Genomic DNA, 72,089 nt, shown 5'->3' with positions numbered 1-72,089 from the left:
ACGGCCTAAAGGGAGCACCCCTAAAGACAAACCATCCTTGGGCATTCCCAAGGGACAAGACTAAACAAAAAGAGAAAAGAATGCCCAAGGGACAAGACTAAACAAAAAGAGAAAAGCTAAGCCAAGGTCACAAGGTCAGAGACCAGGCAAAAACCAAAAAAGAAAAGAACCTGTCACGTTAAAATTTGATTTTAATAGTTTTGCAAATTTATGGAATCACTTTGAATCATTAGATGTGGATGTGGTCAAATATACAATCACTCAAAATCCTTGTGATGGTTTAAAATTGGCAGTCGCCCAGTCCCAGATACCTGGATGAATAACTTTTCTTCTACGTAACAAAAATATTCTGTCTTAGCCCCCCATCCGATCCCCCATCGGTGCCCCACTTAGTGCCCTCAACAAGAGATTGATTCAACAGATTAATAATAACTTTCAACATAGAAAATTATTGTGAACAGCTGTTAGAAATAGTTTAGTCCAACAAAGTCTTATCATAATGATATTATTATAGAGGCAGGGTTATGTTATGCTATGCATGAGCTATTTATAGGCAATCTTGCGGCTGTGTGGGTTATACTTGAGCGTTTGACTGAGTATGGAGGGTTTTGAGACAAAACTTCTACAAATTTATTCTTTACGTGTATTTCTTAATTTTCCCAAGTTTTTACACTTGGTGGGTTCTAAACTTCTGATATTGCTGTAAAAAAAAGACTCTTATACAATTTGATTCTTTACTTGCATTTCTTATTTGATTTTAAAATAAAGAGCATTATTGGAGATGCTCTTATTCTTGGCCACCCATCTCTCTTTGCTCTCTTTCCATCAATCTCGGCCATCCCTCTCAGCGTCTCTTTGCTCTTTCCATCCATCTCTCTTTGCTCTTTCTATCCATCTCAGCCATCCCTCTCGGCATCTCTTTGTTCTTTCCATCCATCTCGGCCCTACTGCATGCTTACTTGGAAAAGCACATTTGGTCTTGGTCGACTGGGATTCTGGGAAACCAGGTAACTGTGACCTAATTCTATAAATATTGTGTTGAAGCGGCTGATATTGGGGGTTTAGAAAATCTTCTCTTTTCAACCAAATCTTTGCTTTATTCCCTGAAGAAACATTTTATATATTACATACACCCACAATCAGAGACTTTTTAAATCCCCACTATCAAATGTTTCTTCAGGGTGTACAGTAAAGATTTTGGATGAAAAGAGAAGATAGTTATGTATAGTACCCAGAAAGGAACATTAATCTCAAATTTGCCCTAAACTCTTTAGATTATGCATTCCGGTGCTTGCCTATAAATAGCTCATTGAATTTCGGCATACAATTATTATTTATTCTTCTTAATTAGGGTTTTGCTCAATTTAGTTAACCAGCGTAAGATTTTATACTAGTTTGCTAAGAAATAAATGTTTTCAACTTCACATATATAATATCCTCAAATGAAATCCTACAAGACTTTTAAGATCAAAACAAAAACAAAAACACGGAATTTAAAAATTAAATACATGCATGCATCAATATTTTTGAGTGGTGACTGACTTTTAAGAACTCTAATCGTTCCAAAATATCAGAGAAAAATGCACAGGTCAAAAGATCAGTATAGGGTTCTTAATGACTTATAGGAACTTTAATTTCATCTACATGATAAACTTGATGATAAAAGAAATTAAGAATTAAATTCTTATAGTTATAGTAATTTATTACAATTGAATGAAGAAAACCAACTTAAATAGAAGCCTAAAAACGTAAATTAGTTCTAACAGAAAATTAAATCTGAAAGTTTTAAATTTACCAAGTGATTTAAAACTTAAACGGAAATGGTTGCCTTGTTGATTTTAAGAGTCCATTAAACATAACCATAAAGCAAAAAACATAAACCAAAGTAAAACACATAAGAGTTTCACATAGTTCGGCAAAATGCCTACATCCATGGGACCATGTCCAGAATGAACCCAATCCACTAGGTTTACTTTACAGTCCAATTACAAAGTCAGAGATTAAGCCTCAGTTGCCAAAACACCCCTGTTTTGCAATGCTTCAATCTCTACCCTTTGGTTAAACAACGTACAACTATAGTGAGCTTACAAGAACACACAGCCAACACAGTTAGCCTTGAGCTACTCTCAAGGATCAGAAATGAAGATGCACTTTAGTGGAAGAAGCTTAACATGTTTCAACATTTCGAGGTAAGCAGGGACGTGTTTTGGGTACTTTGAAGGAGGTATTTTAAAGCTTTAACTAAGCATAAAAACCTGACAAAAACAAAGTATATAATCAAAGAATATTCAGTATATTTTTCAAAGAGATATCAGGCTTAAGAGAAAATGCAATGGAGAGGAGTTTATATATGAAAACAGTCGGCCAATGCATGGATAGATGGCAAACATCCCTTTATTGAATTTACCTTTATAAAAGTTAAATCCAATATCAAGATGCCACCTATCAAAGAGAATAACAACCTTTCAGCACATTGAATATAATTTTGACAGGTGTTATGGACCATACAAATATCTCAAAAAAGAATATTACAGCTCATGCATTCGAGAAGCGCATAGTATGTATAACTCAAATAAAACTGCCAGATACAAGGTGATTACTCTGATTCATAGGTGCTCACCTAATACTGCAGATAACCAACATAGGAGAAGGTGGTCACCTTAAACACGAGGTGGTCATACTAGAAGTTTAAATAAAAAATGATTGTGCTAAGGCAAAGGTAAGGTGATCATGCCATGATTGAGAGTTACCACTATAGGTTCATAAGTTGACAATATAACTTACAGAATCCACACACACACACACACACACACACATATATATGCCTAAAAACCAAGGCTAACATAGGCTGATGTTAACGAACACCAATCAGAATTTAAGGAGGCTTTGCATTGTCCAGAGTTTCTCACGTCACCCAAGACAAAAAGAATATAGTTGTCAACAAGCCAGCCAACTCAAGTTTTGTCTGAAACTGATTCGCACACCTGTCCAAGCCCCATTTTATTTAAAGATATTTCTTAAGTTCTCAACCAATGAGAAGATAGGAGAGATTTGCACAGCACCAACCCACTTGCAAAAATATAATCATTACCTTGAGCTCAGCGAGTATAAATAGGCAGCTTCCTCTCACAAAATCCAGATCAGACCCTTTGAATTCAACAAAGAAAATAACAAAGACATATTGCGGGAAAGCGACTAGCTTGATATTCTCTAAGAACACTTACAACACCAAGTACCTATAACCCAGGTCGTTGTTCGCGACCTCTTGTAATCTTGGTTAGTAATCAGAAACACACTAATATAAAAGAAAACGATGGATATAGGATTCGCTTTAAACATCCAAACCACTATAAAAACTTGTGCTGTCTCATTTACTTTTAAGTCTTTACATGCTACTGTGAGAATAGTACTCCATTCAACTCTTATAATCATTCATATGTAATTTATAAAACTTTCTTAACACATTGCATGTGTAAAGTCGTTGGTGTCAAAATTTAGCGTATATATATATATATATATATATATATATAAAGAGAGAGAGAGAGAGAGAGAGGAGTGTTTCCCACTTGTGAATCAGAATATTTTCCATATCTATTAAATGTTTCCAACTTGTGTTATTAGCCAATAGCCATCTAAGTTTGATCAATGCCAGTGAAAAAGGGCGTTAATGATTCATAGGATAACTTGAACTTGGTGATTAAGTTAGAAACGTTGAATAATTAGAGGATGATAAACATGTCAAAAGTAACCTCACACTATAATTTCAACATGTGTCCCAACAAATATCTCTTCGGGACACGTGTTAATAATTAGAGGATGTATGAGCTGTTTTATCTCGACAGCATATAATGGGTTACATGAAAAGCTCTTGATTGGTCAAATAATGTTTATTTAAGTTTCTAATTCTATAATCTCTCTCCATTGAGAATCCATCTTTAAGATTTGAGGCCTTAATTCTATGTCACTCTAAACTTGTATTAACAAAAAATTCATAATTTAAAACACCATTAATACATCTAATCATCATCTTTTCTTAGTTAAATCATATTTATTTAATATTATTTTTTCAATAAAGAAGTCCTTCGTGAACACTTGAAATAAATATGTGTGTGTCTAAATAAATTGTCAAAATAAGTTGGGGTTGTGGATTTCCACATTTGAACACAATGGTAATAGAAAATACGAGAGAATAGAGAAATATGCAGTGAGAATAATAAGAGAAATTATTAATTAAATTCTCAGTTATAGTGTTCATTACAATTAAATGAGAAGAAAACCAACTTAAACAGAAGCTTGAAAAACACAATTAGTTCTGACAGAAAATTGAATCCACAACTTAAATTCGATTGAATAATGTTAAATTAATTAATTTCGGCCACATGAAAGCATATCCTTTTTTATGCGGGACATCAGTAGACATAAATAAAATAAAACCTCTCTATAGTGATATTTTATATAGGAATAAATTCTATATTGTAATAAGTTATAATTTTTCTAATTCCCGCCTTAAGAAAAGTTGTCTCTACATAGTAATAATTATCTGTATGTTACAAAAAAATATATGTTATGTAAAATTAAAGGTTTGAAATGAAATAAAATATTTATTTAAAATTGTTTGGGATAATGATTTATGTTTTAGAGTTATTATCACATCTTTTACCTTATGAGTACATAATAACTCGTTAGCATGAATACCTTCTTATTGAAGCCAAAATATTTTTAGTTTCTCAAGCATGTTTACAGCTTCACGACACAAGACTTTTTATATTTCCGTACTAATATCCTTAGAATTATTTTCTTTCTCTTCTTGTCTAATTGCAACAATGATTTCTCCTTTGGTTAAAGCATACACGATTTGTTGCTTATTTGTATAATCGAAGAAGACATTAATATTCATTCGATTAATGTAGTGAAGTTGTTGAATCTAATCACTTAATTCTATAGTAACTCTTTTATTCTCCTCATCCACTTCATTTGTAACCTACAATTCATTGACATTAGTGGTCCTAATTTTACAGCACTTAAAAACCATTGACAATTGTCTGTGGCTTCACATCAATTGACCATGCATTAACTGCATTTACAGTTCTATCAATGACACTTATTTTTGTTAGTTCTAAAAAATGATCTTTTATTCGTTTCAAAAGTAGACAATTGAAGCGCTGAATTGAAATCCTAATATTACTAAAATATGAATTGAAATCCTAATACTATACTATTAAAACATGAAATATAAAATAAGAAACTAAAACTATAATTTTTGTAACTACACCTTTATTAAATTATAACATTCTTATAGTAATAAAATTAGTTAGTCCCACCATTATGATTATAAGGAGGTTTTACTGTATATCCCCAAAACAAAATAGAGAAGGACGGGCAGGGCTTCTTAAAGGGCCTCCCCCTTTCCCGGTCAAGATGGATAGGAAGGAGCCCTATCAAGTAAGGACTGTGACCAGCCTCTTTTCTTTGTTTATGTACATACACACCTTTGTTTCAGTTTCACGCTGAGGTCGCCCTTCCTCCTGCTAATCCGGCTAGTTCGGAACTTATCTTTCCCACCCCGTTCAAAAGAGAACTTTTCAAGTCTTGCCGCTTGCGATTCCCAGCCAAGACATTTCTGTTATGGATCAATGCATTCAATTGGGTAAATTAAATCAGAACGACAAAACCTATATGTATGAACATGGATCATAGCATTGGCCCATCTACTTCTATCTGGCAGCCCATTGATATTGTATTTCTTGGGAAGCGCCCTACCAGGCTACCAAGAATCAATGGAATCCAACTTGTAAAGCTGGCAAAAACAGAAAGTAGAAAAGTTGTAAAGCTGATTCTCTTGGATAAAATGTTTCTAACTCGTGTTATTGGCCATCTAAGTTTGATCACTGCCAGTGATAAAGGGCGTTAATGATTCATAGGATAAGCTGAACTTGGGGTTTAAGTATGAAACGTTGACACTTTTGTGGAACTATTTACGTGCCTTTTTCTTTATAAATTTATTTATTATATTACCATGGGGCATCACTTTACAACATCAAATTTAGAATTGTGTGGAGTGTGTTAAATCCTTTCTAGCTTGAAATGGCCACCAAGTGTTTGATCAAATGTTTGTCCAGAGAAGAGTAAAGTGGTTGACGAGTCTACTCTCCTGTAACTTATTCCTGGCCATCCATCTCTCTTTGCTCTTTTCTTTGCTCTTTCCATCCATCTCGGCCCTACTGCATGCTTACTTGGAAAATCACATTTGGTCTTGGTAGACTGGGAAACCAGGTAACTGCGACTTAATTCTATAAATATTGTGTTGAGTCGGCTGATTATATAGAAATCACATTAAGGTTTGTAAAAAGAAACTACAGAAGATGCCAGACTCCCACTTAATCCTCCATGGTCTTGTTGAAACTCAAAACCCAGCTTCCATCCAAAGGTTTTAGTCTCTCTCTTTTGACTTTTCTTTTTCATTAGATTGATATTCATTTTTAAATTCATATATATATTGTGAGAATTTGCATGATTTTTCATTTGCAGGAGGGAAAACTTCATTTCCTTGGCGCAATTCAATGAGGCTTTTAGATTCTACATTCCAGTGCTTGTGGCTTTTTTACAATTGAATCCCCCTCCTCAATCGGAAATCCATCCTGCAAATTTGTATTCTTTTATAGTGGCCACACTCATTTACTCTCTCTCTTTTACTGCTTACACCAAGCTTAATATTTCTCACCCAACAAACTCTCAACCCTTTGGCCTAATTGCTTTCATATCGGGATCTCTTGCTTCAACCTTATTGGTATGTAATCTTGTCTCGCGTTTGACGGAGTTTATATTTCTTATTTTATGGGTTTTGCTGTCCACTTTGGAAGTACATCAACATGTCCCATTAAACAAGAAGGAAACGTACGAAATGCTTGGACAAAAGATAAAAAACATGTTTAATGAAGCTTACGAAATGCTTGGAGTAAAGATGAAGAACTTTAAGATCTCTGAAAAGTTAAGCAGCTTATGGAGCAAAAACGAGCCAGGGCTTCCAAGAGATGGATGATTTGTATATGTTGTATAAAGCGTTTAAGGTAAATTATAGAATTTCATAGGCTTTACATTAAGGAAATATAAATAGTGTATTTTTTCAGATGAATGTCGCCATTTCTATGAATTGAGTCTTTTTTTTTTTTTATTATTATTATTATTTAGTAATGTTAGTCTTACAAACATAAATAAAGTAAATAATTAATTTTTTAATTATAATTTTCTATTTCTTCTCCTCCATTTCTTTATTTATTTTATTATTTTATTATTTCAGATTTCAATTTCTTTATTTCTTCTTCTTCACCTCTCTTCTCCCCGCCAAACCCCAACTCTAACCACCAAAACCGTAGAGAGCCCGGTCCTATCGTATCAAAGTTTCTAAAATCTATAGAGAAACCAAAGGAGAGAAGTGAACAAAGTGACCACCGTAGATTCTCTGAAATTCCGCCATTACCTCCGCCGTGTCTCTTCACCAGAAAAGTGTGAATCTCTCAATACAGATCTCAAGTCTTCTTGCAATTGAATTTATGTTAACTTTGATTCTAATTGTTGGGTATACTACAAGAGAACCTGTTTTGACCCATTCAGCTACATATGTTTGTAAGGAATATATTTTGTCAACACTTTTGGTGACCGGTCACCAAAAAAAAAAGGGATATAAGAATAATGTTTGTTCTCTGTCCTTCAAAGTTATTTGACTGACAATCAATAAGTGTTGTTTGTGTGAAGACAGTTTGAAGTTCTCTTTCTCTTTTTTTTTTTATTTTTATTTTTAATGTTTATACATGTCATCGATAATCATCAAACTCGTATCTTATCTACGCTGTCTACCATCACCACCTTGTTCCTTTTAGGTCCACTCAGTACACATAAGAAAAGGCATGAAAAGGACGGCTTTATTTAAAATTTGACCAAAAAGAATTTCGTCTTTTACCCAAAAAGGAAAACGGAAGCTACAGACAATTTCCAATTTGAGATTTTCCTCATTTAGTGTCAAGGACCAGACAATTTGGAAATTTCACAGAATGTTAGTCCAACAAAAGAAATGTTGACTTTATTCATTTAAAGTTACTTCTACTTGGGTATTAATATTGGGATGGATCCTATTTGGATAGATTATTTCAATGATTGATAATGCTAATTAAAAATTGCTCCAAATTAATACATTGACAGTATGTAACATTAATGCTTCAAAGCTACTGTTTCCCAGGTTTCAAATGTCATACATAAACCTCAAAGTGTTGGTCGGATGTCAAGGAGATTTGCTCATTTTCTTGAGATCTGAGTTCAAATCTGAGTCATTTATCACAATAATGTTGCGGCTTACCTATTCCTTTGGGTTTGTAGAATGTTTAATGAACCTCAGAAATTAGTTAAAGCGTTTAGGTTCAAACTTTGGGATCATCTACCACAATAAAATTGGGCTTACCTGATCTTTGGGTTTATAGGATATTCAATAAACTTTGAGGATTAGTGTGATGACGCATAAGCTAGCCGAACACCCTAATTACCAAAAAAAAAAAAAAATTTTGTCACACATTGCCACTGTTTGAGATATTAGAAATACCCTAGTAGATGTAACTTAAATGAAATAGAATATGATTATTACACCACCAGCTTTAGGCGTATAATACCCTTTATTTCTTAACTCTTAAGCCTTATACAACTCATATTCAACGTAACACCATTACTATTCTAATTACTTTCATCCCCAAAACCAAGAATCTACGGTTTACTCAATAATGTTTATAAAAAATATTGTTTATACTTTATCTCAGTAAGAGACAAGAAATCAGTTACCGACTTACCTCAACACTGAAGGGTCGATATTGGCTGTGTTTGATTTTGAAGTGTCAGCATCATGATTGTTTTATAAAGACAAAAATAAGTGACTGAAATTGACTATGTTTGTGATAATATTAATATATTATTATGCTGGTTTCGCTTCACTATCAACGCAGAAAATCAAGTGGGTAGTTTTCATTTTTTTTTTTTTTTTTTTTCTTTAAATTGATACAAAATCAAACAATTCAAACGGAAGGCTATATTATTAATTCAAAGCTTTAACAAATCCCAAATGGGTCTTAACTTGGTTGTGTGAGATCCTATTAATTTAATAAAAAAGAAAAAAAATATAAAGAATCAGTCGAAGTCTCTTGTGATAGTTTCTCTCATTTGCTTTTAAGGAATCTATTTTTTTTTACTATATATTTTTTTATAAAAATATTACTTTTATTCACTTTTCTTTTGTTGATATTTATTGTTTGTTATCACATTGTTGACGCTTGATTTTGGACGCCAATAACTCGCAGTGTAAAGTGCTAAGAGAGCCTTAGAAATTACACGTGATGGATCTATGAAATTTGAATATGGTGCTAAAGTTATATACGTTGCAGAAACATAATAAAAGATTGGCAAGTGGGGTTTTTATAGTGGTCAGATTTTTAAAGTGAATTTTACGTCCATGTTATTATATTATTCTCTAGCTATTCTATGTATTGCCCATAAGGCATCCAAAGATGGAGAAAAGCTTTGATTAAGAGAGAAAAATGAAATGAAGCTCAATCTATGCCTAACACTCATCTGTCCATCTCCCATTTTTTGTGAGAGAAGTACCAATTTATACATCTTAAGGTCAATGTAATGAATGTTTTGCAAGTTTCCTTAACCCATGGAAGACACTCATTCGTTCATCTCTTGAAAGGAGATAGGGTTGGTATGAAATCTTGAGGAGGTATGAGCTTGGTAACTAGTACGAAAAGATATTTATTAAGCTGACATAATCATGACTTTTTAGACATAACACACATAAAAAATGGATATTCAGTTTTATATATTATTAGTATAAATCTTATATTAAAGATTGTTTCATCTTAGAGCACCACTCTACATTCTCCTTCTGATGTTGCTTATGACCCTTTTTGTGTACATGATCCTGAGTTGGAAATTTTCTTCGAAACTTAAGTAGCAAGAGTATCTAAATTTTGCTGTTTTCATAAAGCTTGGATGCTTTGTGACAGTATGGCTCACACTGAGTTCATACTGTTAAAGTTTTGCAGCATAGCATTAATTAAACCAATTTTTAAACCCATTATCTACTTTGAAGGGCCCTTGGAAGATCTGGATTCTTGCTTTTCCGTGCATCAATCAATGAAGGAGAAATTTCTCTGAATCAATGAAAGCGATTGGAACTTCTCTCAAAAACAACAAAAAATATATTATAAGTTTTCTATCTTAGCTATTGAATACCTATACTGTCTAAATAAACTTCAGTTTCTTGATGTTCTCTCTCTTTATTGCCTTCCAAACGTCCTTCCGAAGTGTTAAATAAAGGAAAAGCTATGGCTGATGCTTATAGTGTGCAAATGAAGAGAGAAGAAGCGGAATTTTTGGACCTAGAAATTAAAGAGTTGGTAAATACTGTAAATTTAAGTTCATATTTTGGTGACAATTTGAGTCTCTTATAATTTTTGTGAGGGATTGATAGTGGAAGGGTTAAGTTTTGCATTATATTCATATGGTAGAATCTGAAACTCAACTGGAAAAACTTTGACCATCAACTAAATTTAATAGGCTAACATTGTCTCTTTATAAACCATTGCTGAAATAAACCCCCCCTGAGTGGAAAATGCTAAGCAAACAAAAAATTTCCATCATTTTATCTCTTTAGCTGGTGAGATTGCGGTTCAAACTGGTATGCTAGCTGCACGTAACCTCCCCATACTCATTGAACATTCCTACATAAAAAAGATAAATAAATAATATCACTTCTTTACTTCCACACACCACCTCCAAAAAGTTTAATAACGCTCTTGCTCATCAATAAAAACGAAACTTCTGTTGCATGAAGAACTAATTCATTCACATACCACAAACATGCTACATTGCGATATAGCAATCTCGACCGCTTCTTTGATGTGACAAGACTAATGAGACCCCCATGCACACAAGATAAGAACAATGTCAAATGGTAACATATCATGCAATTCATTAGATGCAATGAAAAAAAACAAAATTAAGAGCACCGATTAAGAATAATGAACACAATGAATGAATCTTAATAATGACTGAAATAAAGCTGAAGTAAATAATGCACTAAGTAAAAAATATGACACCGATAGTAAGATAATTGAGAACAAATCAGGTCACGCTTTTCCAGAGAATAAAGGATTAAAGAGAGCGCCCCAGAAAGAAACTAGTCTAGATTCTCTAATTCCAGCAAGATAGAACACAAATCCATCAGAAAGTGGATCCACAATTATCCCTATCAATGACTTTATGGCAAAGTAATGACGGTAAACGAGTAAAAAAAATCAAGCACCTTCAACAAAAGCCACAAAACAAAAGCCACAAAGTAGTCTATTGCAAGACAGGGCCAAATAATAAATGATTGCGACTAAAGAAGGCAAATTTGCATACCTGAAGAAAACGACTGTTAATTTGGACAAGAAAGCTTCAACGTTTCCAACGAGTAACAGTTGCTGAATAACATAAAATATAGTGCATAAAAGCATATAAAGTTAAGCTAAACCAAGAAAAAGGGAAAACATACTCAAATTGAGAAACCACAAAGTGATACAAGCAACACATTCACAATCCTGAACCATGAATAATTAGATAAAAGTCAACATAAATTCAATTGAAAGAGGACATTGGATCGTATTGAGAGACTCACCCTTTCCTAGAGAAGAGCCGCGATAGAGTATGGCAGAATTCGGAGAACCCACGGTGGTCACTCGGTTCACTTCTCCTTTTGGTTCCCCGTTAGATTTTAGAAGCTTTGAAATGATAGGCCGGACACCTGGTTTCGGTGATTTGGATTAGAGTTTGGTTTGTCGACGATGGAGAAGAGAGCATGGAGAAGAAGAACCAGAGAATTTGAAATCTGAAATAATAAAGTAAATAGAAATGGAGAAGAAAACATAGAAAATTAGAAAAAATAAATAATTACATTGATTATGGCATTGCTCAATTCTAGAAATAAGCAATTAAGGATGATGTAAAACTTTTGATGAAGTTTCGGAAATATCATAAATTATTATAAGAAAAAATTATTCAAGATTATGGTCTGGAATGAAGAGATAGAATTATCTATCTTATACACATTTCAAATCCGTTCTCCATGCAACAAAAAAGACAACCCAAACCATCTTCCATCCCTACAAAATCATTTTCTTATACAGATTCCAATCAATTTGAGTGGTCAAAAAACTTGGCTCTTCTCACTTTCTGTCTGTAAAACAGCGTCAATGACATCACTGTCCGGTCTCTATGCCGATAAATCTGAGGGCAGCTTCAGCCCCAGCCCCACCCAGCCCCAGGTACAGGGTGCAGGTCCAGCACCGGCTGGTCTTGAAGGGACTGGCCAAGATGCATGACTTCTTGATTAAGTGCAGGCAAGAAATCTTTCATTCCCTCGGTAGAGCCTCCTGAAATTGATCCTTTAGCCCTAATAATTTGCCTCAACTTTCTCTTTGACAGGGCTCCAAGCTCTTTAGTTGCTTCTCTGTCTGGTAGACAACCGAATCTGCCTGATAATTCCACCTTTTTGAAATTTCATTTCTATAAAACTGGATAAAAAATCATCAAATAGGTCAAAAGTTGATTGCATTCAAAAGCTCTTTTGATCTAACCTTAAAAGTGCTTGAAGTATAGCTAGCTCTCAGTTCTATATGCAACCTAAATCTGGTAACAAACACGACAAATATTTTAAAAAAAAAAAAAAAAGACATGAATCCACATTAACAGTAATACCATTTATCATAAAGGTTCTTAACTGAATTATTATAAACCTAAATCCTGCAGTACTTCCGAACAATAGTCTGAAGCAGCCTATGGTCATAACTTGAGGCAATTTTGGAATTCAATTAGCTCGTTAGAATCAAACTCACCTCATCACTGGGAAAGATGCTAGCGCCAGTAATCATGATGTCTTGCTTCTTCCCTGTACCGCTGTCAACAGCGGTGACAGAGAGAATACCATTGGCATCAATGTCAAATTTGACTTCAATTTGAGAAACCATCTAGACTGAAGCTGCCGAGAGATTAAATGTCCCCAACAAACTCTCACATTAATCTCCACACTGGTTTGCCGATGGGCAGCAGTTGAGAACACTTCTAATTCGAAGTGGGATGAGTAATGTTTCATGGGAAGATGTCCCATAAAATATAGTCATTTAAATTTTTTTTTTTAATTTTTATATGTACTGAAGACGTCTTTCTTCAAAGATATTGTACTTATTGAACGAAACAGAGACAACAACAGAAACAAAATATAATAGTAAAACAAATCAAACAGTAAACAAAAAAAAATAATACGATCAATTTACCCTGGTTCATTCAATGTGGACTACGTCCAGCTGAGTCAATATTATTGCAATATGCCTCACCTCTCTCGTTTACAATGAATGAATTGCTCTCACGCTCATAACAAGAGAAAAATATGATTATATATTAGGTTTAATAGATTAAACCTAGTTTTATAAGGATTCATATTCCTAAGCCCAACCCAATAAGGAATTAGTAATTTAAAAGAAATTCTACAGCGGTTATACATAAAAAAGCCCAAAACCGCTTACGGGCTCTAGGGCGCTGCCCCCGATACCCCCACCCGCTCATCGGGGAGCGAGACACCCGCCCGAGTGCGTCTCCGTTATCCATTAATGCTGAAGTAGTCGACAACTCCAACACTTATGATACTACCATTTTTGTCATAATGGCCTAAATTTGCATTAAACAGTTAAGGTTATGAAACTTCAGTATCATCTTCACGTTTAGACTTCCTGCCCACTTCACGAGTAGCAGACGACCTTCCATCAGAGTCAGAGATAGTTTTCTTTGAAGTTTGCGGTGTGTTTGGAATTCCCAGTTCTTTCTTACCTCTTCTTCTCTTATCTCTTCTTCTAGATACATCCAAGTATCATTTTTTATTGCTTCAACACCAAACCAGCTGACTCCTCCTGGGACAAATAATAACACGAAGAGAATGTCAGTTTTTTCAAGAGCTGCAGCAACACCAAAGAAGCCAAAATAAGGAATGCAAATGTATTTTATATTAATATTAAATTTCTTACTTGGTTTAGATTTTAGATACAGAATCTTGGATTATGATATAAACCAAATAATATAAACGGAAAGATATGTGGATTGAATTGCACACAAACCTCAGAAGATACGCTTAAATATAATTTTTGGGGCAAAACCTCCGTTTGATTCAAAATTTTGGGTTTTTGGGAAATTTTTTTTGAAAAAAGGTAAAAAAAATGTTGAATTGGACGGGTATTACGATGTAGGATTTACAAATTAATAAAATACCACCTATATTTATTTATTTACAAAAACACCTCTATAATAAAATATTAAAAGTTAACAAAAACACCCCTAACCCATCCTCAAATACAGACAGCCGGCCACCACCGTCGAAGGGTGGCCGGAGTCGCCGTATTAACGCATAACCAGCTGGATTTTGACGGTCGTGCGCCGATATGGCCTTTTTTGACCAGATCCATGGTGGATCTGGCCGGAAAAGGCTAGATCAACGCACTACCGTCCAGATTCAGCCGGTAGTGCGCCATCCTACCAGATTCCAGCCATTTTTCGACGGTGGTGGCCGGAATCTGGTAAATGTGGATTGTTGGGGTGTTTTTTTAATTTAAAAAAAATATATTTAGGGGTATTTAATTAAATTAACAAATTTAGAGGGTTTAAAAAAGTTGAATAATATTGAAAGTAGTATTCCCAAAAATCAAAATTTTTGGGTATTTTACTATTTAACTTTTTTAGAAATACTAAAAAATAGTATTCTTAAAACTGAAATAAACGAAGCCCATAATTTTCTTTTTATTGAAGTAAGTTTTTTCAACAAAATATTTTTAGTCAATGGTATAAAATAAATTTTGGGCTTCCATGCAACTTGTATATCTATAAGCAATGTTGGGCTTTTTGGGCTTTTTAGGACAATCGGGCCATGCCCTTTAATAAACCTAAGTAAGTTGCCATGAAGCTTCCATGCAACTTATAACTCTAGCTGAAAATAAGGGAATACATAAAGTAATTAGTGCAAAAGAGTTGTTTGGATAAGAGGTTTAGGTAACAGTAAAACCTTTCACAAGCCATTAATTTAATAAAAAAGATAAATAATAATATTAAAAAATCATTCCAAGTCTCTTGTCAGTTTCTCTCATTTGCTTATAAGGAATCTTATTTTTTTTTACTATAATAATTTTCTTTTAAATATTACTTTTATTCATAACCCAGTCAGCTAAAAGATTGCCTATAAAAATTATCTCTGTATGATCGAATGATTTGATAAAGACTCTTAAATATATTACTCAAGAGATCTTATACTAAATAATTTACTTTCTTTGTTATATTTTAAAAACTGAACTAGTGCTTCTAGTAGATATTCCACACAACTTAGACTAAAAGTGACTTTGAAAGTTTAGGTTTCTTGTTTAGCTATCAAAAATACTTTATGAGTGGTTTAAGGGCCAAAACTAACATAATAGAGGTTATGTATAAGAGAAATGCTACATGTACAAAGAATCTTTATGTAAAGTGATGTGGCAGTTGCCACACCACTAATTTGTAAAATATATATATATATATTGAAATTAGTGGTATGGCAATTATCACATCATTTTGTATAAAGACTCTTTTTCTATGTGTAATTAATAATACTACACTTAAAAATTTTTTATACAAAGTCATTCATACAGAGCAACATGACACTATTCTTGCATTGTCATATCATTCGTTATCATTTAATGTGAATTTATTAAATTGATTTTTATATTAACTTATCCAATTATAATTTGACACGTTATTTTGTATAGATGACTTTGTATAGAGTTTTTATAAATATAGTATTATTCATTTTTTTCTATGCTATCTAAAAAGGGCGAACATATGGTTTTGCAGATATCCCTTTGTTTATAATGGAGGGAGGAATAACTAATTTGTAACAAAACAAAATTATTGGGAAATAATTTTCAAAATGTTAAGTTATATAGTAATATTTTGTAATATATAATATTCAAAATTGAAGTTAAAAAACCGGGAAAATGATGGAAAAAGACTTTTTTCCATTTTCAGATTTTATATTAATGTATGGATTTTGTATTAAATTTGTTTTTGGAAACATTTCATTGAAATGTGTTTTGTGAAACAGTAGGCACTGAAAATATGAAATCTTGTTAACTAAAATCTAGAACAATTTTTTATTTTAAGGCTTTTGTAATTTAACATACATATAATATCAAGACGGTCCTGACTAAAGAATTTTTGTATGTATATAAAATCATTCTAACTTCCTTTTTGTTTTTGTTAAAAATTATTTGTGAATGATTGAATGATTTGATAAGAACTCTTAGATGTATTACTCAAAAAGTCATGTGTCGAATAATTTACCTTGCTTGTTACATTTAAAAAACTGAATAGGTGCATCTAGGAGATATTCCACACAACTTAGTCTAAAGTGACTTTGAAAGTTTGGATTTACTGTTTAGCACTCAAAACTGAGTGACTTTTGAATGGATTTCATTAAGTGAAGTCATTCCAACTTCTTTTTGGTTTTTCTTAAAATTAATATAAGTAAATAAATTATTAATATTAATATTATTTACTTATAAGTTATAACTTTAGTTCATAATCATTAAAAAGTAAACAAATCTTATAAACATTATATTAATAAGTAAATAATATTAGTGGACAAGATTGGTTTACTTTTTAATGATTATGAAACTAAAGTGCATGACTCATTTTTCAATTTCTTTTTTCTTCTCTACGCAAAGAATCTTGTCTTTGGCAATATCTTTTTTCTTCTCCACACGGAGAATCTATAAATCAAAGAAGTCCATGATTATTCGATAAATATGGGCTATCAATACTTTTTTAGACCAACCAAAATGCCTAATAAATCACTAAGAATTATGACACAAAATGGCCTGTTCTGGTGTTTGAAGAATTGCAGGATCACAAAAGTTTAAAACCATAATTTTCATTTTATTGAAGTAATTTTTTTCAATAAAATATTTTTAGTCAATGGTATAAAATAAATTTTGGGCTTCCATGCAACTTGTATATCTATAAGAAATGTTGGGCCTGTTGGGCTTTTCAGGACAATCGGGCCTGGCCCTTCAATAAACCTAAGTAAGTTGCCATGAAGCTTCCATGCAACTTATAAATCTAGAAGAAATGTTGGGCTTTTTGGGACAAGCGGCTGGTGACAATAGGCAAAACTGAGTGACTTCTGAGTGGACTTCATTGAGTGAAGCAAGTAAAATCTTTCCAACTTCTTTTTTTGTTTTTGTTAAAATTAATATTAGATTAAGGGGTGTTTATCTGATCTTATGAAAATTAGCTTATAAGTAACAAGTAATTAGCTTATAAGTATTTGAAATTTTAAGCAATTACGTGTTTGGTTAAAGTACTTATAAGAGACTGATAAATAGTTGACGTGTTTGGTAAAATGTGACTTATAAGTATATTTTATTATAAAATGACTAAAAAAGATACTATATTAAATAAGAGTATGCTATAGAATTTTAAAATTAAACAAGGATAATATGGTAATATACTTNGTATATTCCTAGAAATATTTATAGTATAAAGTTGTTTAACTAAAATTGTTGGCATTGTCATGGACATTCACTTTTCTTTTGTTGATTATGTTATTGTTGGTTATACACAAAAAAAATGGATCTTCAGTTTTATATATTATTATTATAAAATCTTATACTCTCTCCGTTTTTATATAAAAATCGTTTTAAGGGTATACACGATTTTTAATAAAAAAATTTTTATCTCTCTTACCCAACTTTTTTTCCTGATTTTGCAGGTGGGAAACTTTCCCGCTGCATATTTAAATAATTTACATTTATCTTATTCCATTTCTTTTATTATGTTCCTTCGTCTCTTTCTTTTCTTTTACTCTGTTCCATTTCTTCTGATAATTATTGACCTCTGCATCATGACGAAAAGTGAGAAGGGCAACAAGACAAGAAAGCAGTGACTTTTAATTTGAAAAAATACTACACCCTTAAAATGACTTTTATATAAAAACAGAGGGAGTATTAAAGATTGTTTCATCTTAGAGCATCACTCTATTCTCATTCTGATTTGCTTATGACAGTTTTTGTGTACATGATCCTGAGGTTTGGAAATTTTCTTCGAAACTTCAAGTAGCAGAGTATTCTATTTTGCTGTTTTTCATCAAAGCTTGGATGCTTTGTGCACAGTATGGCTCACGCTGAGTTCATACGGTTGAAAGTTTTGCAACAATAGCATTAATTAAGCCAATTTTTGACCCAGTTATCTGCTTTTGAAGGGCCTTGGAAGATCCGGATTCTTTGCTTTTGCGTGCATCAATAAATAAAGGAGAAATTTCTCTGAAATCAATGAAAGCGACAAACAAAAAAATATATATAATTCTTTCTTCGGTTTTCTATCTTAGCTATTGAATATTGTTATGTCTTAAAAAGTGAGGCTGATACGGAGTCTTGTCAGTATAGGATGGCTAAAATTTGAGAAGGTTCTACTACTGTTCAAATGCGGTCACGTCGCATAATGACGCAAGTGGCATGAGTCTTNTTATAAGCTCAAAAAAATTATAAACAAACAAATCAGTTTAATTTTAGAGCTTATAAACTAGTTTGACCAGCTTATAAACTTAGACAAACACCCCCTAAAATACGTGTCGGCATAAAAGTAAGGACAATCTTTTGGCTAGTGCCTAGTGGTCATCCTCAGATACCACAATTCTAATGCATCCTATAGATTCCCTTATTTAATAGGTACTTTATTTTGTTATCATGATATGTTAATTTATTCAACAACAATAAAGATACCTTGATGCTTTACGAGTTCTTATATAATTAACATGTAGTATATAAAGTTGGGAAAAAGATTGCCGTAAATGGTAAGTTGTCCTAGTTCTTTTTATATGTCATGTGGATATCAGCATGATGACATTACAATTCGATCGGACGGTTAAATCGGTTCGATCGACTAATCTGGTGACCTGACTGGATCACTCTTTGGATCGGGTTTTAAAATCTTAAGCATAACCTTTTGGTTGTTGGATTGGATTTTGAGTCATAAAGAGTAATAATGAGAATAAGGTTTTGCACGTTCTAATCAAGAACTTTGGGTCCGTTTGTTACACTCTTGGGAATATTATTATTAGTATTTCCAATAAAGTTAAACAGTAAAATTGCAATATTCTTACAATATTATTCTATATTATTCAATTTCTTTTAAACCCTCCCAAATTTTTTAATTTAACTAAATACCCCCAAATATTTTTTTTAGAAATTGTAAAAACACGCCAGCAACCCACATTTACTAGATTCCAGCCACCATTGCTGGAATCTGGTATAATGGCGCACACCGGCTGAATCTGGCTGGTAGTGCACTGATATAGCATTTTTCGATCAGATCCACGGTGAATCTGGTCGGTAGTGCGCCAATCTATACTTTTTCGGTCAGATCTTTGGCCGTCAACGACGATTGTATCTTTGGTCGTCATTATTTGGCCAGATCTGGTCGGAAAATGTCATATCAACGCACGACAAACAATATTCATCGGTCATGCGTCGATACGGCTACTCCGACCACCCTCCAACAGTGGTGGCCGGCTGTCTGTATTTAATGGGTTGGTTGAGGGTGTTTTTGTTAACTTTTAATATTTTATTATAGGAGTGTTTAGTAAATAAACAAAAATATTAGTATTTTTGTTAATTTTTAAATCCTACCTCGTAATACCTGTCTAATTTAATTTTTTTCAAAATATTATTTTAAAAAGTATAAGAATAATGAATCAAACGAACTCTTTATATTTACATTTGTTTAGTAGTACGACAAAAAATTAAGGCTTATTTCAGCTGCAAAGATTTTAATGCCGTTATGATTGCAAACTCTAATAGAGGACATGGTTTGTTTATGAATCATCCAACCTACTATTTCAAGTTTCAACCTGCCGGCTCTATCCAATTGTCGATTACCCTATTTCAATCAAAGAACCTTTAGAAATAAACCCAGAAAATCAAAGCATTATCAGCAGCAAGACAAATAGAATATAGAAGAAGAAATCAAAGCACTAGCAGTACCAAAACCGACAGAACGTAAATCCACACCTTAGATAGTACTGCTACCATCGGAAATCTCACCTACCAAATATATTTAAAACAGAACAGGGACTCGTCAGGCTCGTTAGACATTATTCAACATTGAAAATTAATTTATTGATGTCAAAGGCCATGGACATAAATCAAGACTTAAAAAGAGGCTAATCAAAGAAGTGTATAGGGATTTCAGTGTCGCTGTCGAGTAGTCTCATTTGGTCACTATTGTTGATAGTGAAAGTGGGCAAATTGGGTAAAAAAAGAATCAATCATCCCATATTTACATGCTCTCTAGTTAATGTTTATGTTCTTCTAGATCCTGATGATCACGTTTTCTTAGTGGTTAAAACTTTTAGATTTATATCTACTGTCCTCAAATTCTAGTGAGGTATATTACATTTCCATGATATAACATATAAGTCTATCAAACTAGTTCTATGATATTGTTTCGAACTTGGAGTGTGTCAAACCCTATAATTTATATATAATAGTAATATAATTTAGCTTTCAAATTACCTGCAATGTGAGAAAGATGTGACTTTGCATTAGTTTATGTTATCGAAAATCATTAGCCACGCGCACACAACTGTTTTAGACCAACCAAAATGCCTAATAGTATTAGGCTAATACTCCCTCCGTGGTTTCTACGAAATTGGCCTTTTAAGCCTCGATTTAATAAATCAATTCTATCTCTCCTCAAATTGATGTTTTCTTCGATACTGTAAAAGAGAGAGAGACGGAGGAGATGTTGATTGCTGGCTATAAAGAGAGACAGAGATGTTGATTGCTGGCTATAAAGAGAGACGGAGACACAGGAGATGTTGATTGTTGGCTATAGAAAAAATCAATTTTCTCTCTCTTCAAATTAATGTTTTCCTCGACATTGCATGTGCCCACTCCACATATGTGTGAAATATTGACAGAGAGGAGATCTTGACTACAAAAAAAGTGGAGAGAGGAGATGTGGGACAAGAGTAGAGCAAGGGGATGTTGGCAGTAGAACCATGTGGAAGAGAAAAGACGAGGAGGGGACGAGATAGATAAAGAGAGAGAAGATGCGGGCCATGAAAAACAAGTGGGAAGAGAGGAGATAAGAGGAGAAAGGAGACTGGGTAAAAGAAACGCCAAAAGACAAAAAGACACAACATTTATTTTTGAAAAAAGTTAATACCTCGACAGCTCGACTGACACAAAAATGGCTTTTTGTGTTTGAACTTTTTGGAATTTCAAATATTTTTGTACGTCAGCCTCACATGCGAACTGAATAACTGATCAGGTGATCATATTTAATATTTATTAAAGAGTAATGCTAATCATCGAAAGTAGTGTAGTGTATAGAATTCATGCATTCATTAATATTAATTTATAACCATCGGATTGTCTGCCATTCAGTGTATTATTTTCCTTCCCTAAATGACACAAACCCATAAAGTACGACTAAAAAAAAAAAAAAAAAAAANTTTTCACGTGATGCTATTATAGATCTAGGATGCCACAACCCACGCTTGTAATTTTCAAAATTAATACGACAAAATATGCTTTATGACAAATATAAAATTTTAATATTTTATTGTAAAGATACTTTAATTATAGAACAACAAAAGCTAAATTTCAGGTAATTGATTAAAATTGATTATGTGGTCCGTCCTGATTGTATCATTAATTGTCTCTTGGGCCTGCTGAATGAGGCGAAGTCTGGTCTTGAATGTAAGATCATAGAAAGAGACACAACACTTTACGGCGGTTTCCATGGATTTGATCAATGGACTGCCACACACGAGTCAACTGCTATCCAATTGCAATATCTATATGAAGTTAAATAATCCTGCGGCGCATACCACAACTTTGTCAACATAAACATTCTCTCTTTTCACTTTCCTTTCCGTACAATTCCCCTATGTAACTCCATAAATAAGAACATCGAGGGGTGCTGCTTATAGCTAGAAATCGCATTAAAAGATTGTATAGAGAAAAACCGAGAGAAGATGCCAGACTTCCATCGTCCTCCTCTTGAAACTCAAAATCTTGCCTCCATCCAAAGGTTTTATTCTCTCTCTTTTCACTTTTCTTTTTCATTAGATTATTTCATTTTCAAATTCGTATAAATATGGTGAGGATTTGCATTACATTTTTCTTTTTCATTAGATTGATTGTTAACTTTAAATTCATATAAATATGATGAAAGTTTGTATTTGCAGGGAGCAAAACTTCATTTCCTTAGCACAGTTAAATGAGGCCTTTAGATTCTACATTCCAGTGCTTGTGGCTTTTTTACAATTGAATCCTCCTCCTCAATCGAAAATTCATCCTGCAAGTCTGTGCTCTTTTTCTTTTATAGTGGCCGCACTCATTTACTATCTCTCTTTTACTGCTTCCACCAAGCTTAATATTTCTCATCCCACAAACTCTCTACTCTTTGGCGTAGTTGCTTTCATATCGGGATCTCTTGCTTCAATCTTATTGCTCTCTAATCTTGTCTCACCTTTGATTGAGTTTATATTTCTGATTTTATGGGCTTTCTTGTCAATTCTGGTAGTCCATCAACACGTCCCATTAAACAAGAAAGAAACGTACGAAAAGTGTTTTGGAAAGATGAAGAACATTAAGATTCCCGAAAAGATTAGCAATTTATGGGGCAAAAACGAGCTGAATCCTCCAAGAGATGGATGATACAATAATTAATGAATCAAAATTTTTAATTTTGCATCTTTGTTGTACCCACCTGTTATACTGGGGAAGTTATAGAATTTCATAGGCTTTACATTAACTCAAGTCAAATTTTTTTTTTTTTCCAGGAAGAATTTGTATAACGTGACGTGGCAGTACACTTCCACGTCATCAATTAAAAATAAATTTCTTTATTTTGATTTTATGTTTCTTCTTCTCCGTTTCTTTATTTCCTTTATTCTTACAGTTTTCAATTTTTTTCTTCTTCCCCATCGCTCATCTCCCTGCGAACAAATGAAACCTTAATCCTAACCACCTAAACCGTAGAGAGTCCGGCCCTGTCGTTTCAAAGCTTCTAAAATCTGAAAATTCCGCCGTTAGCTCTGCCGTGGCTCTTCGCCAGAAAAGCGTGAGTCTCTCACTACTGATCCCAAGTCCTCTTTCAAGTGAATTTGTGTTGACTTTGATTCTAATTGTTCGTGGTGTGGATGATTGTGAATTTGTTTTGAGCAACAAAATTTTAATGTTGTTATAGTAGTTTCAGCTGTTAAGTCGGTCGTGTTTCGTTTCTGAGATGGTTTTTGATTTTTCAAGTTCTGAATTTTTTGGGCTCTGGAGTGGAAGAAATTGAATGCTTTGTTTGGGATGAAGAGATGTTAGAACGCCGTCGTTTCTGGTTGTTTACGGGGGGGTTTTCATTTCTTCTTCTGAAATTTAATAGCCGAAGCCTTGAAAATACCAATCAATTATTGCTGAAGATGAATCTGCCTAATTTAAATTGTAAACATGTCTGCTTTCCCCACCATACTTTCACTAATCATGTTTACTTCGTCCTTCTGCAATTAGGCCTCCTCAATATATCTTGTATGTATCCTCATGGCTAGAGGAAATACATTCTTGTTAACAATATTTGAGATTCTGAGATTCCTATCTCTCCATACCATAAAAATTCTTGCAAGTGAACATCCGGGTAGAGATAAAACTAGCAGTAAAACTAGGGAAATAAGATCCATCGTTCCATATAAAGCTGAGTTGTGTAAGTTCTCTCATCTCATTATCGAATTTATTTCCATTTACCCTCGTATCATTACACATTGCAACGTAAGGACAGAAATGAAGACACATTACCAAAAGAAGTCAGCTTGCTTGGCTTTTGCAGCAACTCATTGCTATTCTTCACGAATGAAAGATATACAGAATATACATTCCATCCAGCAGGGAAATTGAAAATCTCATTATGGAGGGAACACTGTATAGTTGAACCAGTATTGTGTAATTATCTGATAGCACTCTCGCCTGGTGATTTTTTGATACTCTTTTCTCTCATCAACACTCTTACCTTCTCAACACCATCCCACTTCCCCTCTTCTGCATAAATATTCGATAATAAAACATAATTACCAGAATTCCATGGTTCAAGATTAATAAGCTCTTTAACAGCATGTTCTGCAAGTTCGACAGCACCATGAGTTCGGCAAGCACTTAGCAGTGAACCCCATAAAGCAGCATTTGGCCTAATACTCATGCTTGTAATCAGGTCATAAGCTTCTCTAACACATCCACTACGTCCAAGGACATCAACCATGCATCCATAATGCTCGAGATTTGGCTCTACATGGTGCCTTTCAGTCATTGAAGCAAACAACTCCCACCCTTTTTCCACCATCCCAGCATGAGCACAACATGTTAGAACACCCACAAAAGTAGCAGCATTCGGAGTCACACCTTTCGTCATCATTTGCTCAAACAATTCAACCCCGAGCTCACCCCTTCCATTGAAAGCCAGGCCTGAAATCATGGCATTCCAAGAAATCACATTTTTTAAGGCATTTCACTAAAAATCTTTCTAGCAGTCTCCAAAATTCCACACTTGCAATAAAAATCAACTATGGCATTTCCAACTGAAACAATATTCCGATAAAGACCACTTGATTTAGCATAAGAATGAATCCACTCCCCAACATCAACAGCTCCCAAACGAGCACAAACAGGCAATACACTAACAATAGTTGCCTCATCTAGCTCAAATCCCCGATCGTGCATTTCATGGAATAATCTCAAAGCTTCACTATCCCTCCCACTCTGTGATAAGCAAGAAATCATTGAATTCCACGAAACAACACTTCTCTCACTCATCTCCCTGAAAAGATGCAACCCCGTCTCGACATCTCCTCTTGTACAAAACCCGCGAATCATCAAATTCCAAACGATCAAATCTCTTTAACCCATTTCATCAAACTTTTTATACAACTCAACAATCCCAATCCTGTCTGATCCAAAACACTCAAACCCGCTTCTGATAACCTCTCCGTGAACACATTGGCCAATTCTAACATTAGAAACACTTACACACGCCTTAAACAATGGCGAAAATGTGTACTCATCAGGCCAAATGCCACGACTTTTCATCACAGAAAACAAGTTCAGAGACTCTTCAAAAAGGCCCGTTACGTGAATAGGCTTTGATCATGGAATTTAAGAGGATAATGTTGGGGTTTGGGCGTTGTCTAAAGATTTGAACTGCGTAATTTTTCTTGTTGAGGTACCACAAACGGAAACGAAATGAGATAGAGTTTGGTTGGATTGGTGAAGGCCGTGGCGGAGAAAATGAGCGTGGATTTGAGTGAGCTGGGTTCGGGTTTTGTGGCCATGAAGAAGGCGCAGGATCTTGCGCTCGATTTCAATGGAAGATCTGTTCATTGTTGTTTTTAAATGCAGGGTTACACTCCTCTTGCAAAGAAGAAAATGGAGGGAACCAAAACGGTTACACTATCAACGGTTTAATTTTAGTTATCATAAAATATTCACAAATTAATTATATAATTTTTCTTTTTTAATTTAAATTGAAATCTATATATCTATATAATCTTGAAACACTTATTATTTGAAAGCTAAATAGGATTTTATAATTGTTGCAAGTGTCTACATGTTATTGTTAATTACTAATTGAACATTAAATTAAATAATATCACAAATATTTTCTAATTTATTATTTTAGTCAAGTCTTAGAATACTATTTATATTGTATAATTTTCAAATTATGCTAGTATATTCTGAAATTTCTAATTAATATGATTAGGAGATTCATATATCATTTCTAACCTATATAATGGCTGTACAACTATAGTAGATCTCAACCAATTGAAGCATACAATTATTTAAACAAACATGGTGTTAATTGTTAAAACAACTTTCTTAAGGGCTTCAACTAGTTGATTATAACACAATAAATATTGTAAGAGTAATTTCTAATTTCAATGAAGATATTTTTAATGGAATAATATGTTATTATATTAAACTAATTTATTTAGTAATATGAATAAAAACAGAAAACAGAAAACTCCCTTATAACATATAATAACTTTCCAAGATCATAAAATTTTTACAAAATCAACTACTGATTACATTAATTTAATTATAAGATAATTCCCAAATATTTAATTTGTTAAAAATAAATCAATTCAATGAAATTATTGCCACCGCAAGAAATCGAAAACCAAGTTAACCCAAAAGCCAACCCAGTTAACCCAAAAGCATGCAGGAATTCAATTGAGCTATAAAAACATTAAACACAGTTCATGGAAAATTTAGAATTTACTCAATTTTTCTAAAACGAAAACTTCTGGAAATTTTAAAGCTAGGTTCACTAGCAAGAACAGAAATAGAGAGCATAATTTGTCCAAAAAAATGGATAAAAGAAAGTTTAAGAGGGGACTGCTTGAAACAATACAAATAATATACAGAAGAACGCACAGCTGAAAAAGATTACTGATAAGATATTATACTACTTTTAGAGAAATAACAAGATTTGGTTGAAAATCTTAGTGATTACCTGTTGTTGCAAGGCGAAGATGTGTGCAACACAACCATAAACAGGATCTCTGATCCGAGCTTGAGCTTCATAGGCAATTGTAACAACGGCCTTACAACGATCAGCAACAGGAACATGCAACAACAATTTAGACTAGGGCTGTTCAAAAAAAGCCGATATCCGATCCGGATCTGCTCCGCTTCAATTAAAAAAAATCGGATATCTGAAAATTCGGATCGGATACAGATCATAATTTTAGAAAATCCGAATATCCGGATCGGATACCGGATCGGGGTTGCTAAAAAAGCGGATTTCCGTATCCGATCCGGATTTTACTAAAACTACGCCGTTTTGATTTTTATGCACACCCCTTTCAAATTTCAAATAACACTACAATTTTAATTTAACTCAAACTCAAACTGAACCTAAATCTAACTCTAACTCTCTCGACAAGCTTTAACTTGAGAATGAAGAACCCTGCTCGCAATTCAGTCCAGGAAGGAAATAGAGTGAAGTCGGTGTGATAAAGTTGGCATGAAGATAAAAAAATGTATTAGTATTAAGTTGGCTGTTTTGTTTGTCTTTTTATTAAATTTGTAATTGTAATTTGGGTAATAGATTCTGTGTTAAGTTGGCATTAAACAACTTGTGGATTAATTTGTTGATAAATCATGCATTGTAATTTCAATTTTATTAGAAGAATTATTTGATTTTAAATTTTTAATAAGAATTTTCTAAAATTCGGATAGATTTCGGATATCCGGAAAGCCGGATATCCACATATTTCGGATCGGATTCGGATCAGGATATATCCTGATCCGAAAATCTGGTTCAGATCAAAAATAGGGCCATTCGGATCGGATATCCGGATTTGAACTGCCCTAATTTAGACACATTACTGGCACCAAAAACTTTATGAATAGCAGCAAACCTTGCAGGGCCTTGTTTTGAGCAAAAATAAGGTGTAAAAATACAATCTGATGCACATTTTCTCCTGAGAAACTTGCATGCACCACAAGGAGAGCCACTGCCATTCCCAGATGATGCCAGGGTAATTAAGACAGAACTAGAATAGAAGAAGAAGAAGAGAATCTTAAAATGGAAAATAATTTAAGGGCACACGAGCACACTAGGAAATGGTGTAAATAACTCAAATAATTTAAGGTAAGGGTGGTAGGGGAGAGAAGGGCTTTTGAGAGTTGGGTTCTTTTTATAAGGAGTGTGAATGGGGGACATTGAGGTCCTATTTGTAGGCATTTAAGGGAGCATGTATTAATGGTTTATGCAATATGGGTTGTTTATTTTAACAACAACACTACGCATATGCTCTGTCTTACAAAGAGAGAGTGTACGCATTGACGTGGCATGCCATGTGGCGTGCCACATCAGTGACATGTGGCATGTGGGCCACAGTTCTTAATCCCCAAAAATTTTAAAAATATATATATATAATTTCAAACCCAAACTTCCCAGTTCCCACATTGCGCGACCTAAATCAAATTCCCTTCCCTAATTTCATCTTCATCTCAAATCAAATTTTACAATTCCTACCTCATCAACCTTTCCATTAATTTATGAAATTCCAATTTTTTCCCAAAAAGCCACCTTCAACAGAAGATCTTATTGATTTGGTTGAGGCGAAGCAACAAAAAAGAGTTGCATCTGTTAAAGAGCCATCACTAGCAGCGAGACTAGTGCCAGCATCCTTACCTATTCCAACATCTCTTAGCATTGATCGAGCAGCGGCTTCACTTAACAAACAAGACTAGTAGCTAGCCATTGATCTTGTCGATCCACTCGCATTAGTGGCGAAGGAAGAAGCTTTAAGGGCAAAAAAGAGGATATACATAACTATTTTACTGAATTCACTTGGGATAACCACCATGCGACCACCACTCTTAACCGCTCCTACCGCGCAACTACCACTCTCAATGGCTCCTACCGCCGTCGCATACCGCCAAAGCTCAATCACCACAACCACTGCCACGGCTTGTATGTGTACCTTAACTGTTTTCACTTTCACTAATAAACTCAATCCCAAAACCCATAAGTTCTTGTACATATCTCAATCTTCATTTTTAAATAACCAAAGTCATTACTCATTGCAGAACTGGGTCATGAAAAAAATGAAGTTTTGGATTCATATTTTGAGAAAGTTAAGATTTTGATGAAAGGGGGAATCGTTTTAGGGGCGCTTGTTTGTGGGGTTTTGGTGTTTGGTTGCAAGAGAGTTTTTGCTGTAGAGAGTGTAGTAAATGCAGGGTATGGAGGTTGATTTCATTGAATTTAAATTTGAATATTGGTTGGATTTGGTGAAAATGCAGAATTTTTTGGTGCAGCTGTTGCAGCTACATTGTTGCACTATAGGCAGTTCCAGAAGTGTTTTCGGTGCAGTGTTTGTGTGCCAGAAGTGATGGATGGACTTGTTTTTGTGCATTTGAGGAGGTATATTCGGGTGTTTGAGGAGTCAAGTTGCATTTTGACATTGTTTTTGTGCATTTGAGGAGGTATATTCGGGCATTTGAGGAGTCAAGTTGCATTCTGACAGTGTTTTTTTTCTTTTGTTTTTGTTTATTTTTGGTCAATTATTCATGGCAGTTGAAAATTGAACTAGGTCGGCTCAAGCAAGAAGAAAGTCTGATGTCTGACCTTGTGCATTATTGTTTGAATATGATTTCTATTGAAGATGGTGTTGAGCAATGTAAAGTAGTCGAGTGAATCCAAGTGCAAGTTGTTTGTGTACTCTATATGTCTGATGTCTTATTAGTTGTAATTTGTAGAGTTTTATTTTACTAGTTTTATGAGAGCTTTTGGTTAATGCAAGGATTTGTAAACTTACCCAATTTTGGGAGGAAAAGAAATAAAGAAATACACAAAATGCATTGTTTCGATTGCAGTGTTTTATGTTACATGTACAAGATACTTGCTTGTGTAAATGATACTTCAGGGAAATGGAACAACTCTTCAGAGAGGGACATTAAACACAAAATCACATAATACAATATTGAAATGCAAAAAGAAACAACATCCACCAAGGATATACATCCTTATACACAAAAGCAACACAAACACAAGACAACCAAACTCTACAATCTTGAGAGCCTTTACAAAAAAACCAGCAAGGGAAACAAGACGCACCCTAACTTGCCCAGTTATCCCAGCAACAGCAAAAAAAAAAAAAAAAAAAAAAAAAAAAAAAAAAAAAAAAAATTCACTACCAACAAAGAGAAAAGGATGCAGCATCACAAAAGCTGCTGCTACCACTCCAACCTGCCCAACCAATACTCCAACAAGCAGAACATTACACTACACACTACAAAAACTGCAAATGCACAACCTACAACCAACACTTTACACACTACACAACTGCAAATGCACAACCTACACCACTAGCCCACTAAACATTGCACAAACTGCACTTGTAGCCCATTCGTCCTGTTTTTTACAGGGGATAGAACCCATCAATCTGCACCTTATATATATCCAGACGTATATAAAGAAGACAATGCAATATTAAAACTCAAGAAATTCGGCACCTAGACTTTCAACATTAGATTTACATAACTAATTAACTCAACTCAACTCAACATCATAATATGCAAATTTAAATTCAATGATATTTGAAATTTCAATCACTATTCAATAGCGAAAAGGATATACACCTAGTAATTTTAAAGAGAATAAAAGATACAAAGTAAGAAATGGGAATTCCCCAAAGGAACCAAGTTCTTAGGACATGCACAAGAGACTAAGCTACACAAAAAAACCAAGAGCAGCAAAAGGATTTTCACCCTTTATACAGAAAAACCTATACGCAACTAGCGAAAACACCCACAGAAACACCAAAAATCAGCTTCCTGTGGCTGATCAAAAAGTGCACAAGCTGCTGAGATGCAACAGCCACTGTACAAATTTCTAAGACACAAAACCAGGTTTGCCAAAGCTCACATCAGCAGCTAGCAACCAACCCAAAATCACCTGCAGCACACCTAGCTATGCACTTGGAAGTAGTTGGCTGCTCTTGCAACCAACATACCAAAAATGAGAAACAATCTCGAGCTCTCCCCAAACCATAAACAACATTGCAACTAGACTGTAGGTACACCTAAGAAGAGTCCACGTCCTAGTCTCCTACAACATATATGTTGAAATAGTGATATTTATCAATAAATAGAATAAAAATAATGAAATAGTTAATAAAATAAATAATTACTAAGTTTTTACCTTCATGCTTTATCCTTTTTTTCTTGCTTTTGCAATTTCTTCTTTTTTAATTTACGAACAATTTGTTCAAGGCTCGATTGCTTTCTTTTGAATGGAGGATGACCTTTGCTACGAATAGCCTGTGGATTAAGAATATTAATACTCCCCTCTTTCGAAGCACCACCAACACTTTCACAATTCATTCTACTATGAGATGACAAGTTTTCTCTTCTATCATTACCACCAAAACTTTTAGTAAATATCAATTTATTCTGAAGATCACTAATCACATTCATCACCATATTATAATCATCCTCATTAGTAGATGCCAAGTCTGCTACAGTAGAAAATAAATTAGACAACTTATCAAATTGTTTTCCTTCAATATTGGTACTCCAAATATTATAACTTATCTTAACCTTTGTATGACATCTACTTATATTTTTCTTCCATTGTCTTAAAATGTACTTTTCAGGCACACGAGAAATTCGCTTATGAATCAACACCGTAATTGCATGTCGACATAAAATTCCCCTAAACTCAAACAATCGACAATTGCAGTGAACATCAGAACTTGCTCCATTAAAGCAAACCACAAAAGGAACAGGACGATGAGTCTCTCCAACCAGAACATCTTCTTCTATTATAAATTCCACATATGAATCAACCTCTTTAGAAGAAGATATTTGACAATAAAGCTTACTAGGAAGTTCTTGTTGGAACTCCTTGAATTTGGCAGTGGAATATGCATCTTGAAATTGTTTCTCAATAGCATATGTGCTTATGCAAGGAATCCATGATTTTAAAGATTCAAAATTAGCCCAATTTTCTTTCTCCACTTTATCACGCAATGCATTATCATATTGTTCCACAAATTGTTTTAATGTGGTTTTTGAATTAACATATCCATCAAAGAATGCATGCATACTTTCACTATGTTGGGTAGTAGACATACCTGCCCAAAAAGTATCTTTCATAAATGTCGGCGCCCAACATCGTCGTTCATTATACAGCCCAAGTAACCATTCATTGGCTTGGAGGTTGTGTTTGTCAATGAAACAATTCCGGTGTTCTTCAAACTCTTCATGTGTCAATGAATCATACACAATATTTTTGCAGAGAAAACTTGATAGATTCATATTGGCTATAACCTCTTAACTTTTCAGGCAATTTCTTCATTATATGCCACAAACACATCTATGTCGTGTACTAGGAAACACAATTTCGATTGCTTTTTGCACTGCCCTATCTTGATCAGTGATTATTGCTTTCAGAGCACAATTCAACATACATGCAAGCCAAGATTGAAAAAGCCATACAAATGTCCATGTGTCCTCATTGGAGATTAACCCACAACCTAATAGTGTTGAATGGCCATGATGATCAACACCAACAAAAATAGAAAACACTACAAGAAAACTGGCATTCTGCGTCTAACAAAATTAGACGCAGAAAGTCACATTTAGACGCTAAGCCATTTTTAGCGTCTAAATTCGGTTGTTGCCCCCTTATTTGCAGTAGGCTGGTTTTAGATTCATAGCGCGTCTATATTGTGGTTTAGACGCAAAAAGTTTTTTTTTGGCGACTATCAAAATAGTCGGCAAATGTTGTTCAAAATAGTCCCCCCACTTAGCACCTAAAAGTTGAAGGGTAATTTGGTAAAATGTATAGTGACTAATCAATTAGTTGAAATGTTAGTTTAGTGTCTAATAATTTGTCGCGAATCCACACAAATTAGACGCCAAAGGTGTAAGGGTAATTTTGTCAAAGGTTTCGCAACTATTTTATTAGTCGAAGAATGTATTTTTGTGACCAACTTTAGTGGCTAATTGTAACTCTTTTAGATGCTAAATGTAGAATCCAAACAGTTTTCGCAACTAATATTAGTGGCCGAATGTATCTTTTGGTGACTAAAATTTAGTTGTTAATTATAATTTTAGAGCGTGAATGTGGAATCCAATAGGTTTCGCGACTATTTATTAGTGGCGAATATATCTTTTGATGACTAAATTAGTAGTTAATTATAGTCATTTTAGACGCTGATGTGAAATCCAATAAGTTTTTGTGACTATTTTATTAGTGGCAGAATGTATCTTTTAGTGACAAAAATTTAGTAGTTGATTGTTATCATTTTAGACGCTGAATGTGAAATCCAATAAGTTTTTGTGACTATTTTATTAGTGGCCGAATATATCTTTTAGTGACAAAAATTTAGTGATTAATGTTATCATTTAGACGCTGAATGTGAAATCCAAAATGTTATCGCGACTATTTTTAGACGTTGAATATGAATCAATTATATAAATTACTTTTTGCTACTAAAACATTAGTTGCAGAATGTGTTTTTTTTTTAGCATTTCATATTGACGTCCAACAGAATGCAATTATGCTAAATGACTTTTTGCTACTAAAAAATATGTTGCAGAATGTGTTTTTTTCAGCATTTTGTATTGATCTACATTATACATTCAACATGAACAAAATAATAGACACATATAATTCAAAGAAGTGGTTTTATATAAACTGGGCTGTTCGTAAAAAATGAAGAAGAAGAGAGAAAAAAACCCATAAAGAAGAAATGAAGAAGGAGCAACGAAAAAGGAAAAAGAGAAGGAAGGAAGAATGGTTTGCTCAGTTTTATCTATTTGATTTTCTTGCCCTTGAGAACCAGGCTGAGATTTATGTTATTGACATACGTTTTTGTGATGAATTTGCTAAGTTACAAAGAATTGGTAATTTGGTTAGAATTTAGTTCGATTTAAAAAAGACATTTTGCATATGTTGGTGTTAAGCTTGCGAAAGTTGCATTGGTTTTCGAGTTGCGACTGCGACTGTTGAAAGTCGGTTATACAATCGAATGGAGATCAATGGATGAATGATTGTTTGATCACTATATGAAAAAGATATATGATACAATCGATAATGAGATGTATCTAACGTTTTCAAAATATGAAAACTCGGCGAGGATAATTGTAGAAAAATTGTTTATTTTACAAAAATTGTGTTTTTTGAAGAATTTATTTATTTTATACTTTTTATTGAAGCTCATCGTAATGAAAACAAGTGTGATTATAATTGGTTTTATATTTTTTTTTGGTTTATTTTACCCCCATATAGTGAAATTCTTGAATCACCATGAATAATAGTATTTAAGTATTTCATCATCAGTTTTTCTAGAATACAACACATTCAAGGTAATTTGATGTTACAGGGACACGAAATAATGAAATTCTTAGATCTGTCACTGAACATAATAGTATTAAGTATTACATCATCAGTTTTTCTAGAATCACAATACATTCCCAGGGTAATTTGATGTTTACGTGGACCCAGTGGATGAGGCAAAAGTTAAAGAATTCACTAGAGGGAAACACGGCGGAGAAATGTTAGACAATCGTATTTCCATGAAAAAAAAAAGAGGGTTTGACATCATTGAGGGACTATATCTTGCGTAATATATTTTCATTTAAGGGCAATTCGTAAAATTGGTTAAAAAATTCAAAACTTAAAAGGAGGATCCTTGACCCCCTTCCCTCTCCTGTCCGCCATTCTTATATATTCAACTGGTATATAATAAATACAATCAATTTTACAAGCATAACAGATAGATAAAATAGTCAATGAATTTACAAGGATAAACGATAGGTAATCAATATTATAAAAAAAATGGAGTGAATCTTCTCGGTGGATAATTCCGCCACTTACTTCTATAAATAGGGACAGTTGTTCGTCCAAAAATCATAAGCAATAGAACGGTAACTGCGAAACCTCGGTGCACCTATTGTTTATGCAGTCACTTGAATCGGCTGAACGAGAGAAGATGCCAGACTCTCACCAATCCTCCATCGTCCTCCTGTTGGAACTCAAAATCCTGCCTCCATCCAAGGTTTCAGTCTCTCTCTTTTCACTTTTCTTTTTCACTATTTTCATTTATTTTTAAATTCATATAACTATGACTTTGCATTTGCAGGGAGCAAAACTTCTTCCTTGGCGCAATTCAATGAGGCCTTAGTCTCTACATTCCGGTGCTTTTGGCTTTTTTAAACTTGAATCTCTCCTCATCGGAAATTCATCCTGCAAATTTGTACTCTTTCTTTTTATAGTGCTACCATCATTTACTATCTCTCTTTCACAGCTTGCACCAAACTTACATTCCTCACCCCACATACTCTCATCTTTGGGATAATTGCTATCATTTCGGGATCTATTGCTTCACAATTGGTCTTCATTGTCTCGCGTTTGACTCAGTTTATAATTTATTTTATGGCTTTGCTATCCATTGTGGTAGTCATCAACATTCCCATTAAACGATAAGGAAACATACGAAATGCTAGCAGAAAAGATGAAGAACATTAAGATCCCTGAAAGGATAAACAACTTTTGGAATAAAAACAAGTCGGGGCTTCCACGAGGGGATGATATGTTAATTAATGAAATAAAATTTTGAATTTTGCATCGTTGTTGTATGCTTGACTGCTTGTATTTACGCCGTTATACGGGGGGAAAGTGTTTAAGGTATATTATGAGAAGTGTATTTTTCTGGTGAATCGAGTCTATTTTCTTTGCTTTTTTACTTCTAACTTTACTTCCACGCCTAGTAAAATATAAATGAATAAGACAATTTTGTCTAGAATGTCACACTAACGTCACAGTTACAAGCATGAAACCACTTCTACAATAAATTATATTCTGCAGCCAAATATATCTTTATTTGGTTAAAGACATAATTACCCAGTATGATAAAATGGTAAAACTCATCAAAAGTTTGGAAATAACAGAGATTTTATTAAAAGAAAATAAATAGTGTAAGATAGGATATGGATGAAGAGATTAGAATTATCTATCTTAAACACATTTCAAATCAGTTCTTCATGAAACAAAAATGACAACCTTGCTGTATCTGTTAAATTGGGTTTGTCAAGTAGAATCAAATCAATCATGGTATTACCTCTACTTTTTATATTCACCATCAAATTTGAACAATCTTGTCTATTAGAGTCGCACAGTTACTGAATTTGTTTGTCTGTTTGTGTATGTTTTTATATTTGCATAGTTCTAATTAAACCTTTTAGCCCCTTACAGAACTGCAGTACAAAGGGAAAAGGCCGCTCCCAGATAAATGCCTAACCAATAATTCTTTATCTATTTCTTATATATTAGGATTTCTTACAAGAGATGCCAGACAACACCTAAATACCTAAATCCACGGTCGTCTGAAACTCACGCCATTAAATATTAAAATCCATATCTGAAACTTCGCGATGAAAGTATGTCAAATTTCATAAACCAAACAAATAAACCCCAACTATAATCACAATCATATGATTTGACATGATCAAAATAAAAACAAGAATGATATAAATTGGAACAGTAAAAACAAGTATAAACAAAACAGCCACCACTTGCGGACTTTTATGTGTATTATTAAAAAAATCTGAGTTGATGTACTTAAGTGGTTAATAATATAATTATTGAGAGAATTTATATCGATGTCAATCTGAGAGTTTTGGAGGATTAGTGAGATACACGTAAGTTAGTTTGGAGACTCTATCTAAAAAAGAAAAAAAAAGAAAAAAAAAAAGGTATATAAACAAGTATGATCATTTTAATCTCTCATTTTCGAGCCATAATCTTATATTAAATATACAAACTATGTACAAACTGATGTGACAATATTCTTTAATTGATACATCATTCATCTAATTATTGACTATTAATAATGATTTTTTATGTGTATTCATCCATTCATTTAAGACATCATTTTAAGACACATTAGTTTGTATGAAAGAGTTTATATATATATATTATTTTCTGTAGTGGGTTTCAACAAACTCTTACAGTGATCGTGAGATAATGATATATGCTTTTGGAAGAATATGGTGTATGTATTGCAGTGATTTAAACGTGAGAATAGACATAAATTTAATGGTTTTAGATAATATAGGGAATATGGTGTATTTTTTTCTTTTTTAATAGTATTATGTTATCCTACAGTTAACTACCCATTTTTAGTATTGTAGACTGTAGAGTAACCATAATTTAAAAGTTAATTTTTGATAATTTGATGATCCCTAAACGATAGACTAACTTGGTAGCTTTATGAATAATATTCTAATAACATTGTATCCAACAGTCTAAACCCTTTAAGGAGTATCAGGATAACCCTAAATCTCTAAGGTGTGGTTGGTGGGGTTATATAGGATTATTGAGGTAATATCATCTAATATACATCGATACCACGTTTAGTTGTCAAGTATATAAAATTCGATAATCTTCCATACCAAATATTGTTGATAATATAGAGGTAATCAATTACCTACATTTCTTAAGTATTGTAAGATTACTTAATAATTATTTTTGTTATAATTATACCCTTATTAATAAATTTTAGGACAATAATGTCCTCGTTTTAAAACAATTTACAAAAATATCAATGACTTATTTATCCTTATATACAGAGTTTTTGGACATAAATACCCTTAAAATTTAAAAACATTACTTAAGGGTGGTGGCTGGATCTGGCCACAGTCACCACCGCAACTGTCAGGAACCATCTTCGATAGCAACGGAATGGTACACAAATGGCCATATCTGGCAGCCGTGATATCCTGGCGTGAAAGGCTAGATATTTTTTTTTCCGGGGGGGGGGGGGGGGGGGGGGGGGTGTTTTGTTAGGTTTTATACTTTTTTGTGTTGGGTGTTTTAGCTAAATATGACATGTAGAGGGTTCAAAAATTGTTCAAAATATAATAATAAAAATAATATCATATTGATATTTAAAAAGGAGGACCATTTAGTAAATTATATGATATACCACCAATTATTCTCCACAAACAAAACATATAATTAACATATCACTAATTTATTCCAACCAATCAAACGTATTTTCCTAAGCATTTTCAATATTATTAGATAATCTATATTTCCATTAATGTAACATTTTCAGTAATACAACAATCTTGAACCAAACGCAAGCATAGTTCCTAAACGTTATGGTTTCTTTGTTAACTTTTGTAATGTTACGAGGTGTAGGGTTATTCCTAATACCTTAAGGGGTTTTATATAGGGTAACCTTCAGGTTTATGCTATTTACTGTATTGAAATTTAGTGCAAGTATATAATTTCACCTTTACGTTTATTTTTTTTTTCATAACCTAGTTGACAAACTTACTATTTAACCCCTGGAAACAATTTCGTGCTTGTCACGTACCATCCATTATTCATTCTGAGAGATTAGAACTACTATCGTCAACCATGTGCATCCGTCTCTGCAGGCAGCCCCGACTCGTTATAGTCCATAGGTAGCATTATTTTATGAAACTTTACTATGACATGACTTTACACTGGATCTTACTAATGAGTAAATTACATATCTTTTACAAGATCCTTCAAATTTCAGGAAAGTCTATTCAAGATAAATCCAAATTCAATTCTCATCCTTTCTACATTTAGGCCAACTTGCATAATTTGCAAGAGCGTTTTGTCGCAATATGTCACTGTAACTATACATCAACGTGAAACTTGGAAACTCAAACTTGAAACCTGTAAACCAAAAACGTAAAACTTGTAATATGCAATTTTATAGTCAAAGCCTTTGCAATACCAAATATGTCGAAGTGAACATTCTTCCTAATATAAATTGTAAACATGTTGCTTTCCCCACTATACTTTCACTAATCATGTTTACTTATCCTTCAGCGTTTAGGCCTCTCAGTATATCTTTATATGTATCCTCATTGCAGAGGAAATACATTCTTGTTTACCGTAACAATATTTGAGATTCTGAGATCTTAACTCATACCACAAAAATCTTGCAAGTGAAAATACAGGTAGAGATAAAACTAGCAGTAAACTAGGAAAATAAGATCCGTGGTTCCATAGAAAACTGAGTTGTTAAGTTCTCTCATCTCATTGTCGAATTCATTTCATTTACCTCACATCTCCCACTTATCATCATTCGGAGGACAGAAATGAAGACACATTACCAAGAGAAGAGAGCTTGCTTGGCTTTCGCGCAAAATCATCGCTATTCTTCATGAATGAAAGATCCACAGGATACATTCCATCCAGTAGGGAAATTGAAAATCTCATTATAGGGGGAACATGTATAGTTGAACCAGTATGTGTAATTATCTGATAGCACTCTCGCCTGGTGATTTTTGATACTCTTTTCTCTCATCAACACTCTTACCTTCTCAACAACCATCCCACTCCCTTCTGCAAAATATTCGATAATAAAACATAATTACCAGAATTCCATGGCTCAAGATTAATAAGCTCTTAACAGCATGTTCTGCAAGTTCAACATCACCATGAGTTCGGCAAGCACTTAGCAGGGCACCCCATAAAGTAGCATTTGGCCTAATACTCCTGCTTGTAATCAGGTCATAAGCTTCTAACACATCCACTACGTCCAAGGACATCAACCATGCATCCATAATGCTCGAGATTTGGCTTCAATGGTGCCTTTCAGTCATTGAAGCAAACAACTCCCACCCTTTTTCCACCATCCCAGCATGAGCACAACACGTTAGAACACCCAAAAAGTAGTGGGATTAGGAGTCAAACCTTCCGTCATCATCTGCTCAAAAAATTCAACGCGAGCTCACCCCTTCCATTAAAAGCCAGGCCTGAAATCATGGCATTCAAGAAATCACAATTTTTTTAGGCATTTCACTAAAAATCTTTCTAGCAGTCTCCAAAATTCCACACTTACAATAAAATCAACTAACGCATTTTCAACTGAAACAATATTGATAAAGGCCACTTGATTTAGCATAAGAATGAATCAATCCCCAACATCAACAGCTCCAAACGAGCACAAACAGGCAATACACTAACAACAGTTGCCTCATCTAACTCAAATCCTTGATCGCGCATTTCATGAAATAATTTCAAAGCTTCACTATCCATCCCTCTGTGATAAGTAAGAAATCATTGAATTCCAAGAAACAACACTTCTCTCACTCATTTCCCTGAAAAGATGCAACCCCGTCTCGACATCGCCTCTTTACAAAACCCACGAATCATCAAATTCCAAACGATCACATCTCTTTGACCCATTTCATCAAAACACCTTCATAGCATGCCCCATCCATCAAACTTGTTATACAACTCAACAATCCCAATCCTCAGTGATCCAAAACACTCAAACCCACTTCTTAAACTCTCCATGAACACATTGGCCATCTCTAACATCAGAAAACACTTACAACGCCTAAGCAATGGCGAAAATGTACTCATCAGGCCAAATGCCACGACTTTCATCGCAGAAAACAAGTTCAGAGACTCTTCAAAAGGCCCGTTACGTGAATAGGCTTGATCATGGAATTGAAGAGGATATGTTGGGATTTTGGCTTTGTTTAAAGATTGAAACTGCGTAATCATCTTTGTTGAGGGTACCACACACGGAAACGAAATGAGATAGGATTTGGTTGGATGGTGAAGCCGTGGCGGAGAAAATGAGCGTGGATTGAGTGAGTTGGGTTCGGGTTTTGTGACCATGAAGAAGGCGCAGGATCTTGCGCTCGATTTCAATGGAAGATCTGTTCATTGTTGTTTTTTAAATGCAGGATTACACTCCTTTTGCAAGGAAGAAAATGGAGGGAACGAAACGGTTACAATACATAACAACGGTTTAATTTTAGTTATTATATAATATTCACAACTTAATTATATAAATTCTTTTAATTAATTGAATTTATACATCTATATAATCATGAAACACTTGTTATTGACGCTACGTAGGTTTTATAATTATGCAAGTGTCTACTATATTGTTAATTACTAATTGAACATTAAATTAAATATTTCTAATTTATTATTTAATCAAGTCTTAGGATACTATTATATTGTAATTTTTTAAATTATGTTAGTATATTCTGTAATTTCTATTAATATGATTAGAGTTCAGTAATATTCCAAACCTATAATGTCTGTACAACTATAATAGATCTCAACCAATTGAAACATCCAATATTCCAATTATTCAAACAAACATGATGTTAAAACAACTCCTTAAGCAATGCTCTTCAACTAGTTGATTATAAACACAATAATATTGTAAGAGTAATTCAATGAAGATATTTTAACGGAATAATATGTTATTATTTTTAAACTAATTATTAGTAATATGAATAAATACAGAAAATAGAAAACTCCCTTATAACATATAATAACTTTACATTACACGCTCTAAAATTTTTACAAAATCAACTTCTGATAACATTAATTTAATATAAGATAATCCCCAATATTTAATTTGTTAAAAATAAATCAATTCAATGCCATTATTGCCACCGCAAGAAATGGAAAACCAAGTTACCCAAAACCAACCCAGTTAACCCAAAAGCATGCAGGAATTCGGTGACCTGTATGAATTAGTTGCCTTCAATATCTTAATTGTATATGATTATAGTATAGGTCTAAGGTTGAGAACTTAGTATGTACACTGACTATGTGGTTGAGCAATCATCAACCAATACAACCAAATATTTATACTGGGAATATTGTGTATAACATATAACATATTAATGGTGCTGTTTCTGGTCATGCTTTTCCCTTGGTTACACCAATCTGTTTTCCATCATTCACCGTCCTGCTCATGTAATTTTTGAGTCAAAGTTCATAATATTATTCCACTGTACATGGAGGGGTGCTTTTAATAATACAGAGGGTTGTTTTTATATTTTATGAGAACATGGGCTACAATAGAATTAAGGATGTCCAAAGGGCATAAGGGCTGCATCTGAGCATCTATGTTGAAAAAGAAATCCAACATCATACAGTTTTGGCAACTAAAAATGGGATCATGTTAAACTGCACCCAAATAGTACACACTCTTCGGATATGAAAAGTTACAATTTGCAGAAGGTCAGAGAGCTATATTCTTTTAAACCATGTAAGTCATTAAAAAGACTATTACATGGGTGAATGAAACCACTCCTATAATATCAGGAAAGTTCAAGCATTTGTCTCACTTTTTCGACGCAAGAAAACTGCCGAATCCCATCATAGCTGCGATGTCAGGATCAATTTCAGTTTCTCTTCTAATTCTTTCTCTTTCTGAACCCAAAAGTGAAGAGCAATCAGTAATACTTTACAGTAAAATGAAAAATAAATGAAACCATTGTCCTGCTTAGTGTTCAATCTCTACGTTTTTTCAATTGGGAACCAACAGTAAGTATGTATATTAGCAAAGATAAATCTACAGAAGTCTAATTACTTAGCACTTTAAACTTGAATAAGATTGTATAGGAAACCATTTGTTTGATAGGCAAATAGCAACCAATCTGAACCACAAACCCTGTTGAATAAAACAATCAGCAGATTGGGAAGAAAAAGATGCATATCCGCTCATGACCTTAAATTAGTTTGAATATTTTACAACCTCATAAATACATAGTCATGAGCAATATTATGGTGCTAACTCTTCTCTTTCTTCTTCTCGGCGTTGACGCTTCCGTTCCTCCTCTCTTCTGCTGTTTGCTGATTCGGGCATCAAGATCTAAGGCATTAAAACAGCAAGATGTCAATTTCCACAATCAATTAAATCTTTACCTATTCTTTTTACTCTAGATATTTCCATCAATGCCTTACCTTGCTCTGTGAAGCTGCTAGGGTCTTTCGCTTCTTGAGGATTTCAAAACGCTCCCGTACCTTCACACAAATATGGAATATCAGAAAAACTAAGTACTAAGCCTAAACAATAATCACATCCAGGAAAGGTTTCCCACAACTTTTGATACTCCCAAGAATTGGGAATATTTTTACTCTATACATTTCACAAACATTAGTTTTCTTCCAGAACATACATCCACACATGGCACATGTGCCCAAAACAAAAATCATTAATTAGGTTTTATAGCTTTCCTGTTTTCTGGTTTGTTTAAGCTTTCATAGCCATCTTAGTTTTCTCCATTAAACAATCTTCAGTGGGTTATAACCGTTATATCATTCAAATAAAGATACTTCTAAAGGTGTACCTGATCAAGAGATGCTCGTTCAACCCGCATTGACATACCCAAAGCTCTTTGATCTAGAGAACACAACCAATCGATCAAGTAGATGAGTGATGTGGATAGTTTAATAGAACAAAGCAAGCGTAAGATGACACATACGTTTCTTTCCATTGATATGATCCAAGTAGTTGGGCAGAATCCTTTACTACACACTCGCAAACAGAACAGTAATATCCAGCCTGCAAGAAAACAGATTATAGATAAAGAGAAGAAATATTATAAATGACAAAGTAATGATTCTACTTCATTAAACAGATGTAGAACAGCTAAGAATAATCCAAGCCACCATCTGCGCTAGGAGAAACTGCCTGAAATCATAGAACATATAGGGCATATATGTCTAGCCAGGTGGTGCAAGGGGCAAAGCTCATCGAGGCAATTGTAGACAACCACCGTAAAATTTTGTTAGGGATAATATCACCAATCTCCGTTGGTTTTATCATAATATAGATTTCCTTGGTTGAAAACTCTGACACAGACCTCCTTACTATTAGTTTTGTCCATTATGACAAAACCTGATCAAGCATAACCAGTTATCTACTGAAGTGGTCAGATCAGACAGTTGAAGCAATTTTAACAGTTATCTACACAGTTACAGGTGCAATCATAAAGATTGAAACAATAGTGAGAGATAACTCAGAAAAACTCAAATTGATTAAAAACAAAAGACCAAAAATACCTAAGAATAGTGGTAAGCACAACTGTTGGCTTAATGGAGCTATTGGAGTAACAACCTGCACAAAATACAGAATGAGATAGATCAGTATAACAAACTATAAGAAATCAGGAAGGACTATCAGAAACATGTGAGCACAAAACGCAAATATTGATTGATGATAACAAGATTATCCAAAAAAATTATTTACTCAGTCAACATGCAGCAACTCCTAAATCAACCTCTAAGCAGATATAGTGCACAATGCGAGACACCAATATCGATAGTAATCAAGACTTTCGCAAACAACAACAATCCTGAATCAAACATCTAACACACAGTTCACTAAAACCTATTTAAAGATAGCAGCAGCAACCTAAAATATAATTTATCAGCAACCAACACAGTGTACTACTTTCATTTCCCTTCTTGAATCTTCTTAGTAGAGTACTAATCAGTGGGTTGCCTGCAAGTACTCGTTCATTTTGTTAACCAAATAGGCAATCTCCATATATTAGTTGTTAAACGTTTACTTCTCACAAAATACATATATACATGGACCACTCCCATAATCATTTAGCCTAACTATACACAGGTGATGCTTCTACTTTCTCCTTTTGCAAAATCAATAACTAGTCATCAAATTATAACTTTTCGAAACCATTCAGCACTTAATATTCAGCACTTAACATGATAATTAATAATGAAAAAGGCACAGATATACAAAATAAACAAAAAAGAAAGATGAACTCACTTGAGTTTACCCAATCGAGATTCAAGGTCCACTATATAGTCCCTATGCTTCAAAGGCTCACTCGCACTGGAGGACCCTTGCTGCCAAAATAATAATAATAATAATATATCAATGTTACCAATCCAACTAAATACCCAATAAAGAAGAAACCAACTACATTTCGATTTAACTCGGCCATCGACTCCTAAATAAGAAAGAAAAAGTTATCAAGCAAAACAGAAACCTAAAATAAAAAAAAAAAGAAAAATATAAATAAATAAATAAATAACAAACTTGTTTTCACGCTCGCGAGCTCGTTCTAAATACTCTTCTCTGTCGAATTTTCTCTGAAAGTGTTATCGACTCCAGCAACCTGCTGAACAGATTTATCAAAAAAATCATATAACGCATCAACTATATCAAAAATTCAAACTTTAATTTAAAACAACAAACGAAATTGAGTTGAGGGAGTGATACGTACGTTGTCGTTAGCCGCCATTAAAATCAATTACAGAAAAACTTGATTAATGGAATCAAAATTTTAAGCTTCACAGGGGAAAGAGCTGGAATTTGGAATTAGGAGTAATGGAACCGTGAAACCCCAATTTCCTCTCGCCGTAATAATTAACGACGTCGTCTCTCTAGATTTTGTGATATTTAAATAAATTTTTGGTCTGGACCGACGGGGTGTTTGGTCTAGTGGTATGATTCTCGCTCGGGTGCGAGAGGTCGCGAGTTCGATTCTCGCAACACCCTCCTTTTTCAAAGCCATTTCTGAGCCGGCCCATTATCCATTTATATATTCTAAGCCCATTTTAACTCAGTTCTTTAGGGCCCTTTTGTCTTTTGATATGATGATCGTTTAAAGCTTTATGAAAGTACATCTAATGATAAGTACCACATGGTTTAAAAACCGACTAGTTCCTCATCCGGTCATTGAATGGTTAAACTCATTTAGCCATGATCTAAGATTGAAGCGATGGAACACGTATTGAATCACGGTTCAACTACGAGTTAGGTAAGGACATGTCTTGTTTTATAATTATTAGAGTTTTAAAATTTTATTACGTTATATTATCGCATGATGTCACTAGTCGAATGTCAGACCTAAGGACTGGCCTCTTGGACTAAGTTAGTCGAGGTATAAAAAAATGGGGATAACACTGTGAACTTTATTGATAAAACTAAAGCTTTCATAATGGAAAAAAAAGTTTCAATCATTCTTCCATTGGTCCATGGCAAGTCTCAATTTATTGGTAATAAAAAATAAAACTATTATAAATTTCGAGGGGTTGACTTAAAAGTTAGGAGGTTTAATCAATTTCTTAAGTTTTTAGATTCAAACCTTGAGGTCATCTACCATAATGATATGTGATACTGGTGTTCTTGAGGTGTAGAGTGTTCAATGGATCCTAAAGATTAGTAAGGTGCGCGTAGCTAACATCAGATACACCAATACAATATATATATATATATTAAAAAAAATAAACTTATTATGGATGGAAATCTATAAATAACTTATTTATTGAGAATAGTTTAAAAAGTAAGTGAAGTAACTTACGGATGTGAAACGGTTACCAAAATAATAAAAAATAAAACTATTTATGGATGGAAATCTATAATATACTTATAGAGAGAATAATTTAGAAAGTAACTACACAGATGTGAACGGTTACCAAAAAAATAAAAAATAAAAAATAAACTTATTTATGGATGGAAATCTATAAATATACTTAATATGAGAAATAATTTAAAAAGGGAAAGATTTTGGTATATTAAGGACAGTCTTCAACGTGGGGAAGGAAAAGGATGGAATTGGAATATAATAACACATGCACGAGGCTTTCCTTTCACAAATTTACTATCAAATTCTTTCGTAAAGCCATAGCCATCGCCGTAGCCAGAGTTATTCATTCTTTCTTGGTCTGATTTGATTGCGTTAGTCTAAGACTTTCAGCAACATGTTCTTTTTTTGTTCTTCTTTCATATCTCTCTTTCTTCTTTTCCTCCCCTCAATGCAATGCTCTTACTCTGCAAGATTGTAAGTTTGACGCCATATATCAATCGGCGACTCGATTTCTGACACGGGAAATCTGATTGCGCGAGCCCTCAATCACGGTTTGCCTCGCTTCCTTATGGACAAAACTTCTTCAAGAAAGCAACTGGGAGATGCTCAAACGGGTTATGATGATTGATATATTGGTAAGCCATTAACTTCTGTTGTTGGGTTAGTTTTGAGATTAGAGTAAAAGAATCAACAGCGTGATCACCACACCATATACTAAAGTTTGATCAGTTAGCCTTTTTCTTTTTATTTGATTCTATCTTTACAGTATGCTACTTTTTATGCCTCTCTGTGTGCTTAATGATGATGCATAATTTATAATTTTGTGCTCAATCGGCTGGTGTCCCCTGCTTGATGCCTACTGAATCCCAAAGCAACATTCAGTCATGGCCATGGAATGAATTTTGCAGTTGCTGGTTCAACTGCTTTGCCGTGGATGTTTTATAGAGAAAAGGATTGTAGCCTCAGTCACCAACTTCTCTCAGTACCAGCTTGATGGATGTTCACTATTTCAATGGAAATCTGTTACGATGATAAAGGTCAGTGCCTGCTTCATTTAAATTAGATGTATTAATTACATATGTATGAATTAAGTACTACGATTTGTTAATTCTGATAAAGACTGTAATGGCAACTTAAAAGGTCTTTGTTCATGGTTGGGGAGATTGGAGGAAACGATTACGGTTATGCACTGTTTCAAGGCAAAACCCTCGAGGAGGTCACGGCCATGGTGTCTGATGTTGTCCAAGCCATTAAAGATGCTGCTACTGTAACTCTTCTTCTTCATTCCTCATAATTTTATGGGTATTAGAGTTAATTTCTCAACGGTACTGATTGTTTAACTGGTTTGGTTGCAGAGAGTAATTGAGAGTGGGGCTCTTAGAGTTATTATTCCGGGAATATTTCCCATTGGTTGCTTCCCAATCTATCTAACTGGATTCCAAACCAATGATTCTACTGCTTATGATGAGCTCCATTGCCTGAAGGGGTTGAACAACTTTTCAATGTATCACAATGAGCGCCTTCAACAAGCCATTCAAGAACTCACACTACAACACCCTAACATCGCCATTGTATATGGCGATTATTACAACACATTCTTGGGGCTTCTGCGCCAAGCTGGTTTGCTTCGTAAGTTTATTCATTAATCTTTTTCACATCTCTTAATAGGAAACTTACGAAACTTTGTATAAAATTAAACAGGTTTTGATGTTAAATCAGTGCAAAAAGCTTGTTGTGGAGTTGGAGGTGAATATAATTTTAATCTAACAAGAGACTGTGGAGGTCCTGATGTTCCAGTGTGTCCCAATCCCGATGATCACATCAGCTGGGATGGTGTTCATTTGACTCAGAAAGCTTATAACACCATGGCATCATGGCTCATCCATGACATCTTCCCAAAGCTTCAATGTTTTAATCCCTTAATTTAGTTTTGTAGATCAATTATTGGTTAATAGTATTACATATTATGTCTATCTATTCCAACCATTATGTGCTCTCTATTTGAATTTTGAACCATTATATTTAGCATATATCCATACATGAATATTATTGTCAGTCAAATCTAGCTTCCACTTCCGATGTTGTTAAAGCCAAATGCAGAATGCTGTTAAGGCAATCAATTCTCATAAAAACATCATCTTCTTGGCTTGATTACTGATATAGATGGTTCCATTTGAACAACAAATAATAATGGAATGCAAACAGGCCATTGAAGGTAGACTGCTTTCCAATCATCTAACATCATTCCATCACAATGAGTACCTCCAACTAGAGCTGGTGGTGGGCCGTGTCAGTCCATGGCATGATAGGAAAAAAACACAACGCAACAAGACATGACATGAAAAAAAGCATGGAACGACACAACTCACAATCATGCGGGCTGTGCCATGGGCCTTAAAAAAGGCACGTGGGTCAACATAACATGAAAAAAATAAAATAAAATACTTAAAAAAATAGTTTAATTTCTAAATTTGTATTTGTAATTTATAATTAATAAAATTAATGAAAATGAAGTTGTATAATAATTCTTAATTCTAATTTCTAAGTTTGTATATGTAATTTATAATTATAACTTATAAGCAGTAAAAAAAAGTTTTGAAATTTAATTAATATTTCAATGTCTCATTATTTTATTATTTTTTGTAGTGATTATATATATTTTTAATTAATACAAATATAAAATGTCATTAAATATAACATATAAAATATTTTTACAATAATTGTTAATAATAAATCAAAATTACCACAATTTATAAATATTAAAAAAAAAAAATTATAGGCCTGCCCACAAAGCACGTGAGTCAACCCATGGGATGGCACGACAAGGCACAAATTTTGTTGAACCTTGACACGGCATTACAAGACACGAATTTTTGTGGACCTTGTCACAACACAATAAAGCATGAATTTCTATGGGCCTTGGCACGACACGACGGGCCCTCTCTACCTCCAACAGGCCATTGAAGAACCAATAACATAATTTCCCTAATGTGATTGCAGTACATATATGTACGTTGATTATTGCAATGCCTTTTGTTGACATGGAATGAGGATATTATGTATTAAATGGAGATACAATATGGTTCTAATTGGAGTATGTATATCGGATATTATGTTGTTACCTTATTATAGGGATCATGACATTATTTTCTTTAAGAGTTAATGACTTTTTCCCACCCAAATAATNAAGGGACCCTTTCACGGAATATATAAAGAGAGTTTCAATTCAAGGAAGGTAGAAATAACCAAATATTACCTCTTCTCCTCTACTATGTAGCTAAAGCAACTTTAAAACTCAATGTTGACATTTTACTCTATTCAAAGGATAACCTCCAAGAAAATAATATCCCCAACCCAATTCTTGTCTCCCATGCTACGGCTTTCCACTTGCAATTCAGGGGAAATCTCTTGTCTCTCCATTCTTTACTTTTGTTCTTGATTCCAAAAGTTTGTCAAGAATCAGTAATTATAACTTACAAGCATTAGATTACTACTTTGCTTTGGATCAATCAAGAAAACCCCCATTTCTTACGAAAAATCAATTATATCAATAAATGCTACGTACTGAAAAATATTCAACAAAATATATACAACTAAAACGTAAGAAAAAATAATAATAAAAATATACAATACACAATTACAGCAAAACATGAAAGGAAACAATACCTACAGAGATGCCAAGCGGGATCATATGTATACGACAAAAACGGTGTCATTTTGATGAAATGAAAGAAGAGGGAGAATGCAGTTGCGGATTCAAATTTCTTGAGAATATGAGAGGGAAAATAGAAAAGGATAGCTGACAGTAGAGCTGGGCATTTGGGACCGAGCCAAAAGCCCAGCTCTAAAAACCGGTCCTAGGACCGGTCCTTCGGAGGACCGGTCCTAGGAGGCCTGGTTCCAAAACAGGACCAGGCCTAAGGAGGAGGGCCCGGACCCTCCACTGGGCTCTCCTCCAAGGCCCGAGCCTGGGCCCAAATTTTTTTACCTTTTATCATTTTAGTCCTTTATAAAATTACATTAAACCCCTTAAAATAAGTATAAATTATAAAGACTAAAATAAAATTTATTAAAAAAAAAAATTTAACCGTTGGTTGTCAACGGTCAACTGACACCAACGGTTATATTTATATAATTATAAGTTTTTTTTTTCATTTTCCCCCCCACAATTACACTATAAATAACCCTAAAACCTTTAATTTTTTCACACCAATCAATCTCTCATTCTTTCATTCTCTCAATCTCTCTACTCCAAATCTCCAATCAATTTCTTATTTAATTTATATTTATAATTTATTTATATTATTCAAATTTTTTTCTATTTTTCAATATCATCATAATTTCATATTATTATTTAATTTCTTTTCATTTTAATTATTTATTATTTTATCATAAATTTATAATGTCTTCCCCAAATGAGTTTTACGTTCCATCCACCGAAGAAATTGAAGCCTTCAATCCATTTCACCATTTCCTCCAGAGGATGCAGTTGTAATTCCACAACCACATTCGGTCGGCACGAAGTGTAGCCAAACACATGTGAGCTGCGAGTGCAACAGGCACGGACATAGCCCAACCCCCGACCGTCAAAGAGGATCGTGTTCGATGTCTGGCGATACTTCACCAAATCAAAACGGCCAAAGACAAATGGGAAGGGGGAAGAATCGTGTGAGATATGTAATTTATGTGGAACCATTACTGGGGCTGAGAAGGGGACTTCGACGATGCGACGACACATAGAGAAGAAGCATCCCCAATAAATGCATCTTCTGTTAGTAAATGGTCCCGTTACGCAGCAGAAACAAAATAATATAACTCAGGGATCGTTTACATGAGCCAAGATCAAGGGTATGATTTTACAATTTATATTAAATAAAATCTGCATAAATATTCAACATGAGTTTAAAAGAAAACAAATGCACGTTGGAGGCTCCTCCAAATTGTCGATGAATGTTTTGCTACCGATCCCAGTGTAGGATCGAAACTGTGTAGTCCACACGAAGACAATCTCAAAAGAACCAAGAGGGATTTGCTAGATCCTCTTTGGCTTCAAGATTAAGAAGAAAACAAAATCAATTGAATTGATTTTAGGCCATAGGTGTTACTGCCGTGGAAGAAGCAAAAAGGGCTCTGTGTGTTTTGGTTTACAAAGAAAATCCTTAATTAAAAAATACACACTTTTCCTTTTATATTTTAAAAAAAATTTGCCCTAATCCCATACGAAATAGGCTTGGGCTCCAACCCAAACGCCCCATGTTGCCAAACACTCCCAATTTGATTTATTTTATTTCCATCATTATCTCAATTAAAATCGATTAATATATATTTAAAAATAATTAACATTTAACAATAATGATAATAATTTAAATATGTGCGAACACACATTTAAACGTAATTTCACTATTTAATTTTTCTAACAAATTAAATAAAGGCTACGACCTCAGCAAATTTAATTACACTGTGAAATTACCCAAATACCCTTTCACCTTAAAAGACGAAAACGCCATTCTTTCTTCTTGCATCTTAAATTGTCTTCTATGTGTGGACCCATAGGCTCCTCATCATCGGCAGTGTATAGTATCGCGATTAACACCAATTAACATCTCATTAATACACATACTAAGATTGGCCCCTAGCAAGGCATCATGGCCACCCGATAGATTCGGATTCAGCAAGAAGTAGCTACCTGTCAAGATATGGTTACCGTGCAATTCGATCCTTTCATCATACGTTATCTCGACGAGACGAAGGCATAGAAATAGTGTTAACCTTCGGTTACTCTGATATTATTTATTCAGTTTCTGGACCAATGACCCGTATTATAAACTGGATAGAGCAACAACTCAATCCCACTGTGGCCACAGTTTTAGTGTCATTGCCAATACTGAATTGCGTCGTGAGATAACTTTCCCCATACCCGGAGTGATAAATCCTTGTCAATCCACCGTAGTCTGATACACTCCTTGATGCAGCCAATCACCACCGCATTGACAGCTCTGAAAAGAATTGCGTTAGGTAGTGTCAAACTACAAATCGGTGCACAAGGCGCTCCGGTGATCTCAAGTCTAAGGATCACATGCACCACCATTCGTTAGAGGATTTGTTCCATAGACACTGGGGTTACCATCCAAATGGAATCCTCTGGTGGGTCAATCCAGTGAACTTGCTGTGGTGTATATCGCCTACAACAAACACCCATGTGTTGCACCAAGTTGTCACCAAACAACCTTGACAAGTGAGATCAGTCACTGCCTTTCGACAGGGTCGTTCAACACTATGATAGCCTTACCATATATCTGTGCCCTTAGTTCAAATAATACTAGGGCTACGGACGTTTCTAGAATGGCCATCATATGTGCTCATAGGGTTCCCACTATCAAAATTTGAAACACTTGATACCCTCGTCACGACTCTACCATTCTAAGGACATATATCAATACATATTGCAATAATAGATTTACGTGATATAGAATAAAATGCCTTTTATTGATTAATGAACATTAATACAAAGAGTCAATTCTACAATAATTGATTGGCTCTAGGGCATCTACTCTAACATCTTCAAGTGGATCAGGTAGACAAATTCAAAATCAACTTAATTTAATCCACAATCCTCAACTCTCTCAACATGGCAATACAATACACATGTTGCACGAGAGGAAATAGCAAGATATATAGTTGCTACGGACTCTCCCATTTGTTTATCTGAAAATCCTTTTTTGTTAATATGGTTAAAACTGCATTTTATCCCATATACCCTGTTAGTAGAACTACAAGTAAAGAGATATACTAAAACTTTATAACAAAATAAATAATAAACTTAAAAACGAATTTCAAAAATTTAGGAATATATCTATTGCACTTACATCAGACATATGGGTGTAGATCAAAAACCGATTTTTTAACTGTTACAGTACATTTCTTAGATCATAATTGGGGTTTACAACAAAAATTGATAGGTTTTAAACCATTATATGAAAAACATAGTGCTAAAACTATTTAATTTAAATTCTTGAAGTTTTGCAAGAATATTTATTAACTGATAGGTTGTAGAGCTAACGCTTGATAATGCAGCTGCTAACACCGCGGCAAATCTTTATTTGAAAAGAAATTGGATCCTCTTGGTGAAGGCAAATTTTATCACCAGAGATGTGCTTGTCACATCATCAATTTGATAGTTAAAGCAGGTTTAGATGCTATACATTCAAAGATGGGAGGGGGTGCATAGAGCTATCGGATTTATCGTCAGCGGTAGCAATAAAAGATGGCCGGAGTACATCAAATATTGTAAGCAAGAGGACCCACCGGTTCGACCTTTGAAGTTATGTACAGACATGCCTATCCGTTGGAACTCTACTCTATGATGTTGGAAAAAGCTTTGCCAACCGCGAAACAAATTACAGATTTCGTCAACCGGAAGAACTATCCAGAGGAAGTTGTCAACTATAATGATTGGGAGGTTTGTGAACTTTTTTATCATTTCTTAAAATTTTTTATGATGCTACTAATACATTAAGTGGTATTTATTATCTAACTACTAATTTAGTGTTAGATATTTTAGTTCAAATTGCTAAAACTTTGATCAATATAGAATGATAACATTTTTAGTGAAATGTTTCAAGATAGAGAAAAAATATAAGAGATATTGGTTAGATATTCCATTTATATGGATTAGGCCTTTTTCTAGATCCTAGGTTTAAATTATCCATAGTTAACGGTGTAATTACTGAGTTAGGCCATTATTTAGGACATGATTATACGTCTTATTGACTGACTTTAAACACAAATTGGATAGGCTTTTTTCTTTATATGAGAACAGATACAATGGAAGTAGAAGTGGAAGTGGAAGTGGAACGTCTAGGAGAGGCGATCAGGACCTTGATGTAGCCCCCCCTAAGGATCGAGCAAGTGGGTGTATGTGGGACGTGGCGGAAGCTCCAGCTTTAGCTCCAACTTGTACATACATAGACCAAATGAGATGACTCGCTACCTACAGGTGGACTTGACCTTTATGACCATGAAGGAGCAACTTGACATGGAATTCTTCAATGGTGGAACCAACAAGAAAGTCAATTCCCATTATATCCAAATGGCACGTGACATTTTATCTGTGCCGGTTTCTACAATTGCATCCGAGTCAACATTTTCAACGAGTGGTCGAATTGTTGAAGACAGAAGATGTTTTTAACCGATGAGATGATTGAAGTGGATAACGTGTTTACGGGATTGGACTCATGCAGAAAGAAGATACAACAGCACCTGAAGATCCCGAACAACTCGAACTCTTTAGGAATACAGATTTGAATAATGTAAATAGTGTTGACGATGAAATTGAAGATAAATAATTTAATAAAAAAATTTAATTGTTTTTTGTGAAGCGTGAATGTGTGAAATGTGATATTACATTTATGTTAAAAATTAAAATTAACTATTAATTTATTATTTTTTAAAATTAATTAAATTTTTAGAAACTTACTAACAACCCCTAAAAAAATACTAAAAACCCCCATAAAATTTTGTTTTTCCCCAAAATATAAAAAAAATTGGGGGGAAAATAAAATGGTCCTGGGCCCATGGGACCAGTCACGACCCCCCAACCCCCCCCCCCCCCCCCCCCAGCCCCCCCCCCCCCCCCCCCCCCCCCCACCACCCCACCCCAGGCCTTAGCCGGGTTCAGGTCCGGGTTTTTCTCATGGGCCTGAGGACCGGTCCTAGGCCCATGAGAGAATGGTCCCAATTGGGACCAATCCTAAGGGACCAGTCCCAACGGGCCCAAGCCTGGGCCCGAAAGGGGACGGCCCGTGCCTAGCTCTAGCTAACAGATCGGTTTGATGAAAAAGTGAGGAAGAAAACGTGGATTCCATATTCAACTAGAAACCGTGTCGTTTTGAAACCTTCGTTGACAGGTATTTACAGGTGATTTGTTTTAGGAATTTAGGGCTGAAAAAAAAAAAAAAAAAAAAAAAACCGGAAACTGGACTGAAACCGACAAAAAAATCGGTTTTCGAATTAGTCAGTTCGGTTTTGGTTTTTAAAAATTATTAAACTAATTTTCCAATTTGATTAATGATTAAAGGGTAATATTAAACCAGTTAACCAAATCGAGTTTGAAACCGACTTTAAAAAAATATAAGAAAACATAAAACAACACTACGTGTACGCTCTGTCTTACAAAGAGAGAGCATACGCATTGATGTGTGGCGTGCCACATCAGTGACATGTGGCACGTGGGCCACAGTTCTTAATCCCCAAAAATTTTAAAAATATATATATATAATTTCAAACCCAAACTTCCCAGTTCCCACATTGCGCGACCTAAATCAAATTCCCTTCCCTAATTTCATCTTCATCTTAAATCAAATTTTACAATTCCTACGTCATCAACCTTTCCATTAATTTATGAAATTCCAATTTTTTCCCAAAAAGCCACCCTCAACAGAAGATCTTATTGATTTGGTTGAGGCGAAGCAACAAAAAAGAGTTGCATCTGTTAAAGAGCCATCACTAGCAGCGAGACTAGTGCCAGCATCCTTACCTATTCCAACATCTCTTAGCATTGATCGAGCAGCGGCTTCACTTAACAAACAAGACTAGTAGCTAGCCATTGATCTTGTCGATCCACTCGCATTAGTGGCGAAGGAAGAAGCTTTAAGGGCAAAAAAGAGGATATACATAACTATTTTACTGAATTCACTTGGGATAACCACCATGCGACCACCACTCTTAACCGCTCCTACCGCGCAACTACCACTCTCAATGGCTCCTACCGCCGTCGCATACCGCCAAAGCTCAATCACCACAACCACTGCCACGGCTTGTATGTGTACCTTAACTGTTTTCACTTTCACTAATAAACTCAATCCCAAAACCCATAAGTTCTTGTACATATCTCAATCTTCATTTTTAAATAACCAAAGTCATTACTCATTGCAGAACTGGGTTGTGAAAAAAATGAAGTTTTGGATTCATATTTTGAGAAAGTTAAGATTTTGATGAAAGGGGGAATCGTTTTAGGGGCGCTTGTTTGTGGGGTTTTGGTGTTTGGTTGCAAGAGAGTTTTTGTTGTGGAGAGTGTAGTAAATGCAGGGTATGGAGGTTGATTTCATTGAATTTAAATTTACATATTGGTTGGATTTGATGAAAATGCAGAATTTTTTGGTGCAGCTGTTGCATCTACATTGTTGCACTATAGGCAGATTCCAAAAGTGTTTTCGGTGCAGTGTTTGTGTGTTGGAAGTGATGGCTGGACCTGTTTTTGTGCATTTGAGGAGGTATATCCAGGTGTTTGAGGAGTCAAGCTGCATTTTGACATTGTTTTTGTGCATTTGAGGAGGTATATTCGGGCATTTGAGGAGTCTAGTTGCATTCTAACAGTGTTTTTTTTCTTTTGTTTTTGTTTATTTTTGGTCAATTGTTCATGACAGTTGAAAATTGAACTAGTTCGGCTCAAGCAAGAAGAAAGTCTGATGTCTGACCTTGTGCATTATTGTTTGAATATGATATATGTTGAGGATGGTGTTGAGCAATGTAAAGTAGTCGAGTGAATCCATGTGCAAGTTGTTTGTGTACTCTATATGTCTGATGCCTTATTGGATGTAATCTATAGAGTTTTATTTTACTAGTTTTATGAGAGCTTTTGGTTAATGCAAGGATTTGTAAACTTACCCAATTTTGGGAGGAAAAGAAATAAAGAAATAACAAAATGCATTGTTTTGATTGCAGTGTTTTATGTTACATGTACAAGATAATTGCTTGTGTAAATGATACTTCAGGGAAATGGAACAACTCTTCAGAGAGGGACATTAAACATAAAATCACATAATGCAATATTGAAATGCAAAAAGAAACAACATCCACCAAGGATATACATCCTTATACACAAAAGCAATACAAACACAAGACAACCAAACTCTACAATCTTGAGAGCCTTTACAAAAAAAACCAACAAGGGAAACAAGACACACCCTAACTTGCCCAGTTATCCCAACAACAGCAAAAAAAAAAAAAAAAAAAAAACAACTTCACTACCAACAAAGAGAAAAGGATGTAGCATAACAAAAGCTGCTGCTACCACTCCAACCTGCCCAACTAACACTCCAACAAGCAGAACATTACACTACACACTACAAAACTACAAATGCATAACCTAGAACCAACACTTTACACACTACACAACTGCAAATGCACAACCTGCACCACCAGCCCACTAAACATTGCACAAACTGCACTTGCAACCCATTCGTCCTCTTTTTTACAGGGGACAGAACCCATCAATCTACACCTTATATATATCAAGACGTATATAAAGAAGACAATGCAATATTAAAACTCAAGAAATTCGGCACCTAGACTTTCAACATTAGATTTACATAACTAATCAACTCAACTCAACATCATAATATGCAAATTTAAATTCAATGATATTTGGAATTTCAATCACTATTCAATAGCCAAAGGATATACACCTGGTAATTTTATAGAGAATAAAAGATACAAAGTAAGAAATGGGAATTCCCTAAAGGAACCAAGTTCTTAGGACATGCACAAGATACTAAGCTACACAAAAAAACCAAGAGCAACAAAAGGATTTACACCCTTTATACAACAAAACCTATACACAACCAGCAAAAACACCCGCGAAAACACCAAAAATCAGCTTCCTGTGGCTGATCAAAAAGTGCACAAGCTGTTGAGATGCAACACCCACTGTATAGATTGCTAAGACACAAAACCAGGTTTGCCAAAGCTCACATAAGTAGCCAGCAACCAACCTAAAATCACCTGCAGCACACCTACCTATGCACTTGGAAGTAGTTGGCTGCTCTTGCAACCAACACACCAAAAATGAGAAACAATGTCCGAGCTCTCCCCAAACCACAAACAACATTGCAACTAGACTGCAGGTACACCTGAGAAGAGTCCACGTCCTAGTCTCCTGCAACATATATGTTGAAATCGTGATATTTATCAATAAATAGAATAAAAATAATGAAATAGTCAACAAAATAAATAATTACTAAGTTTTAACCTTCATCCTTTATCCTCTTTTTCTTGCTTTTGAAATTTCTTCTTTTTTAATTTACGAACAATTTGTTCAAGGCTCGATTGCTTTCTTTTGAATGGAGGATGACCTTTGCTACAATAGCCCGTGGATTAAGAATATTACTACTCCCCTCTTTCGAAGCACCACCAACACTTTCACAATTCATTCTACTATGAGATGACAAGTTTTCTCTTCTATCATTACCACCAACACTTTCAGTCGATATCAATTTGTTCTTAAGATCATTAATCATGTTCATCACCCTATTACAATCATCCTCATTAGTAGATGGCAAGTCTGCTACAGTAGAAAATAAATTAGACAACTTATCAAATTGTTGTCCTTCAATATTGGTACTCCAACTATTATAACTTATCTTAACCTTTGTATGCATCTACTTATATTTTTTCTTCCATCGTCTTAAAATGTACTTTTCAGGCACACAAGAAATTCTCTTATGAATCAACACCGTAATTGCATGTCGACATAAAATTCCCCTAAACTTAAACAATCGACAATTGCAGCGAACATCAGAACTTGCTCCATCAAAGCAAACCACAAAAGGAATAGGACGATGAGTCTCTCCAACCAGAACATCTTCTTCTATTATAAATTCCACATATGAATCAACCTCTTTAAAAGAAGATATTTGACAATAAAGCTTACCAGCAAGTTCTTGTTGGAACTCCTTGAATTTGGCAGTGGTATATGCATCTTGAAATTGTTTCTCAATAACATACGTGCTTATGCAAGGAATCCATGATTTTAAAGATTTAAAATTAGCCTCATTTTCTTTCTTCACTTTATCACGCAATGCATTATCATATTGTTTAACAAATTGTTTAATGTGGTTTTTGAATTAACATATCCATTAAAGAATGCATGCATACTTTCACAACGTTGGGTAGTAGACATACCTGCCCAAAAAGTATCTTTCACAAATGTCGGCACCCAACGTCGTCGTTCATTATACAGCCCAAGTAACCATTCATTGGCCTGGCGGTTGTGTTTGTCAATGAAACAATTCTAGCGTTCTTCAAACTCTTCATGTGTCAATGAATCATACACATATTTTGCAAAGAAAACTTGATAGATTTATATTGGCTATAACCTCTTAACTTTTTTGGCAATTTTTTCATTATATGCCACAAACACCATCTATGTCGTGTACTAGGAAACACAATTTCGATTGCTTTTTGCATTGCCCTATCTTGATCAATGATTATTGCTTTCGGAGCATAATTCAACATACATGCAAGCCAAGATTGAAAAAGCCATACAAATGTCCCTGTGTCCTCATTGGAGATTAACCCACAACCTAATAGTGTTGAATGGCCATGATGATCAACACCAACAAAAACAGCAAATGGCATATCATACCTGTTAGTCAAATATGTTGTGTCAAATGTCACAACATCACCAAATTCTTTAAATGCAGCTCTACTCCTTGCATCTGCCCATAGAACATTCTTTAATCGACCCTCTTTATCTAAATCCATTATATAGAAAAAATTAGAATTCTCATTTTGCATTTTCAAAAAATATTTTTGAATTGCATTAGCATCTCCACCACCAAGTCATAACCTCCTAGCTTTTTCAATATAATTTCTACAATCTTTCTGTAAGAAAGGCAAATTCTCAACACCGCTTGCTTCAACTACCAAGGAATTGAAATTTTTATTTGGCCTAATCATAGCCCTATCATTCACTTAGAACTTCCTTTTCACGTACTGTTGTATTTTTTGATTGCTCTTGAAAAATCTAATTTTGCCAAGACTATAGAGTTATGATCCAAGACAACTGAACATATTTGCCATTTCCCATCAGAACATACAGAAGCACCGATTCGAGCTTTACAATCAGTTTTTGTCATTGGTTGCATTTTAAAGGTATTTCTACAAATGCTAATCTGCTTCCCATTACAAGAACAAGACAGTGTCACATATTTCAACTCTCCATCATCTCCTTTTCTTGAAGATCTTATGATGACTTCAAAACCTATTTTATTCCCATAGCCTTTATAGTCTTGGAAAAGCATATCAAATGAATCAAAAATCATTCCAGGCTTAGGCTCCATAAAATCTTCTACAATTCTTGTATCTTTAATTTCTTGCTTATTATTATCCTAATAAATTGGTATTATGATAGACAAAATCAGAATATAATAATACTTAAAAATGGGAAGACATAATAACATTAAAAAAATCTTAAACCATATAATACTGAATAAAAAGGGATTATAAAGTGAAAATTACCTCAACAACATTGATTTGAGAGGAAGAGTTCTTTGAATTTTTTGTACTTCACTCTTCCATCTTTGGTATTTTGATGTAAATAGAATACCCTAAATAAAAGTTACATATTGTCAAACATTTGCTCCCTAATTAGCACACATCGACATTCAATGATATATTACTAAAAGATAAATTCTGTCAAAAACTTAATTATATGTAAAACCCGATACAATTTTGCTTTTAGGAAAAAAGAATGGTCCTGAAACAAGTGGTCCTACTCCAACATAATTGATGCAATAGCCTGGATTGAATCACATAAAAAGGATTTCTTCTACAACTCCCTAACAAATACAACACATCTTTTTTATTTTCTTTCTACGCTTTAAAATTTCCTTATACAGTAAACAAAAGCCCACTAACATATACACTATAAACTATCCAAATCGTCAAGTAATTTCAATGAAAGCAATGTGCTTGTAAAACATAGCTTGTAGTCTCAAATAATATTATGAATTCACAAATTTTGTAAGGAACTTCTAAATAAGTCATAGTTACAGATGAATCACAAATTCACAATTAACTAAAAAAGAAATAGAAAGTTAGGAGAAAAGTACGAAATTGAAGTAAAGTTACTAGGTAAACACAGAAAACATACCAGTTTAGCTTTAGGAGCAAAAACCATGAGAGTGTAGAATGGTAGCACAACTACTGTTCCCAGAGTAAAAACACTACTAGCTATAAAGGTGTGGGGAGGAAACATTAGTATATTGGTAACAACTTCAGAAAATTATGAGAAGGGTACAAAATTGAAGTGAAGTTACTAGATAAACACAGAAAACATACCAGTTCAGCTTTAGGAGCAAAAACCATGAGAATGTAGAATGGCAGTGCAACTTTTGTTCCCAGAGTGAAAACACTACTTGCTAAAAAGATGTGAGGACGAAACATCGAACATTAGTAACAACTTCAAATCCTTTACAGCAAAGAACTTCGACAAACCAAGATTTGGTTGAAGTCCAAGATTCAAATCAGTTCAACACCTGGCTTGCTTCCTCCTTTGGTTCCTCTAAGGATCTCTTTGAAAGTTGGAGTATCTAAGGCCAGAAGTAAGTGAAAAGAGGAAGTGGAGGGCAGGTTGTTAGCTGGTTGCTAGTGTCAAAGGTAAGGGGGTTCGACTCCTCCGTAATCAATCTATCATTTTTTTTCAATTGAAAAATTAGGTTGCTAAATTGAATCAATGGAATCAGTCTGTCGTTTCCTTTCCTCCCCCGCCTATTGAACATAAAAACTAAGAGCTAACTAAAAGGCAGGGCCTTCCCTACCAGTTCGGGTTCACCTTCTTTCACAGATTATGTCCTAATTAATATCTCTTAGTTTAGAATCCTTAGTAGGAACTCATGGGTATTCTTTCACAGATAAAGATTTGATTAGAGGAATTACAAATTTTGATGGTTAGGGTAAATCAAATTTGGGAGAGAATTTGATTTAGGATGAAGATGAAATTGGGGAGGGAATTTGGTTTAGGATTATCATGGGAGTTTTGGTTTTGCAATTTTAATTATTTTTTTTATTATTATTAAGAAGCGTGGCCCACATGCCCCATGTCAGCCACGTCAGTGCGTACGCTCTCTCTTTGTAAGAGAGAGCATACGCATAGTGTTATTGAATATAAAAATGCCCTCTTTTCAGTTTTTCCACACTTTTCCTTAGTATTGCGTAGTCTGCAGTCTGCTACTCTGCTTCAACTCCTGTTTTTCTTGGGTTCGCTTCTCCACTTTTTTTCTTTTTTGTCTTCTATCCTTTCTTTTCAATTTTTCTTCTTCTCTTCCTCTCCTTCTCCACTTTTCTTTTTCTTTTTCGTCTTCTTCTCCTTTCAATTTTTTCTTTCTTTTTCTTTTTCGTCTTCTCCATTTTTTCTCCTTCACTCATTTTCTCTTTCTTTTTCTTCTTCTCTTCGGTTTGGAGAGGAGATTTTGGGTTGGTGGAGGTTATCCAGCGACCAAAAAATACACAACCACCACAACAAACACCAAGGTGAAAGATGGGGGCATAGAAAGGGGAAAAAACGACAATTTGCAGTGGAAAAGGGTCGCAAATGGTGATTATTGCACGGTTGTGAGAATGGATCATGGACAACAAACGACGAGTGGGGATAGCCGGTGGAGCGTGGGTTTTGCTGAGGAAAGTATGAGGGTTTGATAGTGTCTCTATCATCATGGGCACTTGGAATGAATTGTTTCTGAACTGGAAAATTTCTAGCAAATGGAAAGGCTGGATTACTTAATCAATTATTGGTCTATATATTTAGAAACTAGAATTAGGTTTACTGGTTTAGGAGTAGTTTTATAACCGGTTAACCGGTAACTGAACTGATAATTCGATTCGATTAATAATCGGTTCAAAAGATAATTCAGTCCAATTTCGGTTCAAATTATCCTTTGAACCGAAAAACCGATTCGGTTTGAAAAGTGGTCAATCCAGTTCGGTTAACCAGATTTCCACACCCCTAATTTGTTTAACAGAAAAATAAAAAGTAAAAAGACTTAGATTTTTTTTTTATATATTATTTATGTAAATTTAGTTTCAAATTTCAAATTTTTTTTTTTTTTAAAACCATACAAACTTCAAAAAACCTAAAACAATCTAAAACTAAAAAAGGAAAAAAAAAAAACATAAAAATAATCCGAAGAGACTTAACAAAATTAAAACAAAAAAGCCAAACCCCGCCTGGGTGGTTAAGTAGGTTGACCGGGTCTAACAGGGTTTGTATCCCAAATATGCCCATTAGAAATTTTTAAAATTTTGAAGACTTTAAGGGTGCGTTTGGTTCAAGGAATGTTATACTAATGGAAAAATAGATTACTAGGAATGTTTAGGGAAATATGTTTGGTTAGGTTGCGTTGATGCGAATTCTTGTATCGACCAAAGCGTCGGGACTTGAACACACGTCAACTGGAGATTCTCAACTGACCTTAGAAGGAACCGAGCAGGATGGGTGCATGATTCCTGGGAACTAGCAAAGATGGGCATGTATTGGTCGAACAAGGTCAAAGTCAAAGATGATGAAGACAAAGAAATGATAAATGAAGAGGAGAGCTTTTTAAATTGGTTCGACCAAAGAATCAAGCCTACGTCCATTGTTTCTTTTTATTGAGATGCGTGATTATAGAGAATGTGATTACAGTTGATACGCCATATACTCTCTTTCTATTCCCTATTTGCCTTTTTCTCTCTTTGAGAGTTTTGATCGTGGTATTTATAGGGGTTTGTAATGGCGGTTGTGAGTGGGGCTGCGTCAGCGAAATGATTACTATCAGCCCTGACAGGTTTTGGGCAATTGAGGTCGTGAGGGCATTATTATGTTTAATCCTAGTTACATCTGTGATTAAATGGAGTTTGCCAGAGAGTAGTCGTTGGTTAAATGAAGCAACTGCATGTATTGCAAGTGGTGCCTAAATATAGATTCATTAGGTGTTGTAACGAGCTTTGAGGTTTGTTGACACTTGTCTGCAAGCTGTCACTTGCTTGGGGTGAGTCTTTTGCTATATTCGTTTAGTGTGGCAACTGAGCTAGGATCCCTATGCTTCCCCAAGCTTGAGCTGGATTTTTATTTTCGCACAACAGACTAGAATAAATTAGTGAATATGTTATATAGATTACTAAATTGCCTTCATTTTTAAATATTAATAAAATATTATTCCTTTGAATCATTTCTTTTAACCCCCTACATTTGAGATTTTACTAAAACACCCTAGTCATATAAAAGTTGAATTTGTAACAAAATCACTGCCACCCACCCCAAACCACTGCCGGTCGCTGGCCATTACCAAAATGGCACACAACTAGTCGGATATGGCTGACCGTGCATCGATTTGGCCGTTTCCGGCCAAATCAATGATCGCTAACGACCAGATATGTGGCCATTGTGCACCATGGATTTGATGCACGGCGCCATGGATCTGGCCATTTTCGACCAAATCTACAACCATCAATCTGGCTGTTTTCAACCAGATTGATGCACAATTAGCCAGATTCGGCCGATCATGCTCTATTTTGGCAACGGTCAGCGATGGCTGACAACAACCAACGGTGGTGGCTGGCGGGCGATAGTGTTCGTAGGTGGCTTGCAATTTGTTTTAAATATAAGGTCATTATTGTCCAAAAACTTAATTAATTAGGGGTAAAATTGTAATGGCAGGTTCATGTAAACTAATTTCAAAATAAGAGCATTATTGTCCAAAACTTTTAATAGTTAAGGGTAAAATTGTCTAAAACTTTCTTTACCACCACGCCAAATTTTAGCTCAAAATTCAAAGGTTGATTTTTTTGTACCAGATACATGAATTGCACCAGTCACACTATTTTCAGAAGACTCCCCCACAAAATTAATACTATCTCACACAATAATTTGCCAACAACTCAATTGGGGATTTTAGGAGCACAACAAAACAAACCCCAACAAAAAATTTCTATTTTTCTATTTTGTATGATTTTTAAATCTTTTATTCTTCAAAAAATCATAAAAGTTAATTTACCCAAAATTCCCTCTTGTTCAAAGTTTTAGATTTTCCTTTACCACCATGCCAAATTTCAGCTTGAAATTCGAAAGTAGGTTTTTTTGTACCAGATGCACGAACTATGTCGTTTGCCAGGGAAGTGATTTACCCATAATTTTTCCTCCCCCCTATTTTTTGTTCAAAGTTTTAGTTTTTTCTTTATCACCACGTCATATTTCAGCTCAAAATTCAAAGGTCGGTTTTTTCATACCCGATGCACAAACTGCGCCGTTTGTGGGGGAAATGGCTTACCCTTAATTTTTCCTCCCTTTTTTTTTTTTTGTTCAAAGATTTAGATTTTTCTTTACCACCACGCCAAATTTTAGCTCAAAATTTGAAAGTCAGTTTTTTGTACCCAATTCACAAACTGTGCTGAGCACACTGTTTTTAAAGGATTTCCCCACGAAATTAATAATGTCCCACACAATAGTTTCCCAACCAACTCAAATGGGGATTTTAGGAGCACGACAAAACTAACCCTAACAAAAAATTCTTATTCTCCTATTTTCTACAATTTTAAAACTTTTATTCTTAAAAAAATCATAGAAGTTAATTTACCTTGAAATTTTCCTCCTTTTTTTTTTTTTTGGTTCAAACTTTTAGGCTACGTTTGGATGAGTATTTTCATCCATATTTTGAGTCAGATTTTCCGAATAGTGTTTGGTTCAATATTTAGATAATAGGATCTTCAAAATTCTATTCCAACACTTTTCTGACAACTTGACCGTTTGAATTTATTTTTTGCAGCCTTCCCCTTTTTCACGCGTTCTCTTTTGACAGCTTATGACACGTTTGAATTTTTTTTTGCAGCCTTCCTTTTTCACGCGTTCTTTTTTCTTCTTTCAAGCTGCTTCACCTGTTTTTTTTGCAGTCCTTTTTCACGTGTTCGTCATTTCTTCTTTCACGCTCCTTCACTTCACTTGTTCAGTGTTCACCATTTCAGTTTACATTATGCACAGTTTCACTTTTCTTCTTCACTGCTTCTTCACTTCACCATTTCAGTTTACATTAGCAGCTTCTTCACTGTTTCTTCACTTCAGCATTTCAGTGAAAAACTCCGACCGTTCACCATTAAGCCACAATACCGTCAAGCCACAAACACTCCGATCGTTCACCGCAACCACCGATGGACCACCACGATACCCACTGGCAAGCCACAGACACTCGATCGTTCACCATTAAGCCACAACATGGTCAAGCCACAATAGTCCGATCGTTCACTGTTATGCCACAATACCGTCAAACCATCAGATTGTCATTGGAAATATTTGATTTTAGTGAAGGAAAGTTTTGGATTTTTTTTTTTTTTTTTTTTTTTTGCAGGTTGTAAATGTGTTGTACATGTTGAATAAGCGCGTCAATTTGTTTGGTGTTGGAGTTTGGCGAATGAGTTTAATCTATTGTTTTTTTTTTTTTTTTTTTTTTTTGCCAGGCTTTATAAATATGTTGTAAAGAGACAGTTGGTTTTTGCGAATCCAGTTAGCTTATGTGAAGACATACAACGTAATTGTACTTATTTCTATTTCAATTTTGCCATTGTTAGTACTTTTTTTCCTTTTAACACAAGTGTCAAAAAATTGTACAACTTCATATGTTCTGTATGTAACATTTTGTATGTAATGGATGAATTATTGGATAATTAGAATTATTTTTTTCGGACTTCACTAACTGATATATCTGTTCTGTAGATTCGACGTCATTCTTTAATCATAACAACAAATTACGCTCATATGCACAGATGTCAGTATAATTTGCCTCGACGTCGCAGGGTTGATTACTACTTGAAGCAAAGGCGAAAGTTTCAACGTTTTTCTAGAATTGGAGTTCGTCATACACCCAGTTGGTTTACATTGTCTGTATCTGCCCCTGCATTGACGTCATCAAGCAATGTCGGATCGAATGAGGTATAAGTTTATCTGTGTTTACTTGATTACCACCACATGTTAGTATTATATTTTTTAATGTGATTGGTGATTCGTATGGTGTCCCAATGTTTGTTGTCCCTTACCGTACTGTCCTTAGATGAGTGATTCTGTGGCCTGGTCTGCTGAGATGACCCACAAATTTATGGTCCTGTTATCTGAGCGGGCCAAAAATTCACACGGTACCGCAATAAAAACAGCAGATTACCAGGCAATGTTGGACGGCATATCATCAGTGGCTGGCAGGAGACTCAATGTTACACAATTAGCCTCTAGGTTCTTTCGCCTGCGAAAAACTTATCAAGCATGGCGGAAATTGCTGCAACACACGGGGTTTAGATGGGATCACGAGTCACAAAGTCCAACGTATCCCGTTAAGGTTTGGCAAGAATATGTCAAGGTAAATTTTCATATTTTTTAACTAATATTATTCAATGACACCGTAAATGTATGCTTTTTTCAGACTGCTAAATATTAATATATTATTCTTTTAACTTACCAGCAAAACCCATTGGCGCAACAATTTTACCACAAGGGACTTCCTCATAAGGAGCTTTATGAAATAGTATTTGAGAAGCAATCTACCACTGGAAGATATGCATACACATCTACATCCCAACTAGTGGAGACCTCTAGTTATTCCAATCCTGACGCGGTTCCCATGGATGGTAGCGACTTTGAACCTGATCCTGATCGGACGACAGGGGAAAAACGACCAAACACATCTGGCCATGGAAGAGCGAGAAATAGGAGGAACAGAAGCAACCGAGGACAATCACTTGAGGATGCCATTTTTAGCTTGACAGACGAGCTTGTGGAGAAGCGGACTATGGGATCGAGGGCTAGCAATTGTAGTGCAGATGAGAGGGAAAGAGAGAACACCAATGCTCCATCTGATCCTTTTTCCATGAGCAATTGTATTGACATCTTGACGGCCATGCAAGTACCGACACAGTTTTACCTGCCGGTTGTCCAGTACTTATATGAAAATCCAGGGTGGCGGGAGATATTCGTGAAACTCCCGCTTGAGGAAATGGCTAACTAGATTTATAACAAATTTTCCAATAAGTAGATGACACTATATTTCCTAAGTGTTTGGCAACAATTTTGTATGCGTCAGTGGGCAGTTGCCATTACAATTACAATTTATAACGCTACTGTATGAACTTATTAATTGTGGTACTGTTTTATGTGATATTACATGTTTAAACATTGTTTTGGATTGTCATTAGAATTAAACATTCGCTGTTATATTTTGCTAAGTAGTACAACAACTGTTAATTGTTGATAAATGTTTTGAAAATGTGTAGGTTTAAATGGTGTCGTCTAGCCGTACAGGAAGAAGATGATGTGCTACAGATGAGAGGGACGAAGAAGAAATACTGACAGATATAGCCATTGCACTCTGCTGTGTTGCCGCGTTAGAAGCAAGTAGGCCTGAACCACGACATACATCCATATTAACTGGTCATGAGTACATGTTTGAAGTACTCAATGGTCATCCTGACAGGATCTATGATAAGTGCCGCATGGACAAAGACTGTTTTACATACTTATGTGAAATTTTGTCCGATCAAGGCAAATTGCAACCAACCAGGAATACGAGTTTGGAAGAACAAGTTATGATATTTCTAACAATCGTTGGAAAAAATGAGACAATCAGAACAATGATGGAGGATTTCCAACATTCGGGTGAGACGATCTCTAGACATGTTGCCGCAGGTTTTTTCACCGATATGTGAGTTGAAGACAAGAGTTTATCAGACCACCTGACTTCAATGAGTGTTCCATGGGAAATATCAGCCAATAGAAATATTACCCTTTTTTAAGGTACTGGTTCATTATGTTTCATTAGTAGATAGTTAAGTTCGTTGTGTTATTAATTTTATAGTCGGTTAATATGAGTAAAATTCCATTTTCATGATAGGACTGTATTGGAGCCATGGATGGCACACATGTATACGCTTCGGTTCCACGTGAATTTGCCGATAGGTACCGGAAATAAGGAATGAAGACACAGAAGTAATGGCGTATGCGACTTTAACATGATGTTCACTTATGTCGTTACTGGATGGGAAGGATCTGCGCATGATTCAAGAGTTTTAAATTCAATTCTTGATGATCCTAATTCTGGATTCCCACATCCTCCACGAGTATAAGATTTTCTTGACGTATTATAGCGTATTTGCTCCACTGTTGAGGCCCTGTAATTCAAATAAAATGTCTGATATATTACAGGGAAATAATATTTGGTTGATGTGGCTTATCCAAATAGAGACGGGTTCCTCGCCCCTCATGGCGAGTGGCTTACCATATCTGATCATGGGTCGTAATCGAAAAGGGCCGCAAGAGTTGTTTAACTACAGACATGCTTCACTCCGCAATGTTGTTGAGAGAACCTTTGGTGTTTTGAAAAGAGGTTCCGTATTTGAATGGAATGAACAATTACCCGTTGGACAAAAAAAGGGAAGATTGTTATGGATGTTGTGTACTTCATAATTTTATCAGAATGCACAATATGGACGACCGTAGTTCGAAAAACAACAATAATAATATAGGTAATGAGCAAATATATTGTGATCGTCAAAACGGGACAGAATATGGCCGAAATGGAGAAGGACCGAGTCTACGCAACAAGGTTATAGACAACATGACAACTATACGGGATAACATAACGAATGCACTGTGGGTAGCACAGTGGACCATGTCGTAGTTGTTAATGGAGTATAGTGTAGAATGTTGTAAGGGTTGATAATTAGTACTTTTGTCATATATGTATGAATATGATGTTTTTAAACAGTTGAATTAGTACTTGAAATTAATATGGGTTTTTGTTTCTTAATATCTACGGGTGACAAAATTACCAATAAAATATTTAGTATTATTAAAATGTAACTTGATAAGTTATATATATATATAATAATACATTATTTTAACAAAATTCAACAAAATATTATATTAATAAATCATTTATAAAAAAATATATTAATCAAATATTCAACACAAATATCAATGTCAAAATACTCAACCAAACACATATTCTAAAAATCATATTCTCGTAATCATAACCCTATCCAACTATCCAATCCTATCCACAAAATCCTATCCAAAATACTGAACCAAATGCACCCTTAGATTTTTCTTTGCCGCCATGCCAAATTTCAGTTGAAAATTCGAAGGTCGGTTTTTTCGTATTCGATGCATGAATTTGCTGGGGAAGTGGTTTACCCTTAATTTTTGCTCCTTTTTTTTTTTTTCTTCAAAGTTTTAGATTTTTCTTTACCACCACGCCAAATTTCAGCTCAAAATTTGAAGGTTGATATTTTCATACCCGCTGCACAAACTGCGTTGAACGCATTATTTTCATAAGACTCCCCCACGAAATTAATACTATCTTACACAATAATTTGCCAACAACTCTATTGGGGATTTTAGGAGCACAACAAAACAAAGACCAACAAAAAATCATAAAAGTTAATTTACCCTAAATTTTTCCTCCATTTTTTTTGTCCAAAGTTTTAGATTTTTCTTTACCACCATACCAAATTTTAGCTCAAAATTCAAAGGTTGGTTTTTTCACGCCCGATGCACAAACTGCATTGTTTGCCGGGGAAGTGGTTTACCCTTAATTTTTCCTCCCCACCTTTTTTTTTCTTTTGTTCAAAGTTTTAGATTTTTCTTTACCACCACGCCGAATTTCAACTCAAAATTCGAAAATCGGTTTTTTTGTACTCAATGCATGAAATGCGTCGAGCACACTGTTTTCAGAAGACTCCCCCATGAAATTAATACTGTCCTGCACAATAATTTGCCAACCAACTCAATTGGGGATTTTCATAGCACAACAAAATAAACCCTAACAAAAAATTCCTATTCTCCTATTTTCTACGATTTTTAAAACTTTTATTCTTAAAAAAATCATAGAAGTTAGGGCACCAAGGCATGGGCAGGCAACTTCTTAGTTGCGTTTGTTGTAGGAACATTACCCATCATCAGGCTTGTTGGCTGATTTTGCTTCCCACAGTTGCCATAGCATAGGCACCAAGGCATGAGCAAGTAGGTTCTTAGTTGCTTATTACTTGTAGGAACATTGCCCATCATGGGGCTTGTTGGTTGATTTTGTTGCCCACTAGTGCCACGGCATGGGCACCAAGGCATGGGTAGGCAGCCCCTCAGTTGCTTGCTACTTGCAGGAAATTGCCCATCATGGGGTTACTTGGTTGATTATTTTTCCCACAGGTGCTAAGGCTAGGTAGGAGCCCTTATTGGTTACGAGAACACTGCCCATCATGGGGCCGCTTGGCTGATTTTGCATCCCACAAGTGCCAAGGCTGGGCTAGTTGCCCTTCTTACTTGTGGGAACATTCCCATCATAGGGCTTGTTGGTTGATTTTGCTATCGCAGGTGCCAAGGCATGGGCAGGCAACCCCTCAATTTCTTGTTGCTTGCGAGAAAATTGCCCATTATGGGGCTACTTGGCTGATTTTGCTGCCAAGGCATTGGCAGCCAACCTTTCAATTGCTTGTTGCATGCGGGAAAACTGCCTGTCATGGGTTGCTTGGCTTATTTTACTGCCCATAGGTGCCAAGGCTGGGTAGGCAGCCATTGTTGCTTGCGAGAACACTACCCATCATGGGGTTGCTTGGCTGATTTTTTTTGCCCACAAGTGCCAAGGTTGGGCAGACAACCCTTGTTGGTTGCGGGAACACTGCCCATCATTAGGCTTGTTGGCTAATTTTGCTACCCACAGATGCCACGACATGGGCACCAAGGCATGGGTAGGCAACCCCTTAGTTGCTTGTTGCTTCCGGGAAAACTACCCATCATGGGCTTCTTAGTTGATTTTGCTGTCCACAGGTGCCAAGGTTGGGTAGGCAACCATTGTTACTTGCGAGAACACTGCACATCATGGGTCTGCTTGGCTGATTTTGCTGTCCACAAGTGTCAAGGCATGGGCTCGCAGCCTTTCTGTTGCTTGCAGGAAAACTGCCTATCATGGTGCTGCTTGGCTGATTTTTCTGCCCATAAGTGGCATGGCATGGGCACCAAGGCATGGGTAGGCAGCCCCATAGTTGCTTGTTACTTGTGGAAAAACTATCCATCATGAGGCTGCTTAGCTGATTTTGCTATTCACAAGTGCCAAGGCATGGGTAGGCAGCCCATTAGTTGCTTTTTTATTGTGGGAAAACTGTCCATCATGGGTTTGCTTGGTTTATTCTGCTGCCTAAAGGTGCCAAGGCTGGGCAGGCACCCCTTTTTGCTTATGGGAACACAACCCATCATGGGGCTACTAGGCTGAATTGTTGCACACAGGCGCCAAGGCTGGGCAAGCAGCCTTTCTTCGTTGCAAGAACACATCCCATCATGGGGTTTGTTAGTTGATTTTGCTACCCACAGTGCCAAGGCATGGGCAAACAAGCACTTAATCGCATGTTGCTTGCAGGAAATTTGCCCATCATAGGGTTGCTTGGCTGATTTTGCTTCCTAAAGGTGCCAAGGCTAGGCAAGTAGCGCTTGTTGCTTGCAGGAAAACT

The 72,089-nt window shown here is 34.9% G+C and overlaps 3 protein-coding genes and 4 pseudogenes across 3 annotated transcripts; 2 read left to right on the top strand and 5 right to left on the bottom strand.

Moving 5' to 3' along the window:
* Positions 1-12,318: 12,318 nt before the first annotated feature.
* LOC116111212 (stromal 70 kDa heat shock-related protein, chloroplastic-like) lies at positions 12,319-13,046 on the bottom strand. The gene is made up of 2 exons (XM_031397406.1): positions 12,915-13,046; positions 12,319-12,567 (listed from the first exon to the last, which is right to left on the bottom strand). The coding sequence occupies exons 1-2, from the start codon at positions 13,044-13,046 to the stop codon at positions 12,319-12,321; spliced, it is 381 nt and encodes a 126-aa protein (XP_031253266.1).
* A 10,572-nt stretch (positions 13,047-23,618) lies between these two features.
* On the bottom strand, positions 23,619-25,534 carry LOC116111240 (annotated as a pseudogene).
* Positions 25,535-30,848: 5,314 nt separating this feature from the next.
* LOC116111211 (protein FAR1-RELATED SEQUENCE 1-like) lies at positions 30,849-31,964 on the bottom strand. Its single transcript, XM_031397403.1, has 2 exons — positions 31,781-31,964; positions 30,849-31,663 (listed from the first exon to the last, which is right to left on the bottom strand). The coding sequence occupies exons 1-2, from the start codon at positions 31,962-31,964 to the stop codon at positions 30,849-30,851; spliced, it is 999 nt and encodes a 332-aa protein (XP_031253263.1).
* Positions 31,965-38,851: 6,887 nt separating this feature from the next.
* On the bottom strand, positions 38,852-40,212 carry LOC116111210 (annotated as a pseudogene).
* A 1,588-nt stretch (positions 40,213-41,800) lies between these two features.
* On the bottom strand, positions 41,801-44,732 carry LOC116111190 (annotated as a pseudogene).
* Positions 44,733-45,638: 906 nt separating this feature from the next.
* LOC116111209 lies at positions 45,639-47,778 on the top strand (annotated as a pseudogene).
* Positions 47,779-66,363: 18,585 nt separating this feature from the next.
* On the top strand, positions 66,364-67,600 carry LOC116111207. The gene is made up of 3 exons (XM_031397402.1): positions 66,364-66,537; positions 66,656-66,955; positions 67,058-67,600. Exons 1-3 carry the CDS (start codon positions 66,364-66,366, stop codon positions 67,598-67,600), a joined length of 1,017 nt encoding a protein of 338 aa, XP_031253262.1.
* Positions 67,601-72,089: the final 4,489 nt, after the last annotated feature.

The sequence above is a fragment of the Pistacia vera genome, unplaced genomic scaffold (assembly GCF_008641045.1).
Source record: "Pistacia vera cultivar Batoury unplaced genomic scaffold, PisVer_v2 Contig63, whole genome shotgun sequence".
Classification (NCBI taxonomy): Eukaryota; Viridiplantae; Streptophyta; class Magnoliopsida; order Sapindales; family Anacardiaceae; genus Pistacia; species Pistacia vera.
The sequence above is the reverse complement of the archived record's forward strand: the minus strand, read 5'-3'. Positions and strand labels throughout refer to the sequence as shown.

Coding starts and splice junctions, on each gene's coding strand:
- LOC116111212 (XM_031397406.1), bottom strand. CDS start 13,046: ATGGTTTCTCAAATTGAAGTCAAATTTGACATTGATGCCAATGGTATT. Junction 12,568..12,914: donor GCATCTTTCCCAGTGATGAG/GTGAGTTTGATT, acceptor AATTTCAAAAAG/GTGGAATTATCAGGCAGATT.
- LOC116111211 (XM_031397403.1), bottom strand. CDS start 31,964: ATGAATCTATCAAGTTTTCTCTGCAAAAATATTGTGTATGATTCATTG. Junction 31,664..31,780: donor GAAAGATACTTTTTGGGCAG/GTATGTCTACTA, acceptor TGCGTGATAAAG/TGGAGAAAGAAAATTGGGCT.
- LOC116111207 (XM_031397402.1), top strand. CDS start 66,364: ATGCACAGATGTCAGTATAATTTGCCTCGACGTCGCAGGGTTGATTAC. Junction 66,538..66,655: donor GCAATGTCGGATCGAATGAG/GTATAAGTTTAT, acceptor TACTGTCCTTAG/ATGAGTGATTCTGTGGCCTG. Junction 66,956..67,057: donor TTTGGCAAGAATATGTCAAG/GTAAATTTTCAT, acceptor TTAACTTACCAG/CAAAACCCATTGGCGCAACA.